We start from the raw sequence: 72,089 nt of genomic DNA, 5'->3' as shown, positions 1-72,089 counted from the left end.
AAAAAGGCAACAAAATCATCAGAGGGTTGGAGCATCTTCCACATGTGAAAATGTAGCCTTTTCTTGCAAAACTTTAAATCTGAGCCATCTAGCTGCTCAGCCTGCACCCCTGTACAGTGGTACCTCTGGTTACGTACTTAATTCGTTCCAGAGGTCTGTTCTTAACCTGAAACTGTTCTTAACCTGAAGCACCACTTTAGCTAATGGGGCTTCCCACTGCCGCCGCGCTGCCGCTGCACGATTTCTGTTCTCATCCTGAAGCAAAGTTCTTAACCCAAGGTAGTATTTCTGGGTTAGCGGAGTCTGTAACCTGAAGCGTATGTAACCTGAAGCGTATGTAACCCAAGGTACCACTGTATTAAGAATCTCTCCTTGATAGTCTCTGATAAACAACAGGGCTTCAAAAATAATTTGCTTGATACCTGTAATAATACAAAGTAAGGAATGGGACTTTCCATGCAAAGCATGATTAGAGGGATGTACCCTCCACAAACAGAACATGGTTTTTGTTTGTTTGCTTGCTTGCTTGTTCTGTGCACCAGCAACAACAACAAGCTGAGTTTCCATGGGATCTGCCCCTTGAAGGCCAGAGTTATTTTTGCAACCCTATGGATTTGGCACAGGAACAATTTGTCTTTCAGTGGAGCAAAAGCATTCCGTGAGGAGTGGTGCCTTGAGAAAGGACTTCACAAACAGATTTGGGGAAGCCATCCACTTCCTCTGAGGTACATTGGGAAAAGCACCATGCCCAGATTCCAAGACAGAACATTCTCATTGGTGGCATGGGGGGGTAGGACTGTAGAGCTACTGCCTCATATCACCCATCTCTGTACAGATTCCTGAATAAGGGCATTTCCTGTATGTTGAATGTCCTTGTGTTACAATTTCAGAGAAATAGAGACCCATTGTGGGATGAAGGGAAAGAGGAACAGACAGTGCTGAAGGCTACATCTTCAATACCCCCTTGAGAAATAATCAAGGACACTATTTCCCTCTAGTTTAATTAGCAAAATCCCTTTATCTCAGAAGCATGAACTGTGAAAGCAGAGATTTTTCACACAGCCCAGTTCCTTGCCTGCAGGTGCCTTTGCTCTTATCAGATGACTGGTGCTCAGCTGCAGGATGTGATAAGGCCCAGTACTTTAGCTATATACTGGCTGGATTCCTGGGGAGGAAACTTCCTCCTTTGTGTTTCAGGTCTGGGAGATGTGCCCCACAGGTCACCATTTGCCCCATACCATTTTAGTGGAAAAGGAGGAAGAAAATAAATCTACCAAAGAGGATGAAATGTAATCCAAAAGCGAGATAAAGGAGCTACAGATTAACCTTTTGAAGAGTCTTTCCTGGGAGCAAACCTAAAGCTAATTTCAAAGATCGTCTCACACCTAAAGTGGTTATTAAGCTGGTGAGCTGAGCAGTTAACTTAAAATTGTGAGCTGCCTGTGTCTCAAATATGAAGCTTGTTAGGTAAAGGTAAAGGGACTCCTGACCATTAGGTCCAGTTGCGGACGACTCTGGGGTTGTGGCGCTCATCTCGTTTTATTGGCCGAGAGAGCTGGCGTACATGGGGCCAGCATGACTAAGCCGCTTCTGGTGAACCAGAGCAGCGCACGGAAACACCATTTAGCTTCCCGCCGGAGTGGTACCTATTTATCTACTTGCACTTTTACGTGCTTTCGAACTGCTAGATTGGCAGGACTAAGCAACAGGAGCTCACCCTGGCATGGGGATTTGAACCGCTGACCTTCTGATCAGCAAGCCCTAGGCTCTGTGGTTTAACCCACAGTGCCACCTGTGTCAAAGATATGAAGCTTGTTCCCTCTAGGAAATTATTGAGTTGAGCATATAAAGCTGCTTTGTACTCAATCAGACTGTTTCAGAAGCAGAACAATGTATAGTCCTGGACTTTAAGAAGAGATACCTGGATTCACATCCCTATTAAGTTATAAACTGTGACCTGTGGCTGTCTCTCAATATCACCTACCACACAGTTCTGGGTTCTTGCAAGTCCATGAACTCCTTGGGAAAAAGGTGGAATGATAATCTACCCAATATTATATACTGATAACAGTTTTCCAGGTTCTCAGGCAGACATCAGATTGTTCCAGTGCCCACCCAAATCCGGACATGCAGTGCTTTGTTCCATTTTAACCAACTGGCTATCCCTTCCTCCCGTTGATACTTTATAGATGTGTCCTTATTTATTAAACTTTCTGTGTGCCTTCATTGCCTCCCACTATGTTCTTCCTCCTGTTATAAAACCAATCTTTGCATATTTCCCATTCGCATGCAATTTTCTACTACTGGAATTTTTTTTAAAAAAGCATGGTAGAGAGGAAACCTAAAGATAGGCTTGTGATTCAGCTGACCTTTGGGTTAATGGAGCTACTGGGTGTGTTTCTGCTAAAAGAAATCTCCAGACAAAATGATCAAGGCATCGAGGTGTGTTATTTCGTTTCTTATTATTGTATTTATTTCAGCCAAAGAGTGGAAGAGATGCCTGCAAGATTTTCTGCCTCAGGAGACAAAATAATTTGTGTGGCCTTCAGTACTCTGTCTCTTTGCTTGGGAGTGGAGATACTTGCAGCTGCACCTCAAGCAAACAAATATCTTTGGTCACCCCTAACAGGAATCACATATTTGACCTAAGTAACTAAAGTTATATGACATGAAATATAATATTTTATGTTGTGAATAAATTACGTGCTGATTTTTGTATCCTGATTCCACCTGGCCCATGACTTTAAACCTTTAATTCTTCGACCAGTCAAATTGGAAAAGTAATGCATATTCAGATGACTTCCTGTCCCACAAAGTGAGACTGGGCAGGGCCACAGAATCATAGAACTATCGAACTGGAAAGAACTAGAAGGTCAACTGGTTTTCAGTTTCCAGATCCCAGCCACAGTTTCATTTCTGACCTCTGTGATTATGGGCCCATCCCCTGAGACATGAATAACACCACTTCATTGTATGAGAGAACCTTAAGGTATCCCACAAAGCCTTCATTCCACTGTGGCTGCATTTTTGGTGAAAAGGGGGGGGGGAGCTTAGAGACAGAGTAATTTTACACACGGAACAATTAAGATCTTGTCTCTGTTGGCCTGTGCCTCATCTTACAGCTATGTAAGTGGTTTGGTTTTGCAAAAGTGGCATTCTCCGAGACTAGAGAACATTGCCTAGATTGCTCGTGTTAAAATGGAAATTTGCAGTTGGCTTCCGTGGAAAGATTCAGTGAGTTAAATATTGTTTGATAGTCTCTGATAAAGAAACGACAGAGCTTCAAAAATAATTTGATTGATACCTGTAAATTCTGGGGCTGCATCCATTATGAACTAAAAAAGATGCTCAGGATATCTTATGGGGGGGGGGAAACCTGAGTCATTCTTACTGGGTATAGTAGGAGATGAGATACCACAAGACAGGAAAAAATTGTTCTTTTATGCAACTGCAGCAGCCAGGTTACTCCTTGCAAAGAACTGGAAAGGAAAATATATGCCCAGAAAAGATTGGCTATATAAATTAATAGAATTGGCAAAATTAACTGCAGCAATAAGATAGCAAACACATCAGAAATTAAGGTCACAATGGTTATGGTTCGAAGAGTACATGAGAAACACTGAACTAAAGATAACATGCTGATATGTTTAGACTAAGCTCATAAAGTTGTCTTGATTATAATATAATATAATACAATATAATATAGTATAATATAATAGTATACTAAAAGAAATAATGTAGTGACACATGATTTGCAATGTAAATAAGAACTTGAATGAAAATATGACGAGCACTGGTGGAGGGAAGTCACAAAGTTGTATTATCACCCACCTATTTTATGTACTTCTTTCTTACCTTAACTTTTCTCTTTCGTTCTTCTTTTTATCCTTGTTATTTTTTGTTGTCATTATGTTATTATGGTTGTAAGTGTATGTGTAGTAATGTTTGTATGAATGTCTAATCAAATAAAATAAATATTTTTTTTAAAAAAAGAACTATGTCTGCTTGCATCCATGTGATGTTTCCCCTAATCCAAAACTGACCCTAATCTAAAGCTCCTGCAAGATATGATTAATAGTAGTTACCAGAGTCTTCACTGATAGTCACATATAATGCAGATGCAGTTCAGTTGTACTTGGAAAAAAATGGTGCAGCATAGATGTTAGAAAGAAAACAAAGCCAGAAGTTTGTTGTTCTGGATAGAAGGTTCAGTTTGGACGAGAAAGTCCAGGATTCAGCTTTTAGCCTAGCATGCCTCACAGGGTTGTCATGAGGATAAAATGATATTAACTCAGGTATCCTTCCTTGACCTCCTTGGAGGAATGGTCAGAAAGAATTTTTGCTATTAGTTCTACTGGTTCTTCCGTCTATGAGTCTACAAATGCTTTCCAGACAAGAGTTAGTGGGATAGGGGATAGCTCACTAGCCCTTAGGCTATGATGGTGGGAGCTAGATTTGTGTCATTACAGCTATGAATAGAGTGCAAATGCTTCCAGATGATGACAAGCAAAGACAGCATCCTGGCAGTAAGACATTTGGCTATGGACTTGTCTTCCCTAGGGAGATTATTCAAGTTCCACCAGTGGAATATTTAACAAAACTGCAAAAACCAGCAGAACCACAATGCAAGGAGTCACCTTCCACTCCATCTTACTTTGCACTCCCAGATAGAATACTGGACAGTTAAATCACCTAGCCCATCATCTTGAGACAGAGACCATCTTGGCTGTGAGTCCTGGAAGACCTACAGGCCTTTTCCCACATGGCCTGGGAGTGTGGGGTCCTGATTGACTCTGATGTAGAAATTTTTCATTTTGGTTGTGTAGCTTTTAATGTTTTGTTTATTGCATATTATTTCTTTTGTTATGTTGTAATTATGTGGTTTTTTCATGTTGTAAGACTCCTCGAGCGTGATTTGAACTATGAGAATGTGGCATGCAAAAAAATTACGTACGTACGTATGCATCATCTGCAGACACAAAAGGAGTCAAATAGAGGAGTGTAATTTCTTTTCTTTTCCCCTCTTTGTGAGACTTCATGCACACACTTCAAAGGAATGTTGCAGGCACTGTCCATCTTCTCACTGCCCTTGAATTATCAGCCTTCTAACATGATGCTATTTACTGTGGTCACTGATAAAATAAGCTGCAAGAAATATGTGAACAAAAAGGAAAGCCCTTCCATGTTTTGTCTTCTCTCACACAAACCTTCAGAGAAACATCTGCTTTTGTGAGTTCTGGGTAAAGGCTGCAATCAAGTGTCAGAGAAACTACAGAACCTGATTCAGAGGAGATGCTGAATATGCGTCAAACCTGATTCATTTGGCCTGTTATGGTGCTCCTGGAGGGCACAAGGAGAAAGGGACAGCAGAGGACAAGATGGTTGGACAGTGTTCTCGAAGCTACCAGCATGAGTTTGACCAAACTGCGGGAGGCAGTGGAAGAGAGGAGTGCCTGGCGTGCTCCGGTCCATGGGGTCACGAAGAGTCGGACATGACTAAAGGACGAAACAACAACAAATTGCCAGTGTTACTGTTCCTGCATTTTCCTGTGATTTATTTTGCATTACTTTTATCAGTCTCTACACAGACTGAACCAGAGTTATAAATCAAAATGTTGAGACTGAAGCTTAGACTTGTGCTTACCACATTTTACTGAGCAAAGTGGTGCATACAGCACTATGCTAACCATGCCTATTCTGAATAAACAGATATAGACTTAGACTGTGCATCAGCTTAAATCCAAATGCTTTGGCTTAAGTAACTTCTGAACCAGAATGTAAATTTCCTCCAGATGCAGTCATCAGAGTTCTTATATTTTTCTGCTTTTGACTGTTTTCTAGGACATGCCAAAGCTTCTAGGAAAAAAGTTAAATCATGGCATGAGTCTGCTATAAAAATTCCTTCTGAAAGCCCCTTATGATCTCACCGGCTTGTGGTATTTTTTTACACAGGGTAATATCGTATTGATATTTTGGATACGTTTACTAGCCAAATTGTTGCTAAACCGCTAAAGATGTTCATTTCAGAGCAGGAGCAGAACATTCTTTCCACCAAAGAAGTTATTTAAGCTGTCCAACAGGACTACAAATTTTGAATGTCTCCTTTTTGCTTACCCGATACTTTTCACAAAGTGATGATTTCATGTAATAAACAAGCCTTCGGATGTGGGGAGGATAAACTATTTGGGTGAAGACCTGTCAAAAGAAAACAAGGTTCAGAAATCAGGGTGAATTCGGTTCTTGAATGTTTTGCTAACCTACTCATCTCATCTCTGTCCTTATGTCTAGCCAGAGTAATGCTGATACGAAGATGACAGGGAAAACTAGTTCAAATAGTTATACTGTGTGTCATAGAAGATGCTCATAAGAGCCAAGCTTTGCAATCCACTTTGGTTTCTGTCCTAATTGATCCCTTAAATGGTTTGACATCTGGTTACTTTAAAAACTGTGGGAGAAATCATTATTTAAAAAGAAAACCCATAAAGGGCAGCAACTGCTTCTACTTCCTTTTAACATTATTGACGCTTAAAGGTAAAGGTAAAGGTACCCCTGCCCTTACGGGCCAGCCGTGTCCGACTCTAGGGTTGTGTGCTCATCTCACTTAAGTGGCCGGGAGCCAGTGCTGTCCGCAGACACTTCCGGGTCACGTGGCCAGCGTGACGAAGCTGCTCTGGCGAGCCAGCACCAGCGCTGCACACGGAAACACTGTTTACCTTCCCGCTATAAAGCGGTACCTATTTATCTACTTGCACTTAGGGGTGCTTTCGAACTGCTAGGTGGGCAGGAGCTGGGACCGGAAGATGGGAGCTCACCCCGCCGCGGGGATTTGAACCGCCGACCATACGATCGACAAGTCCTAGGCACTGAGGTTTTACCCACAGCGCCACCCGCGTCCCATTGACGCTTAGGACCAGCTTTAATTAAACATTTTCTCATGGATTCCAGTCTACACACACACTATTCTTCTTCTAGCTAGGCAGATGGTCAGACAATCAGATGGTTTTGCTTTGAAGGCAAAGAAGTAAATGATGGAACTGAGCCTGCAATGTGGAAGCCATGTTGGAGCTCTGGGCAAAATATGCTCTGATATCACCACAGCTAGTTGTAAGTGCTAGGAATTCAAGATTCAACACTAGGACATGGAATAAAAAGCAGAAACCAACTGAATAGATAGAAAGAGTGTATACAATTTACAGCCTGTCCTGCTACACATTCAAGATATAGATATTGACACAAAGTTTTTAAAGTATACATTTTGGAAGTCAAGAGTAGCAGTCTCAAAAAGAATATGGCCGCCAAGAGGTCAAAAAACGTTTGCCATTACGATATGGAACCCATGATAGAGGTCAGTTTAAAAATTGTGAAGGGACCTTGTGGTATCACAATGGGGTACCTGTGAGAGCAATTAGTAAATAACAACAACAACAACAACAATTTTTAATGGATGAAGTTGAGAGGGGGCAACAACAAAAACACCTTTTGGCATCAGGAGCACAGTGGGGATCCCATGGGTTCATCAAACAAATATTTAAACTATTTATTCTTTTACTTTATTTCTACCAATTTGGAAGGTTTGGGGGGCAGTAAAAACATACTGAGGGCCATATGTAGCCTTCAGATTATGGGTTAGCCACCTCTGCTGTAGATAATGGATTTTGTGGTGTGTTTCGAATGGAAGCATACAGATATGTAGGTTTTCAATATAAGGTGGTATTTATGCATGCCCATTATACAGCTGCACAGCGGTTCAGGTGCTGAGTCAGTACACATCTCATACCTAGGCCTGCAGTGAAGATGCTTGTATTTGCTAGGCATTTGTGATGGCCTGGGACTTGGGTTCGGACTCGGAACCGGAGGAGTCTTCATCCCCACCAGATCCTCTGCCTCAGGCAGCACATGAACCGAGTCTGGGGCCTGATTCTGAACAGCCCCAGTCTACACAGGTTCCGCTGCAACAAGCACCAGCTGAGTGGAGTCAGGGGCCCGAGCCTGCCCTGGCTCCAGATGTGGGGATTACCTCATTGCCCTCTGCTGGGCAATCACGTGCAGCTGCTCAACTACCAGTTGGGTCAGGAGAGGATGAGGCGGCCTCTGGGTCTAGTAACCCACTGACATCTTCTGAGCTGCAGAGACTCAGGTCTGAAAGAAGGAGAGACCTGAGTAACCGCAGGAGGAGTGCTCGCCTTCGGGTGAGACAGGGAGGTGAGTCACCAGGGGATCAGGACCGGCCATTACCCCGTCAGAGATAAAAGGCTGCCAGACCCCACCCCAGGTTGCGGGAGCAACATTGCTGCTTGCTGGAACCTGCCTGTTACCCTGTGCCTGACCTAGCCTGGTTTCCTGCCTTGGCCCTGTTGGACTGACTCCTCATGGAATCCTTGCATTCGGGACCGGACCTGGACCACATTGCTTGGGTTAACCCCTGGGCCCGGCACAGCATTCTACACTGAGAAGAGAAATTTCTTGTTGTTGCTTAGTCGTTCAGTCGTGTCCGACTCTTTGTAACCCCATGGACCAGAGCACACCAGGCCCTCCTGTCTTCCACTGCCTCCCGCAGTTTGGTCAGACTCACGTTGGTAGCTTCAAGAACACTGTCCAACCAAGAAATTTCTTACTTGGGACAAATTTGCTTCCATGACGACATTTTTTAGGATGATGGGGTTGTGTGCTTGCTTGCTTAGAAAAGCTGAATTAGTAATCTTTTCATTCTGGTACAGAAGAATGTTAGCCTAGCTGCAGGTGAAAGGAAGGAGATCGATGTGACAGATGGTTAAGAGCGTTCATGAATTAAACAGTACGCCAAGAATAGAACAACTGCATTTATGAAACTCTCTCACTCATTCAGAAAGAAAATGCAAGGCTGGCTTGCCGAGGTGAAGAAGGCATGGCTAGAGACTAGGAAACTCTCATTCCCCCACAGGTGGTCACTTTCAGAACCCAAAATGTTCTTTTTATTCAGAGGGAGAAGCAGCAACTATAGTATTCAAGGTCTCTTGTGACCTCAATTGGTTAATTTTCTCAGCCTCTGCATGCCTGGGTGTTGGGAGTGGGGCGAGGGAGGGGACACAAGTTTCCTGCCTGATGCTGCTGTTGTTCATTATGCCATAATTTTACAAGTTGATACAGATGGCACCCCAAAGGGCACTGAAGCATTTGGAAAGGACAAAGACTAGAATTCACAAGTCAAACCAAGAGTTCACTCTTTCATAGGAATCCTATATGTCAGGCATGGGAGAACCTCCTTCAGATCAAGAGCCACACTCCATTGGAGGGTGAGGCCAGAGAGAAAGCAGTGAGTGGAGCAATGGATATGGCTTTGTATCGGGGCCGGCCCACCCATGTGGTAGGGGAGGCATTTATTGGTTTGGTATGTTCTTGCTTTTATTGTGTATTTTGTGTTTTTAATTTGTATTTTTTTATGCTGTAAACTGCCCTGAGGTATTTGGATGAAGGGCAACATACAAATTTAATAAACGGGGGTGGGGAGGAGGTGTTGTGAGGCAGTTGCCTCAGGTGGCAGATTGGGAGACAATGAGAGAAGTGGCAGATCTGAGGAGCCTGCCAGTGTGGTGTAGTGGTTGAGAGTGGTAGACTCATAATCTGGTGAACCAGGTTCACGTCTCCGCTCCTCCACATGCAGCTGCTGGGTGACCTTAGGCCAATCACACTTCTTTCAAGTCTCTCAGCCTCACTCACATCGCAGAGTGTTTGTTGTGGGGGAGGAAGGGAAAGGAGAATGTTAGCCGCTTGGAGACTCCTTCGGGTAGTGATAAAGTAGGATATCAAATCCAAACTCTTCTTCTTCTTCCACCACCACTGCTTGCTCCTCCTCCTCTGCTGTTGCCACTGCCTACTCCTCTCCAGCTTTCTTTTTTCTCCCACGACAACTTTGTTGGGGGCAGCTTTAGTGGAAGTAAGCCATTTTGTTTCGCCTCAAGCAGCAAGACGTCCCAAGCCAGCTCTGCTTTGTACATTAGGCTACATAGTTACATTTCATCCATTCAAAATTCACCAGGTTACACACAGTCACACACACACACACACACACACACACACACACACACACACACGTGTAAAATTTCACTGCCTTAGGAGATGTTTTCCACAAGCAGGATGCAGGAATCATACTACTGACTCTATATTGCTATTGTTAATTTAGCATGTTTTTCCTCTGTGTTAATGGCAGAAACACAGTCAGAATAACAAGATAAGCAGTGTGGTTTTTATTAACCAAAGCTCTCAGTTTGAAAAGGAGCTAACAGAAAATGGGGGGGGGGTAATCTCATGGATGTATCGTATATGATTTTGTTGGAATGGCAAACCAAAGATGAAATGGTTAAATCTGCTTTGATTCACTGGGCTAGAGATGTGGGACATAATATCAAAATGGAGTCGTGGGGAAAATTGTGGAAACCGAAGGTTGCCTATGCCTGGTCTATAATGAGGTAAAGAAAATATTTAAAGTGACTCTTCCAAAAAAAAAAAACACCCCAGAAGCACTTATTTTAGGGATAACAGGGGCAGATGTTCCAAAAAGGCAGATGAACTTATTTTTATATGCAACAGTGGCAGCAAAGGTACTATGTGCGCAAAAATGGCGAGAGAAGGTGGTACCTACAAAAGAAGAGATGCAATTAAAATTGACAGAATATGCCAAATTGGCAAATGTAGCTATGAAAATTAGAGATCAAGAAGAGGAAGATTTTAAGGAGGATTGGAAGATATTTGTAGAATATCTAAAGCGCTATTGTAGACATGCAAAATTGCAAGTAGGATTTGAATGAAGAACTGCAGTAAAATATGTATCTGAGAATAAGTGGAAAGAATAAAGCATAGAGTAATAATATGCAGCAATATTAGAGAATATGGGGAAACGATGGAGGGGTGGAGGAGAAGTCAAATGGTAAACAAATATTAAATAGAAAGTATGTAATGTGTATTAAATTTGTAAACCTTTGAATTTCTAAATGATTTTTTAAAAAAGAAAGAAAAAGAAATGTACAGTTAGAATATGCAATAAAATGACTGGGAGAGGATGGAACATGTTTAAAAGAGATAATTGGAATGAGAATTAGTTGTTCCTATGAATTTTGGACTTTGTATTTTGAGGAGTGCTGTCTTTCCTATTCATAAGCTTCTGTCTACCTGAATCCTTTGTCTGCAGCTCAAAATACAGAGTAAATCAATAAAATTCTTTTCTCAGTTTTAAAAATTATTCCCTGCCCAAGAAAAAAACTCTCCTTTCTTCTTGGGGAGCTACAATCTCTCCCAGAGAATTTGGTTTATTTAAGCTCTGTGGGTAGTTTTATTTTATTTTTTGTTTAAGGTGCTGAATGGAAACTTAATGTTCCATATCTAATTAGCAATTTTGCCTGCACCTGCCCCTTCTTTCTTTCTCTCTGCCTCACACTGTCATCCCTCTGACCATCTGCTGTTCCAGAGTCCTTGCAGATGGTAGCAGCTATATGTCTGGGCAGCTCTGTGCCCATGTGTGTCTCGGGGAAAACAATTTAAAGACAAGAAGAGGCTTATTTCAAATTCAGATGTCAGTGCCCTTGAAAACAGCAGGAGGGTCGAGTGCCAGCTACATTCCTCTGTGCCCAGAGGTTTTTTGTTTTGTTTTTTTAATGCCCTGAGAAGTAATCTGAGCAGTTGTTTCTTGGCATCTTTTGTTAGGCTGTAAGCTATTCACAAAATACAGGAGCTTTTGTTTGTCCTAGGGAGTGCTCCACATGGCGATTTTGCCAATCCTCAGGCATTCAGAAACAAGGAGGCAGCTTTCCAAAATTCAAACCTTGGTCCTGAAAACGTGGTGAAATAGGAATAATGCAAATGGATGGAGCTAGCTTCCATGTGTTTGGGTGTTCTCAAATCATTTGTGGGGGGGGGGGTCTTACATACAGCTCTAGTGACAGCAGTCCAGTAGCAACTTATTTGTTATGCAGAATCAGCAAATCATTAGGATTTAAGCCTTTGGGTTATCTTGGAACCACATTTTCTGTATTTCTGCAGATGCTGTTAATTCCAGTATATATTGTTTCCATAAGTATGCAAGAAATAAGGTACTTCTTTCTGTTAAGAGACACTCTGAAGTGGGCATTTTAGAGCTCTGGATTGTTTGTTTTTTTAATCCTACAGATCACTAAAGAGGGAGAAGGTGATCTTGTGCAAATGTGCATTGTTTTTGTGCAAAGAAGCCTTTGACAGGTAATCAGAAATGATGTTCTGTCCTTGTAGTCTGTAATGCGCTGTGCTACTTATGTTTTTCCTCTGAAACAGACTAGACTTCTTAACTCTTCATCCTGTACATCAATATTCAACCCCTCCCAAATATATATGCAAAGTTAGACTATATTGTATGACAATGCTGGTGAGAGTGCCCCCCCCCATATCCATTCTTTTGTTCTGCCAGTTCTCTGGAACAGCAACATGAAATTTGGTCCAATCTGGGCCCCTCTTCATACACATCAGCAGGAAAATTAACTACAACCTCTAAAATTGGGATGCTCTCCAAACCTGTGCCAAAGTTTTGGAGTGATTTGCAGCACCCCATGAACTGAGCAACTGATACATCAAACTCGGAGTTTGTACTTAATATTGGTTTGGAGAGGATCCCAGATTTGGGGGTTCATAGTTAATATTAAATACGAGCCCTGTGTTTGATGTATCAATTGCTCAGTTTGTCGGGCACTGCAAAATGTGGCGTTTTCGCTGCAAAATGCTTCAAAAAAAACCCCCTGCAAAACCTTGTCACCCGTTTGGAGCCCAAAGTTTGGGGTTCGTGGTTAATGTGGCCCACATCTTATAATAATAATAATAATAATAATAATAATAATAATAATAATAATAATATTTTTTTATTTATACGCCGCCCTTTCCGGTTCAAAAACCGGGCTCAGCGTGGCTAACAACAAATTTAAAACACTTAATTGTAAAAGCAGCATAAAATACAGTATAAAAACATGAATAAAAATAAAATCCAAAGTTCAGATATCAATTTAGGGGAAATCCATCCAATAAGCATTAGATAATCCCCAGGGCTAGCTGAATTGGTCCTACTTGGACCAGCGAGGAGACCAGGGGAGAATTAGCTGTGGGGTCTCAGATCGGGTAACCTTCATAAAAGGGGAGGGGGAGGGAAGAGAAGGGAAATAAAAGATCAGGCTGAATTCAAATTAAAGGCCAGGCGTAATAGCTCTGTCTTACAGGCCTGGCGGAAGGAAGTTAAATCCTGAAGGGCCCTAGTCTCATGGGACAGAGCATTCCACCAGGTCAGAGCCATCACTGAGAAGGCCCTGGCCCTGGTGGAGGATAGTCTGACTTCCTTAGGGTGCAGGACCTCTAAACTATGGTTATTCATGGACCTTAAGGTCCTCTGCGGGGCATACCAGGAGAGGCGGTCCCTTAAATACATCAGCATGTAAGCAAAGCCCCTTTACAATCCAGCTGAATGCAGGAATGACTGCAGGTCTGACTTCTGTGTGTATTGGTGGCAGCACACCCACCTCCCCATTCATTCTTTCAACACATGGAGGGGCCATATGAACCCCTTAGGTGCTGTCTATAGACAAGACTTTTGTCTTGCAACAGGTTCTGTCTGTCGAGGCAGATAACTGCCTGTTTCTACTTCAAATGCAGAAATGCTTCTGGTTACACTGCTAGAAGAGCCACAGTGGCAGCAAGAGGCCTGTGCTTTTGCCATGTGCCAAAATGTGTCATCCAAAGTATGTGCTTAGGTTGCACTTTCAGGCATGCTAGGAAGGAGCATGGGGAAGGTTTGTGGGACAATTGTTTTCAAAGTAACAAGAAAAATCTGTAGGTTGATCACAGTTGTTTTGCTGATTCATGGTTTCCTTGCCAAATATTTTAGATGATTCACTTGGTAGATATTTCTACCACGTTTGAGCACCTGGGGGAACCATATGTGTGTGTACATATCTGAGGAGTGTTTAAGAAGGTTTCTGTTCATTCAGGTGGTTTTATGTAAGAGAGGAGAACAGTAGGATTGAATTTTATTATGTATCATTACTGTTATTTAAAGCCAGCCATTTAGTAGTTAAGTCTTAAAAACATATTCCTTTTACCTAGCTTTTAATTATTGTTCTGACTAGAAGGCAGCAACAGCTGAGGCTGCAAGCAATTTGGAAAGTAAATTGTTCCTCCATTTATAAGCAAAAGCTACTCTTGAATTCCCCCCACCTACCTCAAACTCTAATCAGAAATGCAGATTGTTTTTTCCCCTGAAATGAATCAGCATGAAGAGGTTTTTAAAGAAACAAAATCCCACTCCAAGTGGCTAACAGTAATACTCTTGCCAGAAGGCTGAGTTCAGAGGCCAAGAAAAGGCACAGGAGATAACACGAATGAATTGGTGATCTCAGACTTGTGATTTGTCCCACAATCACTTCTTGATGCTTTGGATGATAATGCATGGCTTCCTAGTGTGAGACCTTTCTTCACCTCCAGTTCTAAAGTCTTGAGAATTGGTCTGACAGAAACCAGAAGCACCATTATACAACCCAAGCCATCATTTACTGGTATTTTATCATTCTCGCCTACTTGTTATATGTCTACTACAAGATTGTTTCCACTTATGGTGCAGACTCTTAGCACTTTGTAAGCCCTTGGTTTCCCTGACATTTTACCTCACTTGAATTGTGCTCAGGGATCTCTATAGATTTCTTTTCCCATATTGTTAGCAAGACAGTCTAAGAGCCACTGTCCATTTTCACTGGGCATTTACAAAGCTTCCTCTTAAATGCATTGTCTTCCCCATTTGTATTTATTATTACATTTATACCCTACATTTCCTCCATAGAGTTCAAGGTGGCTCCCTCCCCCCTTCTAAATTTTATCCCCACAACAACTCTGTGAGGTAGGTAAGTCTTTTAGCCAGTGAGCCTCATGGCTGAGTAGAGATTTGAACCCTTGTCTTCTGGGTCTTAGTCCAACACTCTAACCACTACACTTCCCTGTGTCTGTTGTTTCTTCTAAGGTTCTTATTTCTCTCTTTTTGCACTGCAGAAAATTGAACTTTCTTTAAAAAAAGAATGGAACACCTTGGATTATCTCCTTGGAGATTTTCTTCATTTCTAAGATGAATTGTAACCATGTGTGCACTGATTTATTTTGTGGGTGAGCCTATGACTGATCATCTGTTGTTGTTGTTGTTGTTAATTAAATTTGTGTACCACCCTTCATCCGAAGATCACAGGGTGGTTCACAACATAAAAATACAAAATAAGAACACAAAATACAAACAACAGAAACAAATAACCACTCTCCCACAAACACATGTAAAAGGCCATTGATTGTTTAATCGGCCAGGATAATTAACTATGAAGCCCAACAAATTGGATCCTCTCCAAATCTGTGTGAATGTTTTGCAGTTGTTCTGCAGCAAAAACCCAAAAATCCAACAGTGTCCAAATCACTTCAAACCAGTGCCAAAATGGCAATGGTTTTGCTGTGTTTTGCAGCGGAAACCACACATTTTACAGCACCCCACAAAGTGAGTAGTCGATACTCAAAAGGAGGGTCTTCGCTATCACTCCAAAACCCAACATTCAGTCCAAATCTGTTCCAAAGTTTGGCAGCAGTTTTGCTGCAAAGGCCTGGTTACATAGAAACATTTTTGTCTGGCACCTAAAAGATATGGAATGAAGGTACCAGACAAGCCTCCCTGGGCAGAGTATTAGGCACATAGGCACAGATTCACATTATTTCCCTGCTCTGCAGTCTGTATGCAGAATGCCCCAGATTCAATTCCCAGCATTTCCAGGTGGGACTGGGAATGTCCTCTACCTAAAAGCCTGGAGGGTACTGCCATTCTATGAACTAGATGAACCAATGGTGTGGCTCAGTATATGGCAGCTTCCTGTGCTCCTATGCTTCTAATAGTGCTTTGGTTGTAAAAAGACTGTAGAAAGACTCACCTGCTTAGCCACACAGCACTGTTGCACCTTCTAGAGCAAAGGGAACAGAGTAAGATGTACGGTACATACACACACAGGCTCTACACCCTCTGAAGCAAAAAAAAAGTCAATTGCAGTGGTCCATGCAGTTTATAGTTGAAGGATATTGTTAAATATCCCCTAAGGCAGATTTGCCAGCTTGCCAGCTACAGGGAACCAGGCAGAGGGCCTTCTCGGTAGTGGCACCCACCCCGTGGGCCGCCTTCCCATTAGATGTCAAAGAGATAAACAACTACCTGACATTTAGAAGACATCTGAAGGCAGCCCTGTTTAGGGAAGTTTTTAATGTGTGACATTTTAATGTATTTTTAATCTTTGTTGGAGGCCGTCCAGAGTGGCTGGAGAAAGCCAGCCAGATAGGCGGGGTACAAATATTAAATTATTATTATTATTATTACTACTCTTTGAAACCTATTGGCTACCTCTGCAAGATATGCCATTCATCTGCAAATATTCCCATGAATGAGTGTCCATCTCCATATGGTGGTTCTTTCTAGAATATATCCAGGAATTAGTCAAACTGCAGATTATGATGATGCATGGTTTGGCTTTCATGTTTATTCCCCCCCCCCCTTTAATAGGATTCACAAGAGGTCTTAAACAGGATTGGAGCCATTGCATTGGTGGAGGGTTGGTTTTTTAAAACCCTATACCCCTGCACCCATTGAAAGCTCCATCTGCACTGGAAGGGAAGTTGCCACTAGTGCTGATGACAGTTCCCCTCTGCACACAAATACAGCTCAAGGGTGAGTGTGTGTGACGATTTTCATTGGGGTACCACAGTGAAGATATAGGGCATTTTAAAAGAACAAAAACAAAAAACCCTCCAGACACATTGCAGCCCCAATCCTGATTGGGGGTAAGTACAGCAGCTATTTAAAGATAAAATAAAAGTGCAAGGCCCAGCCCCGCATTTAATGTAATGTTTATATAGTTCAGCAAAATTAAGATCTAGATAAACCCCGCTCTCAGGCTTATTCTTTTAGAAACTAGACACTCGAGGGGAAATGAGTGGAGGGAAATGATGAGAGGAAGATTAGTCTGAGAGATGCCTTTTAGATTCAGGCAGGCTCAGGTTAGTTTTACTAGGAAGAAGAAAGCTACCCTGAAAACGTCACATGAAAATCAAAGAAAATTCATGGGCTGAGGTAGAATCCAGAAACCACTTGCCATGTGAAGGAAACTGGTGTCTTAGTGTGACTGTAGTTTACAGCAACTTTTGGTGGGGGCTGGATAATTCGAACAGTCTCCAAAACAACTTAGATGAAAATTCACACATTTAAATAGGTGGTATGGGATATACTGTATGTGAAACATTTAACCTACATCAAATTTTGGACCATTGGTGTACTACATATTCGAACCAGTCTTTACATACATATGAATCTGGAAGGTTTTTCTGTTTGGTTTGTTCCTTCTGTTGCTGTAGTACTTTTTAAAAGAAGTATTTTTATAGCATGCTTCAACCATATTCTCATGCTGGCTTACAAAAAGAATAAACTAAAGGACATATTAATCTAAAAGGACTGGTGGGAGGCTTTTAATAAGGATTTATTTTTTACTAAATCCACCAAGAGAAGGCTCAACTTCAAGGACAAATCTGGGAGAAGGTTTTGTGAGTTCCCAAACTCAGGGACGCTTCCCTAAAATCTCTTGTATGGTCCTCTCATCAGACTAGGAGTCTGAGGGATGTTGTTCCCTGTGGGTTTGGTGTAATAAACCCCAGGGCCAGCTTTTCAGTTTCCAAAGCTCTCCTTACCTTCCAACAATCCACCTCTCTGCAGAGAGGGGTCCGAACAGAAGGGTCTGTTGGAAATCAGGGCATAAGGGGTGCGTGAGAGAAAAGCTTTTTCATACCAAAGGGACTGATGTTAGAGCAGGTCTCCTGATGAGAAGGAATGGCTCTCTCCACCTCCCTGCTGAGATAATGGGATAGTGAGAAGGAATATACAGCAGGGACTCATGGTGTTCAGGGAAGGGCATGAGAGTTAGTCTTTGACCTGAGGTGAGCAAATTGCTGCCTTTTGTCCCCTTGCATTGTATTGGAAACAGAAGAGGAAATAGCTGCATTCCAGACATTACCATGTCAATGTAAACAGCAGAGGGGAGGGGGAGGGGAGGAAGGCAGTGTGTGTGTGACTTTATACAAAGGGATGCCTGTCTCCCTCCCCAGAGCCCCTCCCACGTTATTAAGAAAAATAATTTTGCTTTGACATAAAACGAAGGCTACACTTAAACATAAAAAAATGACCTTGATCTTGGCACTAAAACTACAGCATCACATGCATCTAGGGACAAAGTTTACTCCTCACCAACTGGGGTCATGCGAAAAACACATTTTCAAAAGTGTGTGACAAAATGTTGCGCTGCTCACAAAGCAGCAAGCAGAATTGTTCTGGGCTGGGAGCAAATAATTCTGCCCACCTGCGCAGGAGGCATGCTGGGGAATGCCGCAGAGAGCCTACAAAGAACAGTGGCTTTAATGCAGACATTGTTTTCTGAACCCGGGGAAACAGGTTTTGGCCTATTCAGAAACAAAACAATAGCATATGAATATATATTTTCAAAGCATATGTAACTGAGAGATCCTGTTGTGTACAAATCTAGCCCAAAGTGACCAAAAAAAGTCTTAGTAATAATTTCCCATTTCAACTGAAGCATAAGGCCAATAAATGTGTTCAGAAAAAGTGTGTGATTAGAATGCAGATAGAAGCTTCTTTCTATCATACTCCACATTTTCCCACAATTGAACTTGAAGCAGCATAGATTAGGCTCTCATCCAGGAAATGACCAAGTGCTCACCTGCTTAGCACTGTCAGAGTTGCTGCATCACATGCCTTTAGACCACTGGTGGGGAATCTCCAGCCTGTGAGCCCAGTTAAGCCTAATAGGGGTCTGATCTCAGATCATGAGTCCTCAAACCCACTGACACCACACCTGATGTCATACTATAGGCACAGGTAGGAGCATCAAAATAGTACCCCCCAGATCAGCCTTTCTCAACCTTGGGTCCCCAAATGTTATTGGACTACAACCCTCCATCATCCCTAACCACCTTTCCTGCTAGTTAGGGATGATGGGAGTTGTAGTCCAACAACACCTGGGGACCCATGGTTGTGAGTCTGCTCCAGATGATGTGGGCTGCAGCTCCCATCATCCCTGGCCATTGCCCATCCTGGTTGGGACTGGTGAAAGTTGTAATTCACAACACCTGGAGGGTACCAAGTTGCTTATCCCAGGCCTACATGAAATCTTTTTCTGCTAAATATGTTTAGCAACAACAAATACGTTGAGCAACAACAAATGAGCAAGAATGTGGATTAGGATTGCAGAGGCTTGGATCACTCAGTGGTTGGTGCTTATCAGCCTATTCCAAAGCCCTTCAACTAAGACTTTTCTGTTGTGCTCCAGAGATTGCATCTTTTTAGTGGCATCTCTCATTTCCATGAAGAACAATGAAAAGTTGGAAGGTGAATCGGGCTTCTTACTATTCAAAGATAATTGTGCTGAGGCAGGAGTACATAAGGGAACATGCTGTCTCCTATAAATCAGTATTGCACATTGTCTTTGAAACATCTGCAGCTGCCCCTGGGTCTGGAGGGCCAAGCGGACAGAGAGAATTGGAAACTCATCCATCGCACAAAGGTCAAAAGATGAGTTTTCCACTTTCCACCATCTGCAGTGCACTCTAGTTTCATTTCTATTGTGTCCTGTGCTTTATTTTCAAGGCAGCTTTGACTTGGCTCTAGCCACAGTGATTATGCAAAAACAAAACAGAACCTGAAACTACCTAATCAGCAAACCGGAAAGTAACCTACAACCTTCTTGATGTGTTGGGCTGTGACTTCTGTAGTTTTAGTGGAGCGTTCAGGCTTGCTGTAGCCACCTGAGAATGATTCCATGCCAAGCTGAAGATATTTCCCACCCTCTGCTCCCAGAATTTTTCATTCATTCTAAGTTGGCCTTGTGCAATGGATTTGCTGGATCCATGCAGCGATGCATGTTTTAAACTCTGTCACAGTGAACCTCTTCAAAGGCCAAGGCCAAGCAAATCAAAGAAAAATGGAGGGAGTGTGGTGACATGAGACCCAATAGGAAGAAAGGGAGATAGCTATTCCTACAAGACGGTGGCTAAAAGGGGTTAGTTCATGGTTGCCCTGATCACCTATGGAAGAGATCACCTGGAAGCACACGGTGTCAAGAGATGTATCATTTATTTGCCCAGACGTATGCAACTTATTATATCATCTTTTGATGGAGGATGTGTAACCCACCCCACAGTTTTCAATAGTTTGGTAGTACTTTCTTTGATTTTTAAGTGCTGTTATTCTTTATTATGAATGGTTGTGTGATGTTGTTGCTGTTGCTGCTGCTACTACGTTCATCCCACCTTATATCCAGGGAGTTTAATGTGCTGTGCACATGTCTCCATCTCCGCATTTTATCCCCACAACAACCTCGAGAGGGAGGTTAGGCTGAGAAATAGTAACTAACCAAGGTCTCCCAGTGGGCTTTTTTGGCTGAATGGGGATTTGAACTCTGGTCTCCCAGGTCCTAATAGGACTCTCTAACCATTACACCACACTCACTTTCTGTTACTGAATGTTTGTGTTATGCATTGGACTCTAGGATTGACTATGATTAAGAGCAGATGAGGAACATCTTTAAACAAACAAATAAGATATGAGGGCACAGAATCTCTGCTCCAGTACACAGATGTGTTGGAACTGATTCCATGTGCATTTTTATCCCACTTTTCATGCAAGGAACTCAGGTTGGCATACCTGAATCCCCCTACTTTATCCTTACAACAAGTCTGTGAAATACGTGAAGCTGAGAGCTAGTGTCTAGCCCAGGCTTCCTCAACCATGGCCCTCCAGATGTTTTGAGTCTACAATTCCCAGCATCCCTGACCACTGGTCCTGCTAGCTAGGGATCATGGGAGTTGTAGGCCAAAAACATCTGGAGGGCTGAGGTTGAGGAAGCCTAGTCTAGCCCAAGGTCATCCTACACCACACTGGCTGTAAACGGGTTGGGAGAAGATGCCCCTCCCCCCCAGAAGTAGGTGTTGAGTAGTTCCGCCTTCTCTCTGTCACACAATAGCATTTATCCTCCCACACAGAGACCCTACCACTTGCTTGTTCTTCCACTTACTTCAGACATAGCCAAAGACACCTTTTTAATTATTTTTAACTTCTCTTGCAAGCCTGAGCTCATTCTGAGCTTTAGCCAGCCTTCACCCTGCAACTGTTGACTACTTGTGTATACGCCTCCTTTGTGATTTCCCCTTTCTTATAGCTCCATTCCTGTTTTTAAAAAGAAATGTCCATAAACATTCATTTTGTTGCAGGTCCCATTTGCTACTTAGCAGTATTACTGAAAATGTATCACTGGAACTGTCTTACTAGGGAATAATCTTTCAGTCTCAAAGTTACTGGTAGGAGCAAGAAAATGCATCATTCTGAATATTCATGATGCAGATGTTTGTGACATCATCACAGCAGTATGTGAAATTTAAATATTGACTTCCATCCGTGGAAACACCCTTGGATTACAGCCCATATATTTACACAGCCATCTCTTCCTTTAGCCCGTGTCATTTAACTGAAGCGCATGCCACAATAAAAATGATTCCGTAACTGATTACACAAGTTCACGTCACAACAAACCTGTTCATCGTTTTAAAGAGCTCTCTGGTATGTTGAAAACATTAACCTAACGTGGTTTATGCATGACGAGCAGGTAGCAATCCTAATTTTAAAATGTGCTGTTGACATAATTTCAAAACTGGGGTGGCTAGTACTTGAGGTCCCAAGAGACTGTCAGTCAAAGTTGTTTTATGTTTAAGTGGAACCCCAATGTCTTGATCACCTATAAGGATCACCATTACCAAGCCATAAGTGGTACATGTCCAGTCAAGATTCCCAGGATCTTGCCAGAAGATAGTGCCAATACTTTACATCTATTAAACATGCACATCCTGCCCCATTTCTCTACTAAAGGTAAAGGTAAAGGGACCCCTGACAGTTAAGTGCAGTCACGAACGCCTCTGGGGTTGTGGTGCTCATCTCGCTTTGCAGGCCAAGGGAGCCAGCATTTGTCCACTTCCGCAGACAGCTTTTCCAGGTCATGTGGCCAGCATAACTAAACCACTTCTGGCAAAGGCAGAGCAGCACACGGAAACGCCCGTTTACCTTCCCACCAGAGTAGAACCTATTGGATGAGAATATTCTGTGTGAAGCACAGAAAATATGTCCTTTTTTAATGCCTTTGTACATTATCATCTCCAGGCAATGACATGATAACCCTAATAAACCTGTCATTTAGGCCAGTAGCTCCATATAATGTACGGACCCATCAGAAAATTGAACAGACACATTGGCAGTGCACCATTACTGAAGATGAATGTAAAGGGGTCAGCAATTTTTTTTAGCAGGGGGCCGGTCCACTGTCCCTCAGACCTTGTGGGGTGCTGGACTATATTTTTTTTGGGGGGGTGAACAAATTCCTATGCCCCACAAATAACCCAGAGATGCATTTTAAATAAAAGGACACATTCTACTCATGTATAAATATGCTGATTCCCGGACCTTCCGCAGGCTGGATTTAGAAGGTAATTTGGCCGGATCCGGCCTCCGGGCCTTAGTTTGCCTACCCATGGATTAATCCCTTCCTTACATTGTAATCCTAAACACATTTACAGTACAAGCAATCAAGTTTTGTTAAAATCAGTTAACTTTACTTCCCGATAGATGTGTTTTTTACTTGATAGTGATCTCCATGGATTAAATCGGAATCCTGAAAATATAGAAACGTGTTTTCTGTGCCTCCTTCCCAGTTCTGCAAGCTGAAGTCTGAGCATTTCCCAGAAGTTATGTAACACTAAAAATAACCAAGTTTCCAATGACTAGGACTAGCTGGAGATATACTTATTGTATGTTTATATGTCTTTGTTAAATATTTCTTTTCAAAGGGATATTGCCAGCTTCGTGCCTTGGGCTCTTCCGCACAATCAGCTCATTGTACCATAAATGCACTTCTGTTCCTCATTTGTCGCACCTACACCTCATGACTTTCCTCATGGTTGTGCTTCTGTTGTCTGCATTTCTGCTGCCAAACACTCAAAGCCACAGTATTTTCTATTTATCAAAGTAGAGCACTTTCATAAAAAGCCATTATCATAATGCTCACCACATGAAATGTGGGTCCATGACTGCTGTGAGAAATAATCAGATATTTTTTTCCAACATGGCTAGTGATCAGCCACGCAGCTTATCATTTGCACCCATAGGGAGCAAGGGAAAAAAACAACCAGTGACATATTAGGAAACTTTACTGCTTTGTTTTCTAGGTTTGATCTAATTTCTTAGAGGCTTTGTTCTGCCAGAGATAACATGTAATAAACAAAAGTATCTTCTCCTTTATGCCTGCCCTCCTGTTTCTTCTAAAGCTTCTGCACCTATATTCTAATCCGGTGTTGTCTTCAGCCTTCAGTCTAATCCTCAGTCACAAAATCAAAATCTATTCCATCTCCTTGGCTGTCTGTCCTCAGAGTAAAGCAGGAAATATTTGGAAACTTGCCATCTTGAGGGAAGAGCAGGAAAGGGGAGAGGAATTCCCAAGCCACCCCCTGGAATGTTCCTGCAAGTCAAAGGATATTGTGCCTTTTTGTTAGTTGCAAACAGCCATCACCTGTCAAATGGGGGCAGATGGGGGGAAGAGAAGCTTCATTGTGGGGTGTGCAGTGAGAGGAGCAGATGGTAAAGGCAGGTTCTTTCTTTTTTAATCAGCCTTCTTTGGCATTAAAGACAACAGATCCTCTCACAGCTTTGATTAAATAAGATTTATTTCCACAGGCAGCTGGCAGGCAGAATGCTTATCCCCAGTCAATAAATACCCCTCCTCTAACAACAAGCTGCCTGCACTCGCCTCATACAGACACACAAATACATGAACAGAATTTCCAAGAATGAACTCCCTGAATCCACAACCAAATTGCCCAGAAAACTTAGACTAAGGACTCTTCCCCATATAGCACACATAATAAGCCCTTGTACTTTTTCTTCTTTGTTGGGAGATTAAACAGAAAAGGGGCTAGGTCCCCTTCTGAAAGATGCTGAGACCTCTCCCCTTCTTAGCATGCAATCTTCAGGACAAACACAGAGTACTGTAGTGCTTTTGTTTTTGTATTTATGAAATCACACTTCTTATAGTAGCTGTCTCGAGCATCCCATAACTGGATGGAAAGGCAGAGGGGGAAATATTTCAATAATAATAATAATAATAATAATAATAATAATCACTTACTATTAAGCAGGCTCAAGTCTGGCATGGTTCTGTGACTTGTGGCGTGGAATTTTGGTCCCACGACCCCCAGTGTCCTTGAGGCTGGCAGTAGCTACTCAGCAGAGAGAGCAAATCATTCTGTGCCCCCTACACTCCTGGGTATTATCTCGCCTCCTCTCAAGTCAGCCTGAAAGTTTAAGACACCTTGCAATGTTTGACAGCTTTGCAGACTGGTTTGGCTGAAAAGCAACATACATTTTAAAAATTAAAATAAATGCTTTGGGAGATTTATGCCCTGGTAAGGTAAAGGTAAAGGTACCCCTGACCATTAGGTCCAGTCATGACCGACTCTGGGGTTGCAGCGCTCATCTCACTCTGTAAGCCGAGGGAGCCGGCGTTTGTCTGCAGACAGCTTCTGGGTCATGTGGCCAGCATGACTAAGCTGCTTCTGGTGAACCAGAGCAGCGCACGGAAATGCCGTTTACCTTCCCGCCGGAGCATTACCTATTTATCTACTTGCACTTTGACGTGCTTTCGAACTGCTAGGTTGGCAGGAGCAGGGACCGAGCAATGGGAGCTCACCCCGTTGCGGGGATTTGAACCGCCAACCTTCTGATCGGCAAGTCCTAGCCTCTGTGGTTTAACCCACAGCGCCACCCGCATCCCATATGCCCTGGTATGAAGAGAGAAAAAAACTATTCTGGGACTGTACCCCAGGAATCCAGCAAGAAGCATCCCCCCAAAAAATTCCAAGCAGACCAGTTAGATTTCTTCCTGCACTGTGAGAGCAGTGAACAATGACTAATATAACAGGGTAGCTTCGTGGGAAGAGAAAGGAGGAGTGTGCCTTTTGGGAGTGAAAGGTTACAGTACCTGCTGTGACTGTAGAGACCAATACAAGAGAGACATGTTTTATTGCTGAGGGGGCACATGAAGGCGTCCGGTTGTGCTGCTACAGATGCACCATGGCCAAACCCAACTTTGGGCTTTAAAATTTCAGCAGCACCTTGTGCGCTGCCAAACTTCATCACCTTCCCCCCTGCTGCTTCTTGCCTTCCATTGTTCATCATTGTTGCAGTGCCCTTTGCAGTGCCCTCTCAGCTCAGTGTCCAGTGTGGCTGAACAAGTCACACTCCCCTAAATCCACCTCTGCCATAGTGTTTCTTCTCTTTGTGTTCCTTCCGGTAGTCATTCCTCCTCTGGTCACTGTTGTGGATATGTGACCAGTCTGATTTCCCCCAGGATTTGTGGTTGTCTACAAGGGATTCCTACACAGCAGGGTTAACGTTGCCAACATTCATGCCACTTTTGCAGACATCTATGTAACACAGACCTGGTGCCTGAAGCCAGCTCCCTGTGTTTGCCAACCTTGGGTCTCCAGCTGTTTTTGGACCACAACTCCCATCATCCCTAGCTAGCAAGACCAGTGGTCAGGGTTAATGGGAATTGTAGTCTGAAGACAGCTGGAGACCAAAAACAGCAAGATGGTCCCACCATCTTCCATTCTGTGGAAATGACCCAACCAGCATAGACATATTTGAGACAGGCGTGTGAAAATGCTGGGAATATGGGCTTGGGAGAGCACATCTGTCCTGCCATGTGATGCTCAAAATCTTCCTGATGCAGTGCATATGGAAGGCATTGAAATGTTGCTCCTGGCAGATGTAAGTTGCCCATGACTCACTACCATAAACAACACACAAGCCTGGTAGACCTTCACCTTGGTATTGGACGTTAGCATCACATTCTCCCTTTTGGAGAGGCAAGCCAATGCCGTAGCTGCCTTGCCAATACACTTGTCCAGCTCAGCGTCAATGGAGAGGCTGCTGGTTATGGAGGAATCCAGGTAGACAAATTAATCTGCCATCTCAAGCATGTGGTGGTAGACTCAGCTCTACATGCTTTATATACCAAAATCAGAGGCAAATATTAATGCAAGGGCAAGTGTGGCAAAGCTGGTTACACACATCCCCCTCTGCTGGCTCCGTTGTTCCTTTACAACCTTCTTTATCCGCTTACTAGCGTCGCCCTTAGAGATGCCATTACTGTTGGGGTACATCCAGATAGCGGTATTTTCAAGGGTCAGATATGCTGATTCAGGATGCCTGACAATGTACTCAAGCCACAGGAGAAACAGGGCCAATCCTTGCTAGCCTAAGCAGCACACTAGTCTAAAAGTTGCTGTCACAAAGCTCTACATTGGTGGGTACTTTTTTGCATGGAGTATCTTCCCTCTCAGCTAAGTCTGGAATTGGATGTTTTCATTGCTGAATGGGGCACAACTGTAGTAAGCCTGAGGCCTTGCCATCAGACCTTGAGGCCTGCCCAGAAAAGTAAGCAGCCTTGCCAAAGGACAGGGAAACAGCAAGAACCCCAAAATTTGGGACCCTCTCCAAAACAGCTGGAAGAGGAGAGTGTAGAAAGTTGAGGAAGAACTGTGAGTGGAAGGAGTCATATTTGCTATCTTTTTGCATTTGTGCAACTCCACCTCTTTCAGCCCCCTTAGCTGGGGAACTGGGTGTGTGAAGAGCAGCTTATTGATTGAATAGGACACAGCTGTGGGCAACCTGACAAATCTCATAAAAGCAAACTCTACCCTCAGCCAGTTCAGGGGACCAGTTCAGCTTTGTTCATGCAATAGTTGGTGAGTTTGTGGTCTGGTAAGAGGCTGAGTGGTGTGGTCAGTGAGAAGCGGTTACTATCAGTACTCAGTTACAGTACTGATACTTTATTGGCAGTTTGTGTTGAAGGTTTCATTGCATATTTTTGTAATTGGTGCATTTTTAAAAACTTGCTGCGTATTGCTTTAAATATATTCCCTCTATTAAACTGTGCAGTAATGGTCTTAAATAAACTGGCTGCGGGGGAACTCCACTGTCTGGAAGATATATTAGATACGGCCAGGAGCAACTAATTTATTTTTGGAGACTCCTCACAAAACAAGCTCCCCCTACCCCTCTTTTAGAAGAAAACGTAGCTGAGTTGGGGTGGGGGGAGAGGCTTAAGCAATAGGAGGCACTGGGGAAGTTAGGCGAGTTTTACACTCTGGAGTCCGACCTAATATCTGCGTGCCCCTCAGCCAATTTAGAATGGATAGCAAATGAACATTCCCAGCGCATTCGCGGCCTCCTTCCTGCGCACAGCGAGGCGTCAGGCTATTATTCCGCGGCGCGCGCCGACTGGGCTGCACGGCTAGTGGGGACGCAGCGTCGCGCCCCCTCCCGGGCTCCGGCGTTAATCGCAACCGCGGGAGCGAACAGGCTGCCGAGCCGCCTCGACAAGCCTCTCTTTGCAGCGAGCAGCTTTTGATCGCGGAGTGGGGGGAGGCGGACCTGGCGCTCTCGCATTCCTGGCATAGCAGCAGCAGCCTCTTCGCGCGGCCCAGCCTCCCCGGCTCTCATTACAGCTGGCGGAGGCAGGCTGTGCGCTCAGTTTGCCTTCCTTCCAGCAGGGGCGGACACAGGCAGGCGCTGCGCGGGGCTTTACATGCACCCCCTCGGCTCACTCAGGCGCTGAAGCCAGGAGGAGCGCGCAAGCCGCGGAGCCGGACATTTGCTGGGGTTGAGCCCTCGCTTCCTGCCCGGCGCTAAGAGCGGGTCCGAACCGAGCCCGCAATTTAGCCCGAAGCCATTGTGGGGCTGCGATGGTCCGGTAAGTTCCGCGCCACGCGGGAGCGACTGCAAGCAAGGGGAGCGCGCGCGAGAGAGAGAATGGCTGTGTGACATATGTCCTTCGGCATAGCTGGAGACCGCCAAGCAGCGGCCAACTTTCCCCGCATTTGGAGTCGGCTCTCACCGTGGCGACTGTCTGGTGACACACTGGTGGGAGATCAAACCATCCAAAACCCGAACTCTTGCTATAAAACGAGAGGGGGGAGACCTCCAAAGTGATTGCCCTGTCTGCTTTGCCTTGGACCAATTTTCTGGCTGTCCCTCTTAAATTTTGATCTGGAGGTGCTTCTCCCTTCAGCTCCTTGCCTCCTTCTGTTGTTCTCTCCCCCCACCAAAAAAGAGAGAGAAAAATATCCCCCACTTTTCCTAGGCTGACTTCATTCTCGGTTCGTGTTCTTGCATATAGCATTGCCTTGCCCGAATCTCTCTCTCGTGCGCGGGCAGGTAACGTTTCCAGACGTGGGTGGGTGGGACCAGGGTGCTGCTGCTTGGGGCTGGGGGGCGCGCGTGGGCTGGGCGGGCAGGTGCTGCTACGGGCATCCCTCTCGCGCGCGGCCGCCTTGGCTTTGTCTGGCCGGCCGCTGGCCGCTGCTTCCCGGAGCCCGGAGCTCTCGCTCTCACTTCGCAGGAATGTTAATTGCAATCCAAACCCCGATGATGTCAGGGCAGAACTATTTGGAAAACAAAGAGCGGGCAGCGAGGCAGGGGAAACTCGAAATACTGCGCAGATGGCAATCTGCTGAGTGCGCTTCGGGCGATCGCTCTCCATTACATGCATTTGGGCTGGAAGGACGGCGACGGGTGGGGGCGCGGCGGGATCCTGGCCTTGGCTGCCGCTGCTTAGGGAGACTTTTTGCATTTTTTCCACGGGAGCGGAGCGTAGAATTTGTCGCAGATAGTTAAGATAAGGAAGCACTCAGAGGTTGGTGGCACTTAAAGACGAGCAGCCTAGCAAAGCAGTGCCGGGGAAGCGTGCATAGGATTGCAGCCTGAGGCTAAAAGCTGTGCGCCCATTCCTAGGACTAAGCTCCACTGAGCTCGGTGAGTCTTAACTTCCGATGGACATGCCTGGATTGCTCCGTCGTTTATTGTTCACCTTTTAAGGAGTGAACTCTCCTTAAAAAGAAATAAGCTAACATTTGCTGCAAAAAAAAGTACTTCTGGCATGTTTGACCCTTTCTGGAATTTAGCATCAAGATAATGGTGTCTCAGACTTTATATACTGCAAAGTGCAGTAGAAACATTTATTCCCTTCGTTAAGCCCCCTTGCCTGGAAAATAGTTATGGAGCTCATAAAATGAGTGCAATTAAAAACCATGAAGCAGCTTGTCCTATTCAATGTGCTACAGAAATACCCAATAATGTCTGGTTGTTAAAATTTTGCAATTCAATTAATCTGCAAAAATTACTTGTTAATACCCCCTCTTTTTCTCCATTTGGTTATTAACTTGGGATAGGGTTCACCTATGCAATTAATCTCAACTCTTTACAGTACAAGTACTTAATATAGCATTTCAGAATGGCATTACAGGATGGAAGGGTGGGTGAACAGAATTAGCCATCTCCTGTTCGTTTTCCGTCTCCCCACTTCCCTTACAGGACCTTGTTTCCCAAATAGCTTACTAAGGTAAACTAGAGCATGCTTTCATTGGAATTGGCTTTGCCCTTTCTGTGACCCTGGTAGTTGAGCCATCGGCACCATGCACTTTTAAAATATTGCTTACGCTAATGCCTTTGGTCATGTGCAGAGTGCCTTTCCTTGGCCGGACTCAGTCTCTGTGCATCAGAAGGTAAGTTAGAGGACATGGGTTGGTTTCCAGCTGTGGAGCCACCCTGTAGCAACTGCAACTACTGGCCGCTCTGCAGCACCGACAATACCTTCTTTGTGAGGTTTCTGTTCTCATTTAAAGGAAACAAATGTTTAACTGGAATTTACCCAGAGACCATTTTCATGCTCTGATTTTCATTCTGGCATTGAGTAAAATATTTGTGTGTCGATTGAGTGACTTGTGACTCCTCACCGATGAAAGATTTTCTGCAGACAGTTTAGTAGATGGTCTCTTTTTAGGATATTGCTAATGGTAGGGTGATTGTTAAACAGGTAACAGACTTGCCTAAATAGGAATGAGCCTTCTGGGAACACCTTATACATGATACTTGACCTTCTTTGCCATTCTGAAATATGACCTTGAGAACTGTTATAGAACCAATGCAGCCTGCAACTTCTAGATTACTATTGTAACTTGTTGGCTGATGCTTACTGAGTCAATCATGCTTCTTTGCTCCTGGCCTGCTTAACAAGGTTGTTGTTAGGAAAAACTAGATTTGAAAAGAGCACATCACTTGGTTCATTCCCCACAGTTTAGCTGTGATACTCTGCATCCTTACTTGGGAGAAAGTCCCATTGAAACCAGACTTTCTTCTGAATGGAGATGCACAGGATCTTCAATAGATTGCTGTCCTACAAAGGAGTTCAGGCCTACAAGCCCAAGAACAGATGGAAGAAAGCCCTATTTGAGACACATTTATTTATGGCATTTACCCCAAGAATTCTGAAAGACACACATCAGATATAAATGAGCAATTAAAACAAACAACTAGTTACTGTTTATCACGCTGGCATCCCAGCTTTTCTCCAAGAAACATGTAATGATATGTGATTTCACCCTCACAACAACCCTGTTAGCTTAGGCGGCCTTCATGAGGGGCATGTGACCTTTTTAAAAACCAGGTCCTAGTCCCTTAAATCTCAAGATGGAAAACTGGAAGGATTTCTTCCTGCAGACTCAACCAAGCAGTGCTTTCTATCCCTACTGACTCTTGCTCTCTTCACTTTTAGGATCATTTGGCTGGGCCGTCACTGTTAGATTCCGGGGATAGTATCTTCTGTACCTTTGGAAAGCGCTTGTGGGCAGCCAGTTTAGCTGAGAATGAGGACAGCTGAGGATTCCTCTGGGACTGTCCTTCACCGCCTCATCCAGGAGCAGCTGAGGTATGGCAACCTCACAGAGAACCGCACTCTCCTGGCAATACAGCAGCAGGCCCTGCGTGGAGGAGGAAGCGGTGGCAGCCCACGGTCTTCCCTTGAGAGCCTCACCCAGGAGGAGAGCCAGATGGTCCAGCAGTCCACACGGCAGGAGCCACAGGGCCAGGAGCACCATGGCGACCACTTCTACCTGGAGAACAATATGTACCACCTCTACCAGCCTCAGCACAAGGGAGAGGAGCTACCCACCTACGAGGAGGCGAAAGCGCACTCTCAGTATTACGCCTCGCAACGAGGCCAGCAGGTTGGGGTTGCCGCGCTCGGGGCGCACGCTGAAGGCGGGCAACGCAGGGCCTACACCTCGGACGCCAGCAGCCCACACCAGGATGAGTCGCTGAAGGAGCTGAAGCACGGGCATGTGAGGTCGCTCAGTGAACGGCTGCTGCAGATGTCACTTGAGAGGAATGGAGCCAAAGCTCAGAACCACATGAGCTCCTCTCACAGCTACCCTCAGCTCTCTAGGCACCACCATCTCTCTGTCCCTAGAGGGAAGCCCTCTGAGGCACCAGAATCTCGAGGGCCTCCTCCAGAATACCCCTATGTCATCCCTTCACAGGAGGCACCAGGGGGTTACCTCCCAGACCCCAGGCATCACTTCAGAGAAGGCCCAGCATTTCAGCATCCTGAAATCAGGTAACCAATCACACTGTTGCTCTTTACACACCCTCGTGTGTTTCAGATGTTGGTGAAAGATGGGATGATTCCACAAAGACTTAGGTGGTGGACTGGGTTAGTCATGCAGTTGACACAAGGGTGGAAATTCATGATTGGCCAGTGTTCGGAAGGTGCTTGAGGAGAACTGATAAGTTGCTTTGCATGGTTGTTCTGGTTCCTTTGGTTGGAAAGTACCTTCCCTTTTTCCAAGAATGGAAGTGATTTTGAAATGTAAGGAATGGAAGTGGGATGTGGTAGATGGGAGATAACAGACTCAAAAATTTGTGTACCTGAGCAGCTTGAGAGGTATAAACTAGCTTCCAGTGCTGTTGTTTTTCCATATTTACCTTTAATTGTGGAAACCACCTTCCTTTGTGGGCTTGAATGTTTGGTTCTGATTGATTGATTGATTAATTGAATTTATATACCACCCTATACCTAAAGGAGGTCCTAGTGAATGTAGAAAGGTAGCAAAGCAAAAAGAGATGGACATTTGCCTAAAGATGCTCATTGTCCCAGGAAAGCAAAGAAGCTGCAGGTTATAGAAATATTTGAAGGAACGAAGCACCCTACAAAAGAGAAGAGGGTTGCTTCATTGACTTTTAGCCTCAGCTATGAAGTAACTAAGTGAAAAGGCTCAAAGTTCACATGGCTTTGTTTTGGGATAGGGCGGGTCAGGGCTTCACCATTAGCCAATCAAGTCATGCACAAAAGGATGGGGAGGAGTCAAAGAGTTGCTTTTCTTCCTGTACCATGTACAGCTTCATATTTAGGAAGATGGTATATGTGAGATTAAATCTAGGACACATGTAAGCAAGGTGGGAAAGGAGAGCAACCATGTTCCGCTTAGCAGAAACTGCATGTGGTTCTTTGCAAAACCTTTTCTGGTTAGAGGGTGGTAAGTGATGAGTGTTTTCAGAGGTGGAACCAAGGTGACCAAAGTCTGCCCTGCCTTGAAAATGGGGGACTAGTTTTGGAAAACCGTTAAAATGATATACACTGAAATTCAACCAGGGGGATACGAGGAAGTCACTTAACAATGTTACTAAGTTTGGTTTAAATATGGTTGAGATTTATGTTTATCTGTTTGTTTAAAAAATATTTTGGAAAATCAATAAAAAATTGAACAAAAATGAAAATGGGGGACTTATCCTATCTCATTAACATGCCATTGCCCTTTCAAGATTGTGAGTTGCACTGCCATACTATATGAGTATGCTGAAGGTTGATCTTCGGCATTGTACATCATTCTGAAGTTGTCTTATGAAAGACTTACTTGCTCAGGAATATTCTATTCTACTGATGTCTTAGGACATTTATAGCTGGCTTCACAGCTGCCTGCCACAGTTTATGACTTGCTGGCTAAAGCCAGCCCCTTTATAGAAGCATGGGGTGGGGACTGGGAACAGAACCATGGCTTGCTTTCTGTGAGGCAAATGGTAGTGAATGCTGACAGGAAGAGATAATGTTGGAGACAGGAAATAAGCCTCTTTCCAGGGGAACAAAAGGAGAGGGTGGTGGCTACATGCTGAGAGGAAGGTGCATTTATTCTTGCTTGCTCCAAGATCACTTCACAAGAATGTCTGAATAAGCCTCAGTCAGATGAAATCATATATTCTTGGACAACACCTTCCCATTCAGGCCCCAGGAAAGTGGCCATTTGAATTCTAAGAATTTCAAGCTGTCATTCTGCAGATGTTTGAGTTGTGAGCAACCCCTTTAAAAAAAAAGTCAGGCTTGTGCATATCATGGATTCTTCTAGATTTACTAAATTGCCCATTTCATATTATCAGGCCATACTTGATTATTGCATCCAGATAATGAGCATTTAAACAAGTTCACAAAATTTGTTTTTATTGACCATTTGAACATACCCAGATTAAGCTGCAGTCCTCCCCATACTTCAAAATAATTATGGAGAGGACTGTAGCTTAATCAGGGTAAAGCCCGATTGGACTCAATGAGGCTTGCTTTTGAGTAACCATAGGTATATACCATCACAATTGACGCTCAACCATTGACATAAATTGGCTTACTTCTCTGACAACATGATATTATGCATATTTACTGTGTTCAGTGGGTTTTCCTCTAACGTGTTTAGGATTGTAGCCTAAGTAAATGCATTTAGCATCCAGGTACAAGTAACTTCAGTAGTAATCTTAGCTGCCACAGAATTATCAATCAGATCTGCAGAATAATAAATTAATCTTAATGTATACAATTTTTTCAAACTGGCACGTTCTCCTTTATGGATTGTGCAATATATATTCCATTGTGAATCAAAATACTGGTTTATTTAATGCCAGGAGCTGTAAAAGTTTGTGGTGAGTGGCTGCTTCTTTCAACACAATTCTGTACTCCTCTGTGTTTTAAACATGTGCCAAATGATGAATGAGATCACGTTTGCTCTACAAACACAGGGAGTCTGGGAAGGAGTAGCTTGTAAGGATGCAATGGTTGCGAAAATATTATGGCTTTAAACATGGACTCCTCTTTACCCCAGTTCTTATCCTCCTCTTAACTATTCTGATTGACCCACACTTTCCTTCACAGTCAAACTTGGCCAGTGAAAATTTACATTTTTTAAATCAGTGGTTGGCACTGACTGATGCCATAGAGTCCATGTCTTATGAAATAGGTGCTGTGTCTTTCTCAAAAAATAAATTGGGAGGTCTTCAAGAATCTTTTCTGCCTATAATAATTCGCTTCCTATAACCCTGGGTGGGGAAGTGGGAAGAGTAATTTATGAGGGAATACAATAGGAGTCTAAAACAATCTGGCTTGCTTCCCCAGACGCTTGGAGTGGAATTCAGTGTAGAGGTATTGTGACATTTCTCCTTGTGAATTGGAAAGTTCTCCTCCAGGGTGCAGGCAGGATGATGGTTCAGGGTGCACACAGGAAGGCGGGTGGAAATCCCATTGTGTTAGCAAGAATTTAGTTGAATTGCTGAGCTTGGGAATAAGCCTCATGGATTTTTCGCTGACTGAACATGTATAGGATTATACTGTTAGTGAAAAGTCAATGTGAAAAGTCCCTGTACCATTAGGTTTTAAAGCAAGAAGTTCAAGTTGCCGTATCCTTGAGGCCTAGTATTTTGGGCTGTTCATTTGAGTGCATCAGGTACCTGCTTGGAACTAGGGTTTGCCCAGTACTGCTGCAAAAATCAGTGCTCAGGCCTTCTTGCCCAAGGTGCTTGCCTTTAATTCCTTCACCTTTGCTTTCTTTATAGAGTGATGCAGGCCCAGATGCCCCAAGCCTACCTGCCCCACCAACAGGCTGCCCTGTGCCATAGTCCTCTGGGGTCTCTCACTCCTGCTGGGATGGAGGCTCTTATGTCAGCCCAGGCTGCTTCTGCCACTAGCCACTTGTCCCAAATGAAAGCCGTGTTGATGGACAACGAGACGTTGCTGAGAGAGAACGAGAAGCTCCGCAGGGAAAACGAGATGCTGCGGAGGGAAGTGGAAAACTACGGCGAAAAAGCCAGCTGCATACAGAAGGTAAAAGAGCAGGCATAGTAGCTGTTGTTTTCTGAGGAGCTCACTCGACCCAAAGCACTTGCAAGAGATGCAGACCCCTTATGGGTTGCATCTATTCCAGGCAAGATACTCCACGCCTGACAATTGCTCCTCAAGGTGCAAGAGCTGGGGTGAGGAACGTCCGGCCCAAGGGGCAGGGTCTGATGCGGCCATCTTGGTCTTCCAAGTGTTGTCTGGCTGTACTGTTCACCGGGTCTGTGGTGCTCTCTCATCTGGTATATTTGCTTAGCTGGAATGTAGCCTTGAGTGGTGAAGCTGCTGCTTGCTTGTCTGGATGGAGGGTGGAGAGGAGGATGGGGGTGTTTGTGGAAGCCTCTGGTCTTGTATGAGTGGAATGTAGCCCACTATACAAAGGTAACAATTGCATTCTTTGCTCCACCCACTATTGTCTCTGGCCCCACTCACCACCGACCTGTAACCTCTGGGAGGTTGCCCATGATGGACTGAGAAAGAGTCGCAGCTGCTGTTCTAGAGGTTAAATCCATTGTTTGACATAAGAAATGGATTCCTTAAAGCCACTTCTTGACTGCCTCTCTTCTAAGTTGACATAGCTGGTAGCAAGACTGCAAACATGCCTTCCCCACCTCCTCCCAGAGGTGCAGCATCTATTACCATCAGCCATGCTGGCTGAGGATGCTGGGAACTGTAGCAAACCAGAAAAAAGAGAGAAGAAGCAACTCAGGATGCTGGATATTTTATTTATTTAAAAAATCCAAGCAGGAGCTATAGGAAAGGGGACAAAATATCACATAAAATTACAGAGCATAAGCACATAGGTTTTCGTCCACAATTAAAACAGACGAATGTAATTTCTTTGAAGCCTAAAACCAATGGAATAATTTTATATCCTCAACATACATACTCAGTATGCAAAATTGAAGCAAAGAAGGTCTGGAGGGCACCAGTTTTTGTAGGGGAGCTATGGTAGGAGGGTTGCTTTTAAACTGTAGGAAAGGTTCACAGCTAAAGTTGCTTTCTTTGCATACTGTGTTGAAAGAACCAGGAATGTTAAAGTTGGAATTTTTTCTTAGTGTTTCTCCTCTCCCAATAGGGCTAGAGAGCTAGTTTGTATCTCCCAGTATGATTTTAGGACTAGCTGCAGAGAACTGGCTCAGTTTTTAAGGAAGGTAGTCATGTCAACAAGCTCTGGCCCATAAGTGTGGGCCGGGGGGGCACATGTGGCCCTTGGAACTCTCCCCGTTTATACACTTTACTAGTCCTGCTCTACACGCCCCCCAGGTGTTTTTGCTTGGTTGGAATGTTCCTTGGAACTCTGTTAATGCATCCTGCTTACATGGATGCAGGATAGAACCATGGGTGTGTTTCTAGTCTACTGTACAAAGCTAAAATTTACATTTGTTGCTTAGCCCAATTTTGACTCTGATACTGCCGTCAAAGGCATGTGGCTCTCAAAGGTTTCCTAAAAGGGAGTATGGGCCTCAAACTGGTCCCCTTGATGTAGCAGACCCTCCAGGTGTCCCTGTTTTCCAGGGATGTCCTGATTTAGAGAAGCCGTTCCGGTTTCTGATTTGATCCAAGAATGTCCTGCTTTTCCTTAGGACGTCCCTATTTTCATTGGAGAAATGTTGGAGGGTATGGTAGGATGTCCTTATTTTCATTGCTGTCTGAAGGCAATCCTGCATAGGGAAGTTGTTTTTTTAATGTTTTGTTGTTTTTATATATGTTGAAAGCAACCCAGTAAGAGTGTCTGGGGGTATAAATAGTAAAATTATTATGGAATGGGACATCCCTATTTTCATCAGAGAAATGTTGGAGGGTATGCTGTAGTGAAAGTGTATATCCAGGCCATTATGAACCAGACATTGTGGCTGGGAGCAGTCCTGATGCTCCCTAGAAAATGCCTCACAACCCCAGCCTTGTCTTCAGGAGCATTTCCTGAAATCCTTTGACTCTTGTCTTTTGTCCCCCAGAACAGCTGTCGTGAAAATACATCTCCCTTAATTTTGTTTAATCACCCCCCCCTCCCCATTAAGCAGCTGTGGAGCACAAGCACCACAGCACACAACAGGTCTTAAGCTGCAGCAGTTGTTGAGTGCATAGAAAAGAGTCCATTCACCACCTCTATTAGCAGTTGTGCCCTCTCCCTATCAAGCCCTCCCTGTTGGGGTCTGCACTAAGGCGAGTCACAGAAAGCCTTTTGTGCAAAGGCGCACAAGGAGAGGCCTGTTGTGTCCCAGCTTCAGCCAAGGGTGAGACTGCTCCCTTTTGAACTAGCTAGTTATTTGGGGACTGTAAGGGGCACGTGCCAGGGCTGCAGAGGTGGGGATGCAGAGGGAATGTGCCAAGCCTGCAAAGGAAAGGGGTAAAAATGGAACACATAATTGGATGTCAGGACCCTGCCAGCTGGTACTGGGGTAGGGGTGAGGGAAGAGAAAAGGAAAGAGTGCAGAATATACAAGCACCATTTGGATTTGTCTAGCACTGATAGCCTCTCTGGGAGAAACAGAGGGAGGGTGATAGGGATGAATTTTATTGCTTGTTTTCAAAATAAGCGCCAAGCCCTGTTAACTGCTGAGAGCTCAAGCCCCAGCTTATGCTAGATAGCTGAGCAAAGCAGCAGAGCATGGGGCACAAGTGTTTTAGGAAATCCGAATTGCACACTGGCTTGTTTGATTTACCTTGGAGTGGAATCCAGAAACATTGAGAGCTTTTTGGGCTGGTATTTTAGTTGCATATCTGGGTGAGAAGGCAAGAGAGAGAGTGTGTGTGTGTGTGTGTGTGTGTGTGTGTGTGTGTATGTATCATACATGAAATTAAGTGTCCCATACAAACTTTAAACTGCATTGAAACCATTTTAATGGCCTTGAGTTGTCTCATTAATTCCTGGAATTTGTATTTAGTGAGGGTGTCCATTTACTCCAAATTCAAAAGTCTCAACTTTTTAAAAGTAAATATTTTTCCATTAATTGCTTGTATACATTCACATGCAAAATACTGCTGTAATGGAGCAGTATTATTAACAACCAATCTGGCAACAAAAGGACATGGTTTTGCTCAGGAACAGCATCTTGGGACAGGTACATAGTAAGCAACGTCTCCCTGTATACTACATCTTTCATTTTATGCATGCCTTGCCATTTTTTCATGCTTTTCCTGTGCTTCGCCTTCCTGAGCCTATTTGTTTCATGAATCAAATCAGCCTACAAAATTCAAATCCATATTCAGAACCCAAGTTCCAGTTATTAAGAGATGGTTGCCTATATTCCCATTCAGTGTGCAAAGTACATATCTTGAGCAGTTATCACTAAGAGGTATTCATATATCTTCTCATACAGACTATTCATTTTAACTAAAGTCTCTTTGCTGTCTTCTTTAGCTGGAAACAGAGATTCAGCGAATTTCAGAAGACTATGAAAACCTAATGAAGGCATCTTCTAAGAGAGAGGCATTGGAGAAGGCAATGAGGAACAAGAAGGATGGAGAGATGCGGCGGTTGCAGGACTTCAACCGAGATCTGAAAGGTAAGATGACAGAGATGGCCTAGTATACCTTGGTCCCAATATCTGTGTAGAGGAAATTTTTGTTATAAGAAAGACTGCAGCTTCCAATCCTGTATACCTTTAAAATAGAGATGGGGGAATCTGTGGAGCTTCAGGTGTTGTACTACAACTCGCTTCATGCCTGTCCATTGCCCATTCTGACTGAGACTGATAGAACCTCAGAGTCTGGCAATATCTGGAGTGTCACAGTTTAGCCACTCCTGCTTTAAAACAAACTCCTTAAGCAGGCAGTCGAATTGCACGTCTGCTCACGAGAGGCCCTGACTCTATTCATATAATTGTGAATGAGCTACAGACTTATGCATTTCCTCCTCCTCTTGCATGTGACTTCTCTATCTTGTCTGTTAAATTGTGGGGCTTCCAGTTGTGATTTTGCAGTGTGTATGCCTATGGGAATCTGTTTAGCTATGAGCTGACAATAAAGAGGGAAGCTGTGCACATGAGAGCAGAAGAGCGTGCAAGCCCATGGCTTATCCAGTCCTCCAAACCATTGTTTGGAAAACTTTCCAGACTGCATTGTTTAGCTTGGTAGACCCTGGAAGCCACATGATAAAAAGAAAAATTAAATACCCTGGGTAATATCAGCCATTATTCATGCTTAGGAGTAGACCTCCTGAAATAAATGGACTTGCATTACTTATCAATATATTTCTGTGGGCATGCTCTTAGTATAATGAATGTTGGATATCTCCCCCTAAGTTTCTATACCCTGGCACTAGAAGAAAAATATAATAAAGAAACCCAACAAAGCAAAAAATGTGGTAAGAGTGTCCCAAGGCTTTGAACTCAAAGTGTTGCTGGTTCAACAGCAACCCTACCATTACCATCTGCAACAGGAATGGGAAACTTGTGGCCTTTCAGATTGCTGTTGGACTACAATTCCCATATTTCCTGACCATTGGCTATGTTTCCTGGGACTAATAGGAGTTGGAGTCCAACAACATCTGGAGGACCACATATTGGTAGCAGACTGCCATCACTTGACAGGTTATACCACTCCTTTCTATTACTCCACAAACCTCTGTATGAAATAAATTAAATCCTGATTTATTTATTTTCTTTCAATTTGCCACAGAGAGGTTGGAATCTGCAAACAAGCAGCTGGCCAGCCGGGCACAGGAAAACCAAGAAGGGAACCAAGGGACTATGGCAAAACTTATTGCCCAAAGTAAGTCTCTTCAAAAGGCTTCTGCTGTTGTGATTGTAGCTCTAACCTAGTTGGGCTGGGTTTGTTTGTTTTTTAACAGTGTGGTCCTTATTCCTGATGCTTTCCTGTGAATGGGTTGGGAAGGGAGGAAAAGTAAAGGTTCCTTTAAGATTGAAGAGGAGGCGTATCCTCTCTTGGAAGCTTTTTGCCATTCCCCAGAGAGCGCTAAGCTGTTCTTGGCACTTAAACTAGAGGCATTAATCACCACAGCCATCAGTGTGACCTGGATTCTTTGCATTCCAGGGGCTGTTACGGCTGTTCCAGCACACAAGCTACACTCCCTCTATTAAGAATCCTGGGCCCAACTTGTTCATTCTCTCCTTCTCTCCTGCTATTGTTCTGAATTTTTTGAAAAAGGAGAGATAGTTGCCAAGGGATGGGGATAATACTTGTTCTTAAGTTTTCAGTATCCAACTTAAGGAAATGCCTTCAGCCCTTGAAGATTTCTCCTGCTCCCTCTCAGAAGCAGATCTTTCTTCCTGGCCTTGTAAATGCAAAACTGATATTCTTAAGCAAGATCCCCTGTGCACAATGACTCAGAAATAACTTACTCCCTCATAAGTTTGTTAGGGCTGCAGTAAAAAGGGATATACCCCAATGGCCTCTTTGTTAGTGGCTCTTCATTGTTGAAACTAAATTATGGACCCAAGCCCCAGTCCTTCGCTTGTATCGATTCAGCTTTATATCAACCCCACTTCTTGTAGTCTGGGAAGATACTCCCTTGCTCAGAGTTATGAGAGTGAGGGGAAGGGATCTCCAGAACCGATGCAGGAACTGCCAGAGCTCTTTTCCTCCTGGTTCCTGGTAAGGTATGAGGGAGGCAGCTCTGTAGCCAGTCCAGACATGCATGGTATAAAACTGCAAACACTTAAGTAGTATTTATTTTAGGCATGTATATACATTGGTTTTCGTGCAATTCGCTTTTGTGAGGAAAGCGACTACAAATACAGTTAATTATAACAATAACTGAAGCTTTTCAGATGACTGTGCCAAGTTCCCACAGGTTTTTCTTTTTGTTCATTGTGGGAAATGTGCATGGTGCCCCCATCATGATCATATCATGGAAAACGAACAGTGTGGGAACACCTAAATCAGGGCATTGATACCTAGGATCCATAGCATAAGAGAGAGCATCTTGGCACAAATTGGTACACTCCCATGCCCCATGGTGTCAGTCAGCTTCCTGGATACAGGTCCAATGTAACCTCCCCCCCCACACACACAACCTCATGGAATAATTAAACAAGTTAAAGGTCAATGGCTACTAAGAATGGAGGCAACACCCATTTCTCTTGACTTGTTGAATGGCTGGTTTAGTTTGTGGTGGCTAAAAGTTATTGGTTGATACTGTGTGGTTGGTTTTTGGCTGTGTTACCTCCCCCCTCCCCCCTCCCCCAATTATGTCCATGGGTTAGTTGTAACGACCTTGCCTTTTCCTCATGTTCTCTCCCAGATTATGAACACCAGCAGGAAAGGGAGAAGCTAGAGCAGGAGGTTGCACGGTTGCACAGCGCGAACGATGACCAACGCCGGCGGGCAGAGCTGCTGGAACAGGCTCTGAGCAGTGCCCAGGCTCGGGCCGCCAAAACAGAGGACGAGCTGAGGAAGAAACGGGCCTATGTGGAAAAAGTGGAGAGGCTGCAGCAGGCACTGGGCCAGCTCCAAGCTGCCTGCGAAAAGCGCGAGCAGCTGGAACTGCGTCTCCGCAACCGGTTGGAGCAGGAGCTGAAGATGCTGCGGGCTCAGCAGGTGAGAAGGAAGGCCGCTGTGCTTCCAAACTGGGGCTATTTAGTCATTTCTGAAGAGTTGCAACCCTGTTTCTTCCCCTTGAAAGATGCCCATCAATTTCATTTTTCCGTAACGTGAAAGGAAATGCTTATAAAATATTAGAACAGTGGCATCTCCAACCCAATAACATTGGGGGGTCCTGAAGCCTCAGGTGGCAAATTTGGAGCCACATCCCGAAGAGATTAATATTATAAATAATACGATTAATAGATGTGGATTGCTTTAAAACTAAAAGTGCCCAAATTCTCAAAAGTTGTTTGGGTTACGGTTGTATACACAATAACCTGGAAATAAATCCCAGTGGCGTGAATGGAACTTAACTTCTGAGTGGACACATTTGGGTGTGCACTGTTAATTCAGGGTCATTCCCAACACCAAACACATTACTGTAGGTGTGTTGATAGGCTGTTTCCACCAGTAGCCCAGAATGCAGACTCACTTGGGCCTCTCTTCCTCACTGATGATCTAGAGACAGATGGGAGGCCCTAGTGGAGCATCACCCGAGCTGAACCCCCACGTGCTCTCTGAGCAGCTGAGAGAAAGGGAAGAGAAGATCTTGGCCCTGGAGGCTGATATGACCAAGTGGGAGCAAAAGTACCTGGAAGAGTGCACCATGAGGCAGTTTGCCATGGATGCCGCTGCCACGGCGGCCGCACAGCGGGACACCACCATCATCAACCACTCCCCGCGCCACTCGCCCAACAGCAGCTTTGACGAGGACCTGCTGCTGGCAAACCACAAACATCAGGAGATGGAGAACAGGTTAGTCCTGCGTGAGGTGGCATACAGGGTTACTCGTCCACTGCTCTGGTCCCAACGCAAAGGGAATGATTGGTCCCCTTGGTGCACTGCATGCCTTGAAAAAATGGCTTCTTTGCTTACATCCTGAAAAAAAACATGCCAGGGGAAGCTTGTGCTCCTGGTGCCTCTGAAAAGTCCCTTAACTAGTCAACAGCAGGAGAAACAGAGACAGGGCTTGGAGGGAAATCTCCATTGAGCTGCAGGAGAACTAGAGTCCGAAGGCCTAGAAAGGCTTCTGGTCTGATCCAGGAGAGATCTCCATTGTTAGGAGGGCTAATGGCTGCATGCTACTTTCAGGATCTGCATGCCTCAGAATGTCAGTTGCTGGGGAAACAATTATTATCATTCATATATATATATATATATATATATATATATATATATATATATATGCAGGTTTTGGTGTCCTCGGGTGTCTTCCCGTGTAAAAGTTGGGGTGTCTAGGCGACGTTTCGATGAGGTCTCACTCGTCATCTTCAGGCTGGTGCTAGCTGGAAGGTTTCCTCCCCGTAGAGGTGAGATATTTGCTTTCGTAGATTTTCACGGGTACAGGAATGCAGGTTTTGGTGTCCTCGGGTGTCTTCCCGTGTAAAGCACCAGCCTGAAGATGACGAGTGAGACCTCGTCGAAACGTCGCCTAGACACCCCAACTTTTACACGGGAAGACACCCGAGGACACCAAAACCTGCATTCCTGTACCCGTGAAAATCTACGAAAGCATATATATATATATATATATATATATATATATATATATATATATATATATATATATATATATATATTTCTACCCTGTCTTTCAAGACAGCTTGCAGATTAAAAACAAGAACCACAAAATACAACAGCAGGGTTTAGAGCACCTGTCCTGCTTCTGAATTTTCCATAGGCCTCTGGATGGACCAGGATGCTGAAATAGATTGGCTTCCTTTGGTCTGATCCCACAGGGTTCATCTTCAGGTGCTTCAGAAAGAATGCTTCCTGATGTCATCCCGCCTTTTTCCTCACATTGTGTTTCCCCCCCTCTCACTTCCCAGGTTAAAAGTACTTCATGCGCAAATACTCGAGAAGGATGCTGTCATCAAAGTCTTACAGCAGCGCTCTCGCAAGGACCCTAGCAAGGCTAACCAGGGCTCCCTGCGGCCTGCCAAATCTGTGCCTGCCATCTTTGCCGCTTCTGGTACCCAGTATTGGCCAGGTGCCTCTGTCAGCGAAAGTGGTTCCCGAGGGAGTCCAGGTAATAGAGGCTTTGCTTGATGCTAGACAAAGGGAGGGAGGGAGTCTATATCTAGAATGTATACAAGGGTGCTTTTTCTACTAGCTCCTGTTAAGCTTCCCATGAAACACTTGATGGTAGCTATATTTTATATGGAGTCGGCATTCTTTAGCACCCACTTGTTATTGTGCTGCTTAGGAGTCCGTTTCAGGAAGCAAAGCTTGGACACTTGCTCATGCTCATGTTCTGGATAAAATGCAGAAGAGGGTATTAGCATGCAGTTCTAGGACCCCCTCCCAAAAAACCCCCAAAAACCACACACAAGGGCTTGTTCTTGGAAAGCTCCTCAACTTTTGCGAACCTCTTCTCACTTCTATTGTGTTTGCTCATCTAAATGGGGCTCCTTTTCTCCTTCCTCCAGCACCCAAAGCCTCAGCAGAAGCAGCCACCACATCAGCTTGTGTCCCTCATGCCTTCCATGCCAAACACGGCAGCAAAGATGGGAGTACGCAGACAGAAGGCTTACCCGAGGGGACTCTGTGTGATGAACCCCAGCCTGAAAGCAGCGCCAGCAGTGGCAGTGCAGCAAATTCCCTAGGTGAGTGCCAGCGGTTGCTCTAACCTACAGAGTGCGGCTGTGAGGCTACCCTAGTGCCTGCCAATCTCCTAATGGGCTCTGCTAATAGCTGTGCTTGCAGTAAACCCTGTGAACTGCCTCCCCACCCCCCACCAGGGATGCCAGGCAAGGTTCACATAACTAAGAGGTGAACACAGAGCTGCTTTCAGCAGGCTAAATGCCAGGATCCAGATTCCTGCCATAGTGACTAATCATGAGTTTCGTGCAATGCGGTACAGGATTATCCTCTAGGAGCAGGTGGAGCAGAAAGTGGTGGGGGGGCAGTGTGTTTGGAGGGGGGAGAGAGGGGAGATTAAACAAAGGCTTATGCGGAAAGGCTGCATTGATTAAAGCTCCCTAAATTCCTTAGTAGTCTCTTAGAGACCCTTTTCCACAATAATGTCCCCAACTTCCCATTGTTGAAATAGCTTGGTGCAGAGAGGAAAAGTTCTGAAGGAGGATTCAAGACAGGAAGGCGAAATCTTGAGTGTCTTCCTTCTCCTACTCTCCACCCATCCCACACTCCAGAGATGATGGTACTTACCTCTACCTGTTGGGGGGGGCTCTTTCCACACCCAGAGCTGTGAACCCAAGATATTTATCCCCTGCCTTGAACCTACAAAGAGAAGGTGCCTAGGCATGCATCAGCTTCATACTAGGAGCTGGTTTTGATCAGCCTCCTCCAACATGTGGGTTGAATGAATGACAGATGCCCATGGTTAGGTCAATGTGACATGTGTTTCATTAGCATGAGGCAAGAGCTGCAGGTTTTAGTGCCTTGGCCCATCAAGTCTTTTCCCCAGCGGGCTGCCTGTTTGCCAAGTTATTTTTCAATAGATGTCTCTTGCGCCTCCCTCACCCCCTTAGTTTCTGTCATTAGGATAAAAGGTTTGACTACAGAAGACACACTGAGGTCATTGATGGTTTGCACTGCTGCCTTGCAAAGCTTTGCACTCCTCCGCAAAGCACTTTGCGTTATAACACGGGCTGTGTTTCTTTTTCCTCGCAGAGATTTTGCCAGCTGCTAAAGCCGTGGACTTGTCAGACATGGTGGAGATTCTCATCTGAGGAACTGGGGAGTGGGAATCCTCCAAGCACATGACCAGATCTTGCCACTCCTTAGCAGATTGCTGCCTTATCAGGGGATGGTAACAAACCAAGAGAGCAAGGACCGAAGGAAGCCTTCAGAGAATTAGGATGGCGTGTGGCGTGCAGGGCAAAGACTTTTCAAGAAGGACTTGAAGGAAAACCCCACGCTGATCCTTTGATTTTTTTCAGGCACAAAGCTGTGGCGGCAGCATGCCTCTCTGTTTGGGTTGTGAGCCTTCACGGTTGCCCAGGCAGGTCTCTCCCTTCCACCAGTGGACTGAGCAGCAGCAGCTGCAGCAGCAGCACCATCAATTGAGGCCAGTCCTTGCACGGAAGCAACTGCTCCATGACTTTCTTAGCCACTGGCGTTCCCAAGAGATGGGAAGGCAAACAAAGAAGCCAGGTGGGACTCTTGTGCTGCCTGGATATGGCCCAACAGAGTGCAGGGCAGCAGCGGGGGGGGGCATGCTGGGGTTTGGCACCAAACGGGTTGATACTCCTGAATCACTGGGCTCCTGGCAGGTACCTGGACCTGAAGTGTAAGCTGTTGTAAGCAAAGAGTATTTGTCTGGTGCTTGGTGTGGCTAGAACGAATTCCTTGCACCTTCTCCCCTCCCCACTCCCCCCCCCCCCCGTCCACTTTTCAGCTCCCAGGCAGAAAGACTGCTGCCGATACTGGGGATTGCTAGCAGTGTGTCCCATTGCCTGGGGGATGGCACATGGCCTGTCACAGGTACTGGGGAAAGAGGAATAGAGGAGATGGGTCCCATCTCTGTCTTTATTTTTGTAAATAACTTATATAAGAACAAGCCCAAATAGTAATCAACATTTCAGCCACCGCCCCTCTGTTTGGCTCTTCCTGTCCCCTTTATGATATCTGCAGTGGATCTGCTTGATTTCTCTCTTTGCTCCACATCACTTAAAGTTTCCCCCCCACTCCTTGTTTTGTTTTCAGAATTTCTTCAGTGTTTGCTTTTTCTTTTCCTCCATTTCATATCCTGTTTGTCCGGAGTTAAATATCCGCCTTCAGAGTCCTTCAGATTCCATTTCCTTTGAAGCAATTTCCCATGATGCTTCAGACTGGAATTTCCCTGCTCTTTGTTTGAACAGCAGCCACAAGCCAAGTGCTTCTGTTTTCCTGGAATGCTGTTTCCAAGCTGTTGTCGTCTTCTTCTTTTTTTAAGGCAGAGGCATCCCATGTGGTATAGATCAGCACAGCTGTATTGGGATGAATGGCCCTGATCCCCAGTTTGTATAAAGCTGGTGCCATTCCCATCAGCAGAGAATGCCATGTGGTTGAAAGCAGGATCAGGGTTTGGGCCTCTCGCTGATCTGAGCGATGCTGATTTGCAGGCGAAAATCATTTAGAAATGAATTGGAACTATTTCAAGAGAGCGAGGGAAGTATGGTGCGGTATGTGTGTGGGGGTTTGTGCTTGGAGCCTTGTGTGTTTATGAAGTGGAGAATGTGGCCAGCAGCTAGTAGTAGTTTTCTAAAAGAGAAAAAGGGCATTTGTGGGAATGATGCGAGTGAATATGCAGATTCTTTGTGTCACGAATGTGCCTTTAAGAAAAAGTTCTGGACAAGGACTGATTACTGGTATATCATTTCTCTAGAACCACTCCAGAATCTGCAGTACAACGCAGGAGCCTTTTACACTCCCCTGCCTACTGACAGCTGGCTTCTGGCAGTAGTCAGTTGCAATATTCACCAAACCTTGGTGCTTGCTTGAGTCTGCCTTCACACACCTTTGTCTCTGCTAAACGTGTGCATTTGCTGGACAACTGCATTTTTTTAAAATAAAAAAAATCCCCCTTCATATAAGTATGTAAAAAGGTGTTCAGTTATTGTGCATTGTTTACAAAGTAAAAAAAAAAAAGCAAAAAAAGTTATGAGAGAAAGATACACAGCTTAATATATTTTGCATTAATATTGGTATTCCTGTTTTAAGTATTTTTGTGCTGTGAACTTTTTTCTGCCAAAGACAGTGAGGGGTGTTTTTTTCCCTTTATTTTGGGTGCATTTTAAGTTATCTTTAAGTATTTAAACGTAAACCTGACCGTTTTATTATGCCGCCCTATACCGAGATTGCTGTAGCATTCCACTTGGTATAACAATATTTTAATAATAAATAAATATTGTCTAATAAACTGTGAGACTGTTTCTTTTCTATGCCATTGTGATGGGGAAGGGCAATAAATCCACACATTGTAACACTTGTCGTGCTTCCCTGTTGTCTTCTGGGCGCAATCCACAACTCCCTTCATAAAAGCTCTATAAACAGCTTGGGGGTGGAATTTACCTGAGAAGCTACTTCCTCTTTCTCTCTCTGTGGTTCATAATGCAGTCCTAATCATATACATTTCTATTCTGAAGCAAGTCTGTGCTGTGTTCAATGGAATTCAGTTCCAGGTAAGTGTATGGACTTGTAGCCTATACACTTTCCTGGAATTAAGCTCCATTGAATTTAATGGTACTTCTGAATAGACATGTATAGGATTTGATTTACTCCATAACCTACTTCCTTAGCCCAAGGACCTCAGTGGCATCTATGCATACGTCTCCTCCACATTTCCCCCCCTCACAACATCCCTGTGAAGTAGACTTCGCTGAGAGAAGGTGACTGCCCCAAGGTCACCAAGGATTTATGTCTCCAGGTCCAACACGCTAATCAGCTTGCTACATTTGCTCTTTGGAATGCACTGTGAGCATGTTGGTAACATTACTCATGCAACATATTCAGACTGCAGGCATGCATAAAAAGTTATTCTTGTTGGCAGCTCCACAATTATAGAATTGCCCTTGCTCACTCCAGTCTGCTTGTGGGTCTTTTGGAACCGTGGTCTTATTTTCACTACCTTTTTTAGGGTAGGCTTTAGTGGGCCAGAATTAATACATTCAATTAAATGTTTGGGGAGAAGGGAATCCCTTGGCTCATTAACCATGAAATTCTGGATTAAGACTTCAAATTTATATATCACACCATCACTGTACCTGGCTTGGGTAGTGGGAAAGTTTAAATGATGATTTCCTTGTTGCCTGCTGTTGCACTAAACCTGCACTAGATGAGGTGGAGCTAATGAAGAACTGAGCCTACCCAACTTCACTATGTCAAGGGTCCCTCATCTCTGATTTGACCATAGCCTTTGGTCTTTGCAGGTTCTCTGTCCTTCCTATAACACCACATAGGAAATGTAACAAAAATCACAGAACAATGAGCTGGAGTGCAGGGAAGATGGATTCGACTTGGGCATGAGAAGAAGCTTCCTGTCTGAGAAATTGGTGGAACAACCTGGTTGGGCAGTCTTACTCACTGGAAGTTTTTAGAGACAGCACTGGAAAATTCCTTGGCACTCATTAGTTTAGCACTTCCTGCCGAAAGGCAGATGAGCAGCCAGGCAAGATCTGCACAAGACTAGGTGATGGGAGAGCACAGCTAAAATGCGAAGAAGACTTGCAAGATGATGAGCGGCCTTTGTGAGATTGATTCCTGTAAGGTTGGGTTGGGTTGGTGGTTTAGTACTTCTGCAAATCTCCAGGTTCCCCCAAGCATGTGATACCTCCCTCTTGTAATACTGTAATATAAACTATTTTATACAAAATATAATGAAAGTAAATCTCTTTATTCACTTAAAATAAAAACTATAGAAAGTCACAAACTATAGGAAATCATAACCAAATTATACTTTGCATTTGTAATTTTGATAAACAAGAAAATAAAAAAGCACTATAATACGCAAGTGAAAAATGTGTCGAGTCCATTTTTCACACAGCGTTAGTCCTCCTGACAGTAGTACCATTGAAATTCAGGACAGAAGCCAGAAGTGGTGGCCAGCTGGCTGGCCTGTAAATCTGCCACTGCCTTATCCAGACTGAATCTTCATCCCAAGCCATGGCTTCCTCCTCCTTGCACTGCTCCTTCTGCAAGCCCAATTCTTCATGCAAATTGGCAGCAGCAGAAGCAGTGGATCCCCAAGCTGACCAAGGAGGAAGAAGGTGGCCAGCAGCAGAGCCAGTCAGCCTGGGGGTCTGGATCCTGGGACCCCTAGCAAGCAGAGGAGCCAGGGGAGCAGAGCCATAGCCTCTTTTGGCTGTCTCCCACCCACAATCCCTCGACATGCTGTAGTTTGCAGTACCATCCATCTGTCGCCAAGTGAACTGCAGCGTGACAACACTCTTACATTTTATTATATGTATAGATAAGATATGCTGGATGTCATCAGCAACTTTAACAGCACTGGAAACGCTGGGTGGCTGAGCAGTTGGGATGTTGATGCTGTCCAGTACCATCTGTTGTGCCTTGATAGTTGCTGTATCCAGTTACCAGACCAGCAGCTACAGGTACCAGTCTGCCCACTAGTACTTGCTATGACCCATGTGAAGTCTCAGTAAATATCCTTTAAAAAAACGTGATACTGTACACAATAGCTGATTTGCTTTTCCTGCTCATCTCTTGTTTGTGTTGGCTTGGCTTTCCCTACATTGAACATGGCCCCTTAAATAATCCCACATTTCATTTCATTCCAGGGATTGGACACCCACCTTCCATCCAAACAGTGGAGGAGACTCTCAGAGTGAGTGTGGCAGGGGCTGGTGTAAGTGCCTTTCTTTCATTCACGAAGGTGCATGCTTGTCAGGGCTGGAGTCAGATGCTGGTCAGCAAGAAGCAGCAGAGTCAGTTGACACTGAAGTTAGCTCTTTATTCAAGTAAACTGCATAATAGCTCAGCAACACTTCCCAGTAGGTCTTGCTCCTATAGAGTAGTTGCCAGGACTGGAGGTCCCTGCCTTCCACTCCTGCTAAGGCTCCTCCTCTCCCAAGCAGTCTCAAACTGTGTCTGCACACCTCTGGATTCTGTTCTGCTCTCCTCATGATCCTGCACGTTCTTGGAGACCAGAGGGGAGGGGAGCTTGTCACAACAGGAGAGGGGACCCCAGAGATTATTCAATATCTTAACCCTCCTCCTTTGCTTCAGCCTTGGAGTCTGAACTGCTCCCTCTCACAGATTCCTCCTGTTCACTAAACCTGTTGTCCTGTCGGTATCCAGCACCTCCTTCCAAACTGCTCCCCCGACCTCTCCTCAGTGTCCCACCACCAATCCCCGAACTCTGAGCCTTCCTCCTCCGGGATCTCCCATGGGCATTCCCTGGCTGGTGCCTTCCACCACTCCTTGTCATCCAGCCAGTCCCTGACAATGCCCGTACTAGAGCTTTTGTTCCTGTCTCTTTTTCTGCTCTTTTAGAAGCAGCAGCCATCTTTGATTATGCCACACCCTCGCAGCTGCCATTTTATGCTACGAAACGTGCACAGCAAACAGATAGTGACTGGCGCCCATGGCAAATGTGTCCACAGGCCCGAAAAGGTTGCCGGCCCTTGCTATAATTCAGCTAAGACACCGGCTGCCTTTTCGTTTCGTGTCGCGAGGGCCTAGTTTCTGGTTGGGCTCCTAAGTGTTAACACAATAAATATAACAAGGGGACAAGCTGTGTGGCTGTGGAAACACTATATGTGTGTTAGGCGGATTCCACCAAGTTGGTGGAGATAGTAACTGCTGTGCCCTCAGCGATATGCGCAAACAGACATAGAGTTTACAGTTGCATTCCACTGTAGGGAAGGGTACACGTCCAAAATGTCCTGTTAAGGTCCACTGACATTTTCTGCTCTGCCATAGCAGTTTGTATCCTGCAGACACTGACCTTGGTGGTTAATCTGTAACTATTAACAATGCATTTGGCCCTGATATGTGCTGTGATTAACCTGAAGAATTCAAGTAAGGAGCCAACAGGGTTATTGAAGAGAGGAAAACAATGCTTAAACAATCTTTCTGCCCTTTCCTTCTCCGAAATAAACAGTGATAAGCTGGACAACCTTATTTATTGTAATAATAAAAAAAGATTAGCTATTTTAAGACCCAAGCAAAGCGATATTGATGCATTCACCTTTCACCAAGGTGAACACTGATCGACACCGATTGTGACTGTTAGTGATCTCTCTCCAAACAAAGCTTTTAAAAAACTGATTGTGCTCCACATATAGATGGAATGTAAGCATATGTGTGTAGAAATATCTACGGCATTTCTTTTTTAAAAAATAAATAAAAGATTTGTCACATGATGCTCAAGCAAATGAGCAATGTGCCATCAGCCAAGCAGAACATTAAGTGATGAGGTATTCAGATTAAGGTAAGAGGTTGAGGCTCATTTGCAAATGAAGCCAGCTGAAAGACCCCGGCTTCTGACACCTTTGCACCTCTTCTGCTGTTAAACTGAGATACCCTTTGTGTTCACATCCACATCATACTTTTAAAGCACAGTTAACACACATGGCCCCTGGAAAATCCCATTTCCCAGGACTCTGGGGGCAAACCATGAAAACTTATACGGTAACATTTATTGGTTGACACATCTGTCTGTCTTGGGATTTTTGCTTAGGGAAGCCTACCCAGGCATGTAGAGATATGTTTTAATCAGTCTTTGATTGGATTTTAATTTTTTTGGAATGCTTTATATAGTTGTTTTAAATTGTTTAATGGTTGTTTTCAATGTTTGACCCACTTTGAGGGTTTTTTGTTTACAATCAACCGGTGCATAAATTTCATGAAATAAACAAACAATGCCTTCCTCCACTGTTTCTGTAACAGCAGGAACAGCTATTGAGCAGCTCTACAAGTTTTAATCCATGTATAGTAAGCACAGACTCATTCATATTTGAGCCTCTCACTACTGAGTCTCATATGAAATGGTCTGAAGAAGCCATGAGTCACCCTATGGTTTCATTTACATGTATTGTATTGCTAAGCCGTGCATCTTCTGGGGAAAATGCTATCGCATAGTCCTCCCGAGAGTACAGCTCTCCACTTGTGGGATGACTGCCAACTGGAAAAGGAAGTTGTTATCAAGAATCTCCTGCACAAGAAGCACCGTGCATGGGAAGAGGAAAGGAGGATAGAATGGGCAACTGGATCATTCCCACAAGTTATAAAGCCCTATTCTTCCCCATGCCCATGTTTTAATCCTAGGTCCTAAAAGCCAGTTTCTCTGAATGTATATAATCACTAAAGATGCTCAGGTCTAGGTTTCACTAGACTATCTATGTCTACTCAGAAGTTAGTCTTCTAGAGTTCAATGGGATTTATTTCCAGATAAGTATCTACATCAGAGATGGGGAACCTATGCTCCCACTATTGTTGATGGACTACAACTCCCATCACCCCTCACCATTGGCCATGCTGGCTGAGGCTGATGGCAGATGGGGTCCAACAACATCCAGAGGGTCACAGGTTCCCCCTCCCTGGTGTAAAATATTGGCCCTTTGGATATAAAAATAAGGGGTGGAGGCCCTCGCCTATTTCTTAAAGGCAATGGGGACATTGTTTATCTGTTTGTTGCATTGGTATCCTGTCCTTTCCCCCTTAAACTACCTGGGTGTCTCAGGTGGCTTATTCTCTAGATATTGGCTAGGCCACAGCCTGCTTACCTCAGAGATGGACCTTTGGAATCTTTAGATTACTTGGTAGCTCTGGGAATGCCCAATAAATGATTATAAGTGGTCCAACACCAAGGGTGATCATATATAATAGAGGAACGGCCTCTAATGGTTAGGGAGATGAATTTGGGCAGGTACTGCAATATGATATGGCCACCTGACTCTTCTATGTAGCTGATAAAGATATAAGAGTCTTGAGCTCTTTTGCAACAGATCCTCCTATCCTGAAATCTGGGTCACCCATCTTTTTTTGGTAGTTAAAAAAAGAGAGAAAGAGAACAACAAATGGTCATAAGTCTAAATGCATAAATCACGTTTATGAAGAATAGCAGCTCACATTTCCTTCCTTGTTTCCATGTACATGTGAAAGTTTGGATGCATGTAGCCTGTGACAATATACTCCTGTTTTTCAAAAGTAACTGGTCATGAGCAGCCAAAGACATTTAGCTGCTGAGGCATAGGCCAAAATGGCACTGCCTAGTCTACATGCAGAAACTGATGAGAGAGGCAGCTGACTATTACTTCAACACTGATCATAACACAGCCTCCTCCATCACATCTGAGGATAGCCAGCTAACTTGGTGCATGGCAGGATCTGTAGGATACACAGCTCTCTTCTCCAGCATCTCACTGCCACCACTGAAGCACCTGTCACCTGGAGCAGTTGTCTAACTCTACCTAATGGTAGGGCCAACCCCGTAACTGGTCTCTTCGACAAACATAGGCTAGTAAGGGAGGTCCAGGTTAATTTTTAGTAGTTCCCCTTAATAAAATTGGCAGGAATTGTCAAGCAAAGAGGGAACTGTAATAAATCATATTCTTCAGCACATTCACACAGTTGAAAAAGACAAGTGCCTTGATCTGGTAAGGAATTCTTGCTTGTGGAAGTGTCACTCACTGGTGAGGAATGGTGGGTATTATGCAGTGTGAATAAGCATCTGAGTGCAGGTTCTGTCCAGCTACACCGCATTGCTCTTAATGAGATAGAAAATCCCATCCACATTCTCGACACAGTTAATCACATGTGCATACCTTTTTCCGTGTGCAGTCCGTGCTGGGTCAGGGCCAACAAGTACACAGCACAACACTACCCTGTAGTCTAAAGAGTGGTATGGGAAGGAGGTTTGAGTGTGTAGCACATATTTTGTTGGTGCTTCACTGTGCTTTGCATCACTGACCACAAATGATCTCCACGCCGCCCTAGTCTTCAATGAATGATGAAGCAGTCATATCACGGTGACTCAAGAGACTCCATTGGAAAGTTAACCAGACATTTGCAACATCTTCTTTCTTTCTCTCCCTTTCTCTCTCTCTCTCCCTCCCATTCACACCCACCCACCCACCATAGGAGCCAACTGCTAGGGGCCGAGGTCCTTTTGCCCACCCATAAAAAATCTGAGGGGGCTGGGGGAGCCCAAAGTTGATGGGCATTGCCATTCAAATGATGTGTGTGTGTGTTGCGTCTTGTGATCAATTATGTAGGGTGGTTTTATTTTGTGGTTTTATATTCTGATTTTGTTCTGTGAACTGCCCTGAAACTTCCAGGTATAGGGAAGTATATTAAATAAGTAGGTAGGTAGGTAAGTAAATAAGTAAGTAAGGTCTTGCCAGTCCAACTTCATTAGTTCTTCTGAATCATTCAAAGATTTCCTAACTGTGTGAATCAGAATTCACACCCATGCCTTACTAAGTTCCTTATCTCTCAGAATGCAAGTTCTTATCAGCACCATCTCACTGATGGCTGATTCCAGGCTTACCGGTAGTTTGGAATGTAAGGTTCCAACCTCCAGAAGTTCAAAGCAGGAGCAGAAGAGCTGGCAGGATCCACCATGATGATGGCAGAGAGACTCTCCTTGAAGGGAGGGAAAGCTTTCTATTCTCAACTTGCAAACCAGGGTGTGTTGCAAGCAACCGCCTAGTGCGAAGAGGAAAACCTACGAAAAGCAACCGGCTCCCATAGCTATGACTTATTGTTATATAACATTTGTAACTTGCAGAGGCATTGACAGCCCTTATTATGTTGTTATGCGCAACAACCCTGTGAAGTGGGTCAAAGAAGGTGTTGCCGCTTCCCCCACCTCTCTGGCAGGGCTCGTCTCGTGCATTTCGCCACCACATGACGAATAGGAATTCAGTGGGCAAAGCTTTTGCTGCCATGCACTGATGAAACAGTTTCACTTGCTGAATTCCTGGCAATTCAAAGTGAAGGAGCCATACAAGAAGAAGAAGAAGAAAAAGTGGGGGTAACCCAATTGGTTAATATATATATATATATATATATGCTTTCGTAGATTTTCACGGGTACAGGAATGCAGGTTTTGGTGTCCTCGGGTGTCTTCCCGTGTAAAAGTTGGGGTGTCTAGGCGACGTTTCGACGAGGTCTCACTCGTCATCTTCAGGCTGGTGCTTTCGGCTTCTTGTTACTGGAACAGAGCTCTGTTCCAGTAACAAGAAGCCGAAAGCACCAGCCTGAAGATGACGAGTGAGACCTCGTCGAAACGTCGCCGAGACACCCCAACTTTTACACGGGAAGACACCCGAGGACACCAAAACCTGCATATATATATATATATCTACGAAAGCATATATATAATATATATATATATATATATATATATATATATCCTACTCATCCGCAAAAAGAGTCTAAAATGGCTTACATGCATCAACAACAAAAGACCCATAAAAACCATCTATTTGTGATCACACAAATGGAAAAACTAAATGCAGAAGGCAAAATCTAAAGCAGCACTGAACACTTCTCTTTAAAAAAAAACACCACCCATTTAAACAGTTTCCTGCAGAATTAAAGCCCCTTGACCCTGAAAGCTTCCTGAAAAGGAAGCTTTTTACTGTGAGACCAGAAGTCATTAAACAAAGGAGGCCAAGTGAGCTTCCCTTTGGTGGAAATTCCAGAACCTCACCCTGATTCCTAATGTTCCCATTCTATGGATGAGCAACTGAGGCTGGGAGAGCAGGAGCCTTACTAGTTCCCCTGAGCCATATGTATGCACTGGACCAGGAGTTAAGTTGTCAGCTGCCACTAATTCTTATGGGGAAAGTCAAGTGTTGCTCAACACTTTATTAGGAGCAAATCACTAGGTGGTCAAAATGCACAATAGTGACTTAGAATTAAGTAACAGGGCATTTAACACAGGATGTTGTTTATGGTAGCAGAACTTAGCTCACAGTCCTTTTACACACAAATGGTTTTCCCATTTATCTCTATTTTAGCAGCCTTTTTGTTATTGCTAGTGTTATTGAGAGCCAGAAAACTTTCTTGATCTGCTGCAAATCACCCAGAGAGATACTAATACAGTAGATCATTTTCTAACATCTGCCCACCTCGGCCTCAGGCTGCCTAAGAAATTCACAGCTAAGGTAAGACTTGAACTGAGGACATGCTGGCTCACAGCTAAAACCCTTGGCCAGGGGTCAGCAAACTTTTTCAGCAGGCGGCCAGACCACTGTCCCTCAGACCTTGTGGAGGGGCTGGACTATATTTTGAAAAAATAATAATGAACGAATTCCTATGCCCCACAAATAACCCAGAGATGCATTTTAAATAAAAGGACACATTCTACTCGTGTAAAAACACACTGATTCCCGGACCGTACGTGGGCCAGATTTAGAAGGCTCTTGGGCTGGGCCTGGCCCCTGGGCCTTAGTTTGCCTACCCATGCCCTTGGCTACTGTACACTGCAGGTGGGGGTTTAGACTAATGAAAGCACTGGATCTCTTTCAGATCTATGATTCATAACCAACATCATCTCTGTGAGAATAAAGATTCAAAGTGGGGCAAGCAAGAAAACCAGGTCAATTTATCTGCCAACAAATCTTTCCGTGTGATACCCACCCATTCCTTTTCTCTCTGGGCTTCCCCATCAGTAAGGTACGTGCCATTACATGTCCCTACAAGGAGGGGCTGTAAACATGTCCCCGAGTCAAGGAGTGGAGATGATCTTGTAGAAAATAGAAAGTCGTCTGTGTGTACATGATCTTGAAGCCGCTTATAGCAACTAGACATGTATTTCAAGCGATGGCCATCACCCTTCAGAGAGCCGAGGAATCTGACCCTGTTTCCAAGAATGAGGCAGATGTGCCTTGGGACACATGGATGCTTTCTCTAAAGAGCATGCCTGGTTTCCCTGCATAAACCTGTGTTAAAAATAACCACCCAGACATTAAGAAATGTGCCAGCCTAGGAAGACCATCTCCCATGGCAGAAACATTATTGCACAAGCTCAGAAAGGAAGAGGAATCCCAGTCAGCCCTAGGGCTCCAGGACAGACCCCAAAGCAGCATATTAGTTATTCATTAGTTGTGTATAGTGATACCTTGGTTCTCAAACTTAATCCGTTCCGGAAGTCTGTTCCAAAACCAAAGCATTCCAAAACCAAGGCACGCTTTCCCACAGAAAGTAATGCAAAATGGATTAATCCATTCTAGACTTTTAAAAACAACCCCTAAAAAAGGAATTTAACATGAATTTTACCATCTAATGAGACCATTGATCCATAACATGAAAGCAATAAGCAATGTACTGCAGTCACACAATCAATCAGTCAATCAATCAATCAATCAATCAGTAGCTGAACTGGGTTCCACACAGTCACAGAAACAAAACAGAAAAGCCGCAAAAAACAACAACCGCAAAATAAATAGCAAAAACAGCCCTCAGCGTAACACTCAAAACGGAAGCATAATACTCAAAACGGAAGTGTGGCACTCAAAACAGAAGTGTAACACTCAAAACGGAGCACATTCGTTTTCCGAAAACAGTTTGCAAACCGGAACACTTACTTCCAGGTTTGCAGTGTTTGGGTTCCAAGTTGTTTGAGTACCAAGGTGTTTGAGAACCAAGGTGCCACTGTATATGTTTCATAGTGATAGCTGTAATTGTATTAGTTAATATTCATTCCCATAACATGCTAAAGTGCAGTACAATCTTATTATTGTTATTATTATTATATAAATATTAATTTTGAAAATATGTCTGATTTCATTACATCGTCATAGCTCTCATAGACACAACACAAAAGGAAACAGGAGTTGGGAGGAAAGAGGAAAGCAAGCATGAGAGCAGCTGCATCTTTACTGACCGATGGAAGGAGCCATGGTGGTGTCTTCCTTGTGCAACTTCCCAGGGTCCCTTGGTGTCCTGGCCAGTGGTCAGAGTGTGTCTCCCTTCAGCTGTTCATTCCCAGGGCAACAGGCAGTTGGAGTAGTTCTCACTGCCATCACCACCTATGTACAAGGCACCTAAAATTTTCTAAACACTGCACAGTAATTAAAGGATAAAACAGTCTTTTCCCGCAGGCTCATAATCCAATGGACACAATACTTTAAAAAGCAGTTGTTAGCTGCTTCTCAGCCATGGCTCCCAGAGCGGCTTACAGACAAAACGTTTAAATTCAATAAAGCAAGTGCATATACAACCAATTGCAACAGGCAATAATTATTCAGCTAAAAATCTGCAAGCAAAATCCTAAAAGTCCTGAGCAAATTGAATGGTTGTTGTTTGGCATCAAGAAATGTAAAGATGGCTTCAGGTGAACCACTCTGGGAAGGAAATCTCAAAGATACGGAGTGATCACATGAAGGCCCTGTCACTATCACCAGACACTAAGGGTTGTATTCAATGAGGTAGGTAGTTCTGTTAGTCCAGAGGTTCTTAAACTTGGCCTACTACCCCTTTTCCAGAAAATAAATAAATACTCAGCACTCCCTGGAAATCTACCACCTTTAAGCAAACAAACAGAAAGTTGCGGTAACAAATTTGTGTTCTTTTATGTATGGAAAAGAAAGTCATCGCTACGACTGTATGTTACATCAGTAAGTATCATTACACAACAGACAAAACATGTACAAAAGGTTATTCAAAATTTTCTTCTTTCTTTATGCTTCCACCACCCCCTTATTTTTATTCAATGCCCCCCAATTGCACCCAAGGCTACTATCACCCGGATCATTCCAGTGCCCCCCCCGCAGGGGACAGTATCACCCACTTTGTGAAACACTGTGTTAGTGCAAGGACTTCTGGGCACATAGTGGAACTCCCCTCCCTCACCCTTGCCTGCTCATCCCCATGTGCCCCCTATATCTGTTCTGGATTTCCCCCCCTCCCAATCCTCTGGAGCAGATTAGCGGAAGGTGTGGAGGTACCGGGAGCCAGAGAGAAAATCCCATTGCACAGCCAGAGATCTTTTTGCCAACAGAACTACTTGGTTGGATACCACCCTTTGCTGGTTGATTGTTCAGAAATGCCTCTTTATTGTTGTTGTTAAAATAACTCAATGTATGTACATGGTGCTTTACAAAGAATGGGGTTGAGGTCCCTACGCCAGTGGACTCACAATCTAAAAACAGACGCAAGAGAAACAACAGAGGAAGGGGAGGAAAGAGACAGAGGAATAAGCAGGGAATGAAAGAGTCATCATTTCTTTACTTCAGCTTAGTTTCACTGGGGCATTGGGACCAAGCCATTACAATATCAGTTTCTCATTCTTCTAGCTTTAAGTCAGTTTGCCACATTTCTGAATCGGTCTGTGATGCGTTTCCTCATGAAAATTCATCTGTATTTTATTGTTCATTTCTCATAACAACCCACATTTCTATATGCGATTGTGCATATTTTCATCCCGATAGGCGCATTTTGGCACGCACAACTTTTTGTTGGAGAACTGCACCACAAAATTCAGAGATTTGTGAATTTTGAAGGATAGCTGTGTTTTGCTTGGCATATTACTTCAGGGAGTACAGATTGGGAACGTGCACCAAACCAAATTTCTTTCCCATTCCTAACAAAAAGTCTCTTTGGGATTAATCTTTTTATGGGAGGCAGATAAAAAGATGGTGATGTATTTTGAGTCCAGACAATAGATAATTTCTAAAGAACAGAAAGAGCTGCCTTCTTCCAGGTCAAACACTTTGCCCATCTCATCCATTATTGACTGGTGGTCAATGGCTCTCCAAGGTCCCAGGCAGAGCCTTTCCTTTCACCCACAACCTCCTCTTTGTCACTGGGGAAATTCCATTGTTATTTACATATTCCAGGGAGATACTAGCCCTGACCCTGAAACGGACAATGCCACCAGTCCATACTACTCGATACCCCAGGATATTGAGGCACTTTCCTTACTCCCACTGGAGTCTAGAGAGGCTGTACACACCATCATCTTAAAACGCAGCTAGGTTGTTCCTTTCCTCATTTTGGATTGAAGCCGGTTTGCAGGGAAACACTTGCAATATTCCACAAGAAACATCAGGATAGAGATAGGATAGATATGGATTGTGGCTAACAATGTGCATGCGCTACTTCCCAAACTAGCAGTGGGAGTGCACTGAATGGAAAGGAAACAGGAGTGCGTACACAGCCAAGGCAAAGAGGAGAACGTTGCACCAGGGGACTCAGCTCATGACAATGATGAAGACCACACCAAATGTTGTGAGGACACAGCAGCAGTGTCCCATAAGCAGCCCTGCTGTGTGCTCCAAGGCATGCGCCTTCCTGGAAAAATTGTACACTCCTTGCTGTAAATTTCAAGGCAGTCGCCAGCAAAGTGCTTTATTGCATTCCAGACATAGCTTGCATCTCGTGGAGTGGCAGCTTATTTACTTTCGTCCCACCAGCTCCTCTCTTGTCATAGCCCCCACCCAAAACACGCTCTGTTATGATTTGCACCACCAGTCCACCTCCTACTGAAAAGCCAATGTCTACAACTCAGGTAGATTAAATGAAAATGAAAATATTGATTTTTTGCTTCTGAACTGCAGAAAAGACTGGTCCAATCACTGAGATTAAGGCAAATGGTTGCATTTCATTTATATGTTTTAATTCTCCCACCCCTGAAATGCCTGTGAGGGATTGGGCAGGGCTGGAGGCTTGGCCCCCGTGTTGTTCCACAAGACTATGATATTGCTGTTCCAGAAACGGCTGTGGGCAAGATGCCAGGCATGAGTCGTGTACCCAAGCCCTGGTGGCTGCTATAAAAACAATACGGAGGAGGTAGGAAGGGGAGAAAGAGGCCACAAAGAGGAAGAGCTGGATGCTTGTGTGTAATGAAGACCAAGGCGAAGCTTTGCTTTCTGAGGATGGCAGGGGAGGTTATGCAGCTAAGGGGCAGCTTTATTTCACAGGCGTAGTGAAAGCTTGGACCTCTGGGATGAGTTAGCCTTCCCAAAGGCAAACTCTAAGCTGGAGTATACAGCATTTAACTCTCTCTGGGAGATGGTAAATAGGCTATGAGTGATCTTATCAGAAATGGAGTTTTTCACACCACTCTTCATCCCAGTAGGTTGCAGGGTGGGATACAACCGCAACAGCACAATAAAAACAAAACAATATTTATTTTTTTAAAAACTAAAAGATTGGCGACTAGGCCAAATGTAAACCAGAGACAAATGTAACCCACTTAAAATGTTTGGGTAAATAAGGAAGTTTTAACCTGTTGCTGAGAAGATTAAGAGGCCAACACTAATCTAGTCTCTCAAGGGAACATGTTCCAAAGCCAATGGGACATCAGAGAAAGGGCCCCCTCCTTCTTGCAAGCACAATGCACTTCAGCATTGATGGCACTCAAAGAACTGCCTCCATTGACGTTATTGCATTGGCCTACCTGAAAGAGCACTCCTCCCTGTATTTCTTGAAGAACTGTAATTCTTGAAGATTTGGTGTAATATGGTTTGACCTACCCACATCAGACAGAATTCATGTAGCTGAACTCAGAACTAATTGACACTTCTGAGTACACCTACATTTAACACATCGTCAAGGCAGAAGCACTTATAACACATTAAGGTACTCCAGCTGCAAAGTTACCAGAGCAATGATCACCTTAGCTAAGCTATCACAATGCAGGAATGGCCACAGTTGGTGAATCAGGTTATGTCAGGTGGTCAGTTGACCACCAAGGCCAACTGAGGTTCCAGCAACAGAACAAGATCAAGTACCCAACGAACTGTGTACCTGCTTTTTCGTGAGGAGGGCGACCTCATCCAGAACAGAATTTGTAGGGGAAGAGCAGAATTTGTAGGGGAAGGCTTAAAAAATGCAAGGAAACTATGTTGGAATAGTCAGATGAATCCAGTTGGTGAGAACTATGGAGGCATGGATAGTATTCCTGCAGGAGAGGAAGTGAGCAAGGACTATAAGCGCTACAGCTGAAGTGAGGAAGCTGGTGCCCTCCAGTTGTTGCTGAACTTCAACTCACATCAGCCCCTTCCAGCATAGCCATTAGTCAGGGACGATGGGAGTTACAGTCCAAAAATCTTGGAGCTCCACTGGTTTTCTACCACCATTCTACCATGCTGTCTTCAACCATACTGTCTATCCCAGCAAATCCATATTAAATCACCACAAAATGTCGGCCCAAGATATTTTACTGTCAGAGGTGAAAGACAATATCTTGCCTGTTCCTTGTTCCACTTTCAGAAGCCAGCTAGTTGAATCTAACTTCAGCACTGGTGATGGGATAATGTCCTGCACTATATCTGAGGTGGCAGGCCAGATTAGAGGGCCCGGGATAGGCCATGTGGGCACAGTAGTTTCGGAGGACCAGCTGGGAGAGACTTCTGCTACTTCCTAGAATCTGCCACCTGAGGCAGTCACCTCACTTTGCCTAATGGTAGAGCTGCCCCAGATAACCCTAAGATGCATTGTAGGAGTGCCGCTATCAGCCTGGGCTGGTGTGAAAGCATAAGGTTGAATGAGGCAATCATGGACTGGAGATCTGTGATATATTGTAGATCCATAGCCTCAGGCTGCATACACAGCAGGCATTTAAAGCACATTTGAAGTGTATTACTTCTTCCCACAGAATCCTGGGAACTGCAGTATGTTAAGGTTAAGGCTGGGAATTGTAGCTCTGTGTGTAGACTGCAACTCCCAAGATACCTTGGTGGACATCATGTGCTTTAAATGAATGTATGGTATGTATGTAGCCTTAGCCTCACCACATTTAAATTTCCTGTCCTTATTTCCCAGTAGATCTTGCCTGTTACTTTCACTCCTCCCGCATACCAATCCCAATATTGTATTCTAGATCAACTGCCCACAGCCTCAGCCCTGCCACACTGGTGGCATATTAATCAAGTCATGCGTGCCGTGCTATCTTAAGGAGAGTGTGCTTGTTGTTCCCACACATGCGGGGGGGGGGGGGGAATAGCTGCCTTTGCCCTGTGCTCCATCGGCTTTTCCAACTGGAGTGCAATACCACATGTACCAACACGTTGCTGAGGCTGGCAGGAATGAGTCTTTCTTGCCATGCCCCATGCACATAGCTATGAGCTGTTTATTTCACAGACTGGACTCATATGCTTATTCAGTTCACCCATTTCCCCTTGTGCATGAAAACAGAAGAGGGTCTGGAGAGCTTCCTTTCTGGCCCAGGGCAGGGAGTTCAGTGGGGATTTTGTCAAACTCGTCTGCGATGAAAATAAAGGTGATTCAGAAACTTTCCTACCGTCTCGCAGACAAATGACACACCCACAAATCCCTGCACCCACATGCAAACACATACACAGAGAGACACAGACACACAGGCAGTTGTGCCAAGTTATTTGGAAATCTGCTTTCTTGGGCAAGAGGCTGTGACTCTCTTTCCACAAGAAAGATGCCTTTGATACATACAGAAGCATTTTTCTCCCATTAGTTAACACCCTGAGATCTTGGCCTTTGTTGAGATCCTGCCCTAGTATCTCTATTTATTTCGCCCTATCAGATGGTTTTGAAATTCTTGTAAACGCACTCATCCCAATTGCTTCATTGACTGACTGAATTCCAAGCATAATTTCAAGGCCTCAGATTATGGCTTTCCAAGGCCAGCAGAGTATCAAAGGGTGGAGTGTTGAAGCTCCATTTCTAAGTAGACGTGCAAGGAAGAAGCCATTAATCTTAGAGCGTAAAGAGGGACTCAACCCATTATATACGTGTAAGATATTCCAACTGCAAAGGAAGCTTAGGGACATCTTCCCTCTGCTGTTGCTGCCCAGGAAAGGCTTGGAAGGAAGTCTTTCGGAGTTCAAATGCCAGGCGTAGCCAAAATTCTCCACCCCCATTTCCCATAAGCGGTGTTATTTGTCTATAAAAAGAGGTGCTGGAATTCACTTTGTTCTCTTAGCATGGCAATGGCACCCACCTGAGACGGGCCAGAACCTACCTAAGAGGGGCTAGAATTGAGTTCCACCAAGTTCCGGCTTAAAAAGCCCTGCCCATTTATTTATTTTTTGGGGGGGGTACAATTTTCTACTGCTTTCCTGAATGAGGGGATATATTTTTAAAAAATATTGTGGGAGGGGGGAGGTTGTTGCTAATTTACCATTGAGCTCACCCACACTGTCATTTAACATGGATAGTAAAAGTCCTGTATATCTCTTACTTCTTGGTTGCCCATATGATGTTCTCCAAATTATTACTTTCCTATACTTTCCCCTCCTTCAGTCCAGGTTTTCTCATAAAGGGGATACTCTGAAAGGGAGAGGACGTAAGAAAATCCAGACTGAGGGAGGGGAAAGTGTGGGAAAGCAGTGATTTAGAGGGGAATATCATATGGACAGAAGATAATTAATGTAGGTACAGGATGGATGAGCCCTTCATGGGTCTCACCAGGAAGTGTGGCCTGTGGAAAGCTGTGTAGAGAGAGCTTTGTGCCCCTTTCCACCAGCCACACTTCCCAGAATGCCTTGATAGTGGTGCAATATAATGTGGCATTACTGTCAAGAAAGATTGACTGGTGGGAAACTTGAGGTTCACCTTGCACCACTGAGTGGCATGGGCCTTTTCTTCAAAGTCAAGGAAGAAATAATAATAAAAAGAAACTCATTGACCACTTCCTAAGGTTAGGTAACACAAGCAGCAACCCTCTCCTGACAATTCTAGGTAAATTTATCCCCACGGATTCCATGAAAGTTTCATTTTGCTCCCACCCACCCAATGATTGGTGGGGGAAAACACATTTTATTGCACAGTTCTAGAACAGGAATTGCTCTTTAATCGGGAATGCAGCCCCAATAATGGGATGACTCATTGTCCTATAAACACATTTGTAGCTGTTTCAGGCTTCAGTGAAGACCCACCAGTAGTCATCTTAGTCTACGGCATTTTCCCTGGGTGGAGAATCTATGCTTAGGGCAGGGAGAACCGGCCTTGAAGATTTCTGTTTCTTTCAGCCCTCTGATTCTATCATCCATTGATGTATATCAGAGGACATGCAGGACCAGGGAAGACGCAGTAATACAATGACTCCAAAATCCCTGTTGGAATGAGAGTCTTGCTGTGCTACAGATGAGTGTTCATTATCTCTGTTATATAAGGTTTGGAATGTTCAGCCTGCTACACAGATTGATTGTTTCAACTCCCAAAGAACTGGGAGACAGAGCGGTATGAAGAGAATGCAGAAAAGATTTACACAGCGACCCATTAAATTTCTCCATACGTTTAGGGTGTGTGTATGGAGACAAAGTTGAGGCAGGGAGCGGGGGCGGGTAGACTGGAATCACTTTTAATCTTGTCCTCTTCCCCCCCCTGCCCCCCCTTATCTGAGCCAGGATCCCCACGGGGACAATGAAATCTGTGGCCTCGGTAGTCACTGTTTAGTTATTTGTGAAATGCAAAAACAATTCCACCGAGCTTCTGAGGCACGTTTCTCTCTCGATGTGCTGTAGAAAACTGGCTGCCATCGTTAGTTGTGACACAACAGTGTGGTATTTACAAAATAAAATAAAAAATAATTCACCTGGTGATTATTTTACAGCTCTGTCAGTAGAAACCGGGGGGGGGGGGAGGAGAGGTATCTCTTTCCCCCTCAGTCCCTCTGCCTACCTTCTGTTGTTCCCGATGGTGAGATGTTGGAGGACAGAACTGCGAATGTCAAATGGGCTGCTCTGTGTCCCTTACGTAAGTCTGTTGCTCTCAGATTTGGTGGGATACGATGCCCCATCAGAAATGATGACATGAGATTCAACTGCCTGTCCAGCTGCTGTCGGTATGTGAAATGAAGGGTGGAGAGGGGGCATTTTATTCTTGCCATGAGGTCCCTCGCAGCTCTCCCAAACCATGACTGCCCACTTTTTGGATGTAATTTTCTATCATGACAGTGTTTCTTAAAAGTAAAGGGACCTCTGACCATCAGGTCCAGTCATGACCGACTCTGGGGTTGCGGCGCTCATCTCACTTTATTCCGGGTCATGTGCCCAGCATGACTAAGCTGCTTCTGGCAAACCAGAGCAGCGCATGGAAACGCCGTTTACCTTCCCACCAGAGTGGTACCTATTTATCTACTTGCACATTGATGTGCTTTCGAACTGCTAGGTTGGCAGGAGCAGGGACCGAGCAACGGGAGCTCACCCCGTTGCGGGGATTCGAACCGCTGATCTTCTGATCAGCAAGCCCTAGGCTCTGCGGTTTAACCCATAGCGCCACCTGCATCCCAGTGTTGCTTAGTTTTTATTAATTCCTTTGTAATTTGCCAGTTGTGAGCGACCCCTAAGGCCCACTTTAAAAAAAAGATTGCACCTTTCAAGATTAAAAGATTAAAAGACATGGCAAATTTGACTGAGTTCTGTAATCCTCCATGTATCACTTGCTACAAGCTGGAGGAAGGGTGACCAAATTCAGAATCTTATTCTCTTTTAGTGACGGCGGAGGATTCTGCTGTAAGTGGCTGCCGATGCAGAAATCCCCTCTGTCTGCCTGTTCGCTCAGTGACCAGAAACATAATTCTTCGAAGCGAATGCAATCAGCATTCTTCACGGTGTTGTTGTTGTTGTTTTAAAGTGCAATTCCGCATCAGTGGTGATGAAATGGATAGCACACAATAGGGCAGAAGCAGAATTGCAAGAGAATGGAATGATTGGTAGGTTATGACAAATGAATACCGAGATGGGACATTTGTACATCCATCCTTTCTATTACCTTATCCTAAGTCAAGGAACTCATCCTACTCTTGAGAAATGAAGGTCAAAGGTCAGTGCTGGGTTGAGAAGACCTGGGATGCTGCCTTGTGTTCCTTGACAGAAGGAGGAAAGGCAGGATACTGATGTAATAAATGAAATGAAATCAAAATCATATTGCTTTATGCTTTAAAATAGGTATGCTTATGCTATACAGACACTGTGAGCTTTAAGGTTTAGAGTGTTGGACTAGGACTGGAGAGTCCCAGGTTCAAGTCTTTACTCAGCCACGATGCTAACAGGCTGACTTGTTCTTGTTTAGTCGTTTAGTCGTGTCTGACTCTTCGTGACCCCATGGACCAGAACACGCCAGGCACTTCTGTCTTCCACTGCCTCCCGCAGTTTGGTCAAACTCATGCTGGTAGCTTCGAGAACAGTATCCAACCATCTCCTCCTCTGTCGTCCTCTTCTCCTTGTGCCCTCCATCTTTCCCAACATCAGGGTCTTTTCCAGGGAGTCTTCTCTTCTCATGAGGTGGCCAAAGTATTGGAGCCTCAGCTTCACAATCTGTCCCTCCAGTGAGGACTCAGGGCTGATTTCCTTAAGAATGGATACGTTTGATCTTCTTGCAATCCATGGGACTCTCAAGAGTCTCCTCCAGCACCATAATTCAAAAGCATCAATTCTTCGGCGATCAGCCTTCTTTATGGTCCAGCTCTCACTTCCATACATCACTACTGGGAAAACCATAGCTTTTACTATACGGACCTTTGTTGGCAACAGGGTGACATGGGGCTAGTCAATATCTCTCACCTCAATCTACCTCACAGGATTGTTGTGAGAATGAAATGGGAGAAGAACCACGTATTCCACCTTGAGCTTCTTGGAGAACAGTTGGAAAGGTCATAAATCACACATATTTTGTTGTTTGTCTGCAGAGCCAACCAAATATATTTTGGTACCCAAATCGTTACCCTCCATGGCCACATTACACCAGAGGATGTGCACTTTTCACACAAGCATAATGGAAAGAAATGAAAACTGTCCAAAAGGACAGTACTTTCGATGGGACTTCTGATAGATCCACTTGGGTCAAACCTGTCTCCCCCTCTGTTGCCTTTAACAACAGATAGCTCACCTTGCCTTAGGGTGTCTTGCTTAGTTTTACCAGGGCGAAAACACCGAGTGTCCTCACTCCATTGTGCTGCTTCATAGTTTGCATTTTAGTGGGTAGACCACATGCAACTACAGGTCAAGGCTACACTGTTTGAGCAGCACGTAGGTTCATCATGTACTCTCCTGACCTCAGAAGATAACGTTAGAAAAACAAATAAAGTATTTTCCACAGTTTCTCATTATCTTAAAGGAAAAGGTGCCTGCCTTTTGGGGGGACACTTTCTGACTGAATTCCCACCTGGGAACATAGGAAGCTACCATCTGAATGTGACTCCAAGATAGTCCAGCCGCAAGGGAGTTCTATCTCAGAATCCACCCCTGAATGTCTTTGAAGGTTCTTTATGGATGACAGCTCCCCACAATTGCAGTTGTACCACTAAATGCCCACCCAGCCTTTCTCAACCTTGGGTTCCCAGATGCTGTTGGGCTACAATTCCCATCATTCCTGGTCAGCATGGCCAGTGGTCAGGGATGATGGGAATGTAGTCCAACAACATCTGGGAACCCAGATGCAAAGAAGAGCAGGGCAGGGCAAGTGAATTGTGTCTTTAATAGAAATACACAAGAGGGAATCTTAGCAGCTGCAACTTTTCCCATTCATGCACCACAAGCTGCACCTGCCAAAATTCCCTCTTTTACATATTTATTAGAAGTACAGAAGCTTTTTTTTACATTACCTTTATAATTCTATATTTATTACCTATGTTATTGTACTTTAATAGCACTTCATTACCTGTTTTATTCTACTTTTATTTTATTAGAAATATGGAAATTCTTCTTATTTAGACAGTGCTGGGGACTATATAGCTCTCCAGTCCACGTGCTGTTGGACTACAATTCCCATGACCTCAACCAATGGCCATGCTGACAGGGGCTGATGGGAGTCCAACAAGGCCTGGAGGACCACAGGTTCCTCACTTTTGTCCTTGGACATGTGCACTGGTGGAGGAAGAAGAGTGCGGGGGGAGCACACCGCCCCCAGCAGCACGATCCCGGCAGGGTGCCATCGTGGCTGCCCCCCCACCCGCACTGGGCGCCACACCCCCACAGGCAGTGCGCCACGTCCCCAGGACCCGCGCCAGCCCCGCCCCCGCCTGCTCTTCACCATACACACCCCGGTGCTGGAGCATAAAGCTCCACCACCGGACATGTTGGCTAACACAAGCAGGGGACTTTTTTTTGTAAGCTACAGAAGAGACTCCGCCATTGCATAGGCTCAGATGTATTATGTCCTTAGTTTGATATAAAGGGGGAAGGCTTCCTATCAGAGGAAAGAGGCATTTTGCACATATAGGATTGGAGCCAGACCAGTGGCGTAGTGTGGGTGGTCAGCACCCGGGGCAAGGCAAGTAATTTGCGCCCCCTAACCCGTGGATTTTAGTAGGGGCAGAGAGCTGCGAGTGTGCCCCCCCCAGATGTTGCGCCCGGTGCGGCCGGCCCCCCCTGCACCCCCCACGCTACGCCACTGAGCCAGACTCAGCCATGCTTAGAGTAGATCGGTTACAACAAGTGCAAGTTAACTCAGTTATGACTAACTTAAATCCCATTCATTTCAGCGGGTCTACTCTAAACATGTCCAAGTATGAATCCAAACCATTCAGAGGCCTTTTGCCCACTGCTTAGACCCATTTTAAAAAATTAGAAGCTAGATTATTTTACAAAGGTAAGGGGATTCCTGCGCATATTCAAAAGTATTCAGACCAGAGTGCCAGATTATTTTATTTTATTATTTTATTATTATTATTTTTTAAAGGCAGCCATAGTAAGAACAAGATAGAATAAATATCAGGGCATGTGCGTAGACACAAAGTGTTGTGTCTAGATATAGACACAGTAGTATCTAGATATATATCCATCCTTCTTCACAACCACCAGGCGGACTGGCTGTTGAGGTTAAATGTTGACACAATAGTGATAGCAGGCTTCTTTAGGCTAGTGTTTGAAATATGAGGACGTGCAAGGAAACAAATTCCTTGGACCCGTCATGATGTGATGGCTCACCAGGAAATGGTGAAGAAGAAACGGTATCTGACCTCGGGGAAAGGAGCAAGATGGCAGAGGTGTGTAAGCTGCCACCAGGTCAGGGTGGGCCGAGAGGACAAAAGCACAGAGGATCATCTGCAAGCCACAGGTTCGTCACCTCACAAAGACTTATGAACGGGCTCCTTTTCTCTGAGGGTTTGGCAACGCTTTGCCTGACGTGTCATCACGTCGCTTCCAAATCCGATGGGGCTGAATCACAGCATATAGGAATGTATATGACCTAAATATCAAGAGCGTTTGGTGCTCTGTGCGTCCCAGATAGAACAAAGCCAGGATCTACGCGTCTCTCTCCATTTGCTTGAATAAGCAGAAGATCTTGTATGTCTGAACAAGCCTGCCAAATCTCCCCTCCTCCTTGCCTGCACTGTACTGCCTGCCTGACATTCCTCGCGTATAAACAGTAAACAGCCTGTTATTATCCTGACATGCTTGGAATAACTGTGGCTATTTTCTCTCTTCCCAGAATTCTAAAAAGGCCAAAAAAGAAAAAAGAAATCAGAGAGAATGAGAGCGAGCTGTTTTTGAGTCGGCTCCTTCAATCTTTCTTTCCCACCACCTCTGCAACCTTGGGGCAAGGCAAGGGAGAAACCTTCTTCCTCCATTTCCCCTGTTAGATTCGTAGCATTGCTGCTGCTTTAAGATACAGTGGTTCCTCGGGTTAAGAACTTAATTCATTCTGGAGGTCTGTTCTTAACCTGAAACTGTTCTTAACCTGAAGCACCACTTTAGCTATTGGGACCTCCTGCTGCTGCTGCGCTGCCGCTGCATGATTTCTGTTCTCATCCTGAAGCAAAGTTCTTAACCCAAGGTAATATTTCTGGGTTAGTGAGTCTGTAACCTGAAGCTTATGTAAGCTGAGGTACCACTGTATCCCACTGCTTAAAGGGCTTGCTATACATTCCAGAGTTCTTTTTGTGTGTAAATGAATGTCTCCCTGCAAAGATGTGTAGACCAGCTTATGCAATAACCACTAAGTACCGGTATTTGTGCATGCAGAAATGTATATACATTAAGGATAATTGTACAACAGTCTGCATGCAGGTAGCAGGTGAGTCCCGTACAGAAGAGCTGTAATATGAAGCAGCTCTGGAAGAGGCTGCAATGTTGGCTGCCCTCCTACAATAGAAAACTACTTGGAAATAAGTTCCACCGAACTCCTTGAGAGGACCTACTAAGGGTTGCAATGAGGATTCATCCTGTTTTGCTGGCTGGCTGGCTGTTTACACATCTTTCAGTTGACCGCTCCTTCATCTAACACTTCCCAGTGCATTTCCCGGTCACTTTCCTATCCACACATAAACTATCTTTTTAAAAAGTGTAATATTATTGTGTTAGGGCCACAGAATGCTTGAAAAGCCTAAAGTTCAAGTATGAGCTTGAATCCTTCTCACAAAATAATAGGGACAATCTGGAGGCACCCAATACTGGGGGGGGGGGGAACCTTGCCGGTTTCCCCAGTACCAGCTCTAGTTTCTGATGAGATCAATACAGTGAACAGTAATAACTTAACCAACATTCTCCAACCCCTTAAACAAACACCCATATTTATGTGCACCGGATGCCCATAATGACACATTGCAGTGAAATCATATACACGTAGTTGTTTTTTTTCAAATGTAAGCCCCATTAGGTTCAATGGGACTTGCTCTTAAGCGAGTGTGCATGGAATCAGCCTACATAAAATGGTTCTTATTCATATGCTATTAAAACCAGAGTCCTCAAATGCTTGCTGTGGTGTCATCCTATTCCCCAGATGAGAAAAGCTTTTGACGATGTGTGTTGGAGTCAGTGTGGCTGGATTAAATTTTGCTGGGGAACCTGCTCTTTTTTTGGGAGACTCGGTCCACCCAGTTTAACCTTGGTATGCCAGCAGCAGACACTGATGAGCATTTCTGAGATGCCACGTCTGGTCTAACTGGTTGGACAATGTGCAAAGCGAGTGAGTATATGAACCACCTCCAAGCCATGTTTGCAGGCTCCAGGCAGACATGCCTTCTTAACAGGGCAGGGCAAATAGTACTGAAATACAATGAGCAGCAGTTTCCCGTATCTCTTTGAGTTTAATTGTCTCTAGAATTCAAATTCCACCTCT

At 44.4% G+C, this 72,089-nt stretch overlaps 1 protein-coding gene across 2 annotated transcripts; it reads left to right on the top strand.

The window, feature by feature from the left end:
• The first annotated feature begins 27,653 nt into the window (after nucleotides 1–27,653).
• AMOTL2 (angiomotin like 2) lies at nucleotides 27,654–47,553 on the top strand. 2 transcript variants are annotated; one of them, XM_081910391.1, is made up of 10 exons: nucleotides 27,654–27,911; nucleotides 30,771–31,610; nucleotides 34,862–35,129; nucleotides 38,506–38,650; nucleotides 39,765–39,857; nucleotides 41,350–41,645; nucleotides 42,154–42,446; nucleotides 43,520–43,719; nucleotides 44,120–44,296; nucleotides 45,324–47,553. In XM_081910391.1, exons 2-10 carry the CDS (start codon nucleotides 30,862–30,864, stop codon nucleotides 45,380–45,382), a joined length of 2,280 nt encoding a protein of 759 aa, XP_081766517.1. In that variant the 5' UTR covers nucleotides 27,654–27,911; nucleotides 30,771–30,861; the 3' UTR covers nucleotides 45,383–47,553. The 2 variants fall into 2 exon arrangements, with proteins under 2 accessions (XP_081766517.1, XP_081766518.1); XM_081910392.1 differs by lacking the exon at nucleotides 27,654–27,911 and adding an exon at nucleotides 28,766–28,972.
• Nucleotides 47,554–72,089: the final 24,536 nt, after the last annotated feature.

Source organism: Podarcis melisellensis, assembly GCF_964234715.1.
Source record: "Podarcis melisellensis genome assembly, chromosome: 5".
Classification (NCBI taxonomy): domain Eukaryota; kingdom Metazoa; phylum Chordata; class Lepidosauria; order Squamata; family Lacertidae; genus Podarcis; species Podarcis melisellensis.
This window is presented reverse-complemented; position numbering and strand designations above follow the sequence as displayed.

What these genes read in the sequence shown, in the direction of transcription:
- AMOTL2 (XM_081910391.1), top strand. Translation starts at nt 30,862, where the DNA reads ATGAGGACAGCTGAGGATTCCTCTGGGACTGTCCTTCACCGCCTCATC. An exon ending in CATCAGGAGATGGAGAACAG is followed by an intron (nt 42,447 to 43,519) that starts GTTAGTCCTGCG and finishes CTCACTTCCCAG; the next exon opens with GTTAAAAGTACTTCATGCGC. An exon ending in CAGTGCAGCAAATTCCCTAG is followed by an intron (nt 44,297 to 45,323) that starts GTGAGTGCCAGC and finishes TTTTCCTCGCAG; the next exon opens with AGATTTTGCCAGCTGCTAAA.